The sequence below is a fragment of the Chiloscyllium plagiosum genome, unplaced genomic scaffold (genome assembly GCF_037043375.1).
Source record: "Chiloscyllium plagiosum isolate Xiang-an unplaced genomic scaffold, Cpla_swu_hap1 HiC_scaffold_8, whole genome shotgun sequence".
NCBI classification, from domain to species: domain Eukaryota; kingdom Metazoa; phylum Chordata; class Chondrichthyes; order Orectolobiformes; family Hemiscylliidae; genus Chiloscyllium; species Chiloscyllium plagiosum.
Genome location: NW_028270146.1, coordinates 108,976,078 through 109,048,166, shown reverse-complemented (window position 1 = coordinate 109,048,166; position 72,089 = coordinate 108,976,078).

Genomic DNA, 72,089 nt, shown 5'->3' with positions numbered 1-72,089 from the left:
GCACACTCACTCCATCACCGTCAACCTGACCCCATCACACTCACTTCATCTCCGTCACCCTGAACCCCTCACACTCACTCCATCACCGTCACACTGACCCACTCACACTCGCACAACCGCCGTCACCCTGACATTCTCAGACTCACTCCATCACTTTCACCCTGACCCCTTGCACTCACGCTATCGCTTTCATGCTGACCCCCTCACACTCACTCCATTATCTTGACCCTGACACCCTCACACTTACTCCATCACAGCGACACTGATCCCCTCACACTCACTACATCACCGTCACACTGACCCTCTCACACTCACATCATCACTGTCACCCTGAGCCCCTAACACTCACTCCATCACTGTCACTCTGATCTCTCCCACTCACTCCATCACCATCGCCCTGAGCCCCTCACACTCACTCCATCACTATCACCCTGAGCCCCTCACACTCACCCCATCACTGTCACTCTGATCTCTCACACTCACTCCATCCGTTTCAAACTGACTCCATCACACTCGCTCTATCACCGTCACCCTGACCCCCTCACACTCACTCCATCACTGTCACCCTGACCCCCTCACACTCACTCCATCACCGTCACACTGAACCACTCACACTCACTCCATCACCGTCACCTTGAACCTCTCACACTCACTCCATCACCGTCACACTGACCCACTCACACTCACTCCATCGCTGTCACCCTCACCCTCTCACACTCACTCCATCACCATCACCTAAACCCCCTCACACTCACTCCATCACCGTCATCCTGACCGTCTGATACTCACTGCATCACTGTTACCCTGATCTCTTCACCCTCACTCCATCACCATCACGCTTGCCCCCTCACACTCACTCCATCACCGTCACACTGACCCTCTCACACTCACTCCATCGCCGTCACCCAGACAACCTCACACTCACTCAATCAACGTCACGCTGACCCCCTCACACTCACACAATCACCGTTACCCTGACCCCCTCACTCTCCATCCATCACTGTAACCCTGACACCCCCCACACACTCGATCAACGCCACTCTGACCCCTCTCACCCACTCCATCTCCGTCACTCTGAACCCCTCACACGCACTCAATCACTGTCACACTAACCCCCTCACCCTCACTCCATCACCATCACCTTGACCCCCTCACACTCACTCCATCACCGTCACACTGACCCTTCACACTCCCTCCGTCACTATCATGCTGACACTCTCACACTCACTCTATCGCCGTCACCCTGGCCCACTCACTCTCACTCCATCACGGTTATCCTGACACCTTCACACTCACTCCATCACCGTCACACTGATCCTTCACATTCCCTCCGTCACTATCACCCTGAACCCCTCACACTCACTACATTACCGTCGCCTTGACCCCCTCACACTCACTCAATCACCATCACCCTGACCCTCTCACACTCACTCCATCCGCTTCAAACTGACTCCATCACAATCGCTCCATCACCGTCATCCTGACCCCCTCACACTCACTCCATCACCGTCATCCTGACCCCCTCACACTCACTCCATCACTGTCACCCTGACCCCCTCACACTCACTCCATCACCGTCACACTGAACCACTCACACTCACTCCATCACCGTCACCTTGAACCTCTCACACTCACTCCATCACCGTCACACTGACACTCTCACACTCACTCCATCACTGTCACCCTGAAACCCTCACACTCACTCCATCACTGTCACCCTGACTCCTCACATTCACTCTATCAATGTCATCCAGACCCCTCACACTCACTCCATCACCGTCACACTGATCCTTTCACACTCACTTCATCACTGTCACCCTGACCCCCTCATACCCACTCCATCAATGTCACCCTGACCCCTCACATTCACTTCATCCCTGTTACCCTGACCCCCTCACACTCACTCCATTACCGTCACACTGACAGTATCACATTCGCTCCATCAATGTCACCCTGATCCCCTCATAATCACTCCTTCACCCAAACCCTGACCCCCTCACACTCACTCCATTACTGTCACCCTGGCTCCTCACACTCACTCCATCACTGTCACCCGGCCACCCTCACACTTTTCCATCACTGTCACCCTGACATTCTCACACTCACTCCATCACTTTCACCCTGACCCCCTCAAAGTCTCTACATCACTGTCACCATGACCCCCTCACACTCACTGCATCACTGTCACCCGGACTCCCTCACACTCACTCCATCTCCCTCACCCTCAACACCTCACACTCACTCCATCACCATCACACTGACCCACTCAGACTCGCACCATCGCCGTCACCCTGACATTCTCACACTCACTCCATCACTTTCACCCTGACCCCTTGCACTCACGCTATCGCTTTCACCCTGACCCCCTCACACTCACTCCATTACCTTGACCCTGACCCCCTCACACTCACTCCATCACGGCCACACTGATCCCCTCACATTCACTCCATCACCGTGACCCTGGGCCGGACACAATCACTCCATCTCCGTCGCACTGTCCCTCTCACATCCACTCCATCACTGCCACCCTGAGCCCCTCACACTCACTCCGTCATTGTCACTCTGATCTCTCACACTCTCTCCATCACCATTGCCCGGAGCCCTTCACACTCACTCCGTCACTATCACTCTGATCTCTCACACTCATTCCATCGCCATCGTCCTGAGCCCCTCACACTCACTCCATCACTATCAACATGACCCACTCACACTCGCTCCATCACCGTCACCTACACCCCCTCACACTCGTTCGATCACGGTCACATGGACAACCTCACACTCACTCCATCACTGTCACACTGATCTCCTCACACTCAATCCATCACCATCACCCAGACCCTCTCACACTCACTCTCTCACCGTCACCCGGACAACATGACACTCACTCCATCGCTGCCAACCTGACCCTCTCACACTCACTCCATTACCGTCACACTCGATCCCCTCACACTCACTCACTCACCGTCACAATGACCCCTCACACTCACTCCTTTACCGTCACGCTGGCCCCCTCACAATCGCTCCATGAATGTTCCCAAGACGCCCTCACACTCACCATCACTGTCACCATGAAAATCTCACACTCACTCAATCACCATCACCCTGATGCTCTCACACTCACTCCATTACCGTTACCCTGACCCCCTCACTCTCACTCCATGAATGTCATCCTGACACCCTCACACTAAATCCATCACTGTCACCCTGACCCTCACACTCACTCCATCACTGTCACCCTGAACCCCTCTCACCCACTCCAACTCCGTCACTCTGAAGCCCTCACACTCACTCTCTCACCGTCACAATGACCCCTCACACTCACTCCATCACCATCACCTTGACCCACTCACACTCGCTCCATCACTATCACCCTACCCACTCACACTTACACCATCACCGTCACCCTGACCCCCTCACTCTCACTCCATCACTGTCAACCTGACCCCCTCACACTCGCTCCATCAACGTACCCTGGACAACTCACACTCACTCCATCACTGTCACCCTGATCTCCTCACATACACTCCATCACAGTCACCCTGACCCCCTCACACTCACTCCATCACTGTCATCCTGACTCACTCACTCTCACTCCATCACCATCACTCTGACTTCTCTCACCCACTCCATCATGGTCACTATGACCTCCTCACGCTCACTCATTCAGCGTCAATTTCCACACACTCACTCAATCATGGTCACTCTGACCTCCACACACTCACACCATCGCCGTCACCCTGACAATCTCACTCTCACGCCATCACTTTCACTGGGACACCCAAACTCTCGCGCTATCGCTTTCACTCTTACTCCCTCACACTCACTCAATCACCGTCACCCTGACCCCCTCACACTCACTCCATCACCATGACCCTGACCCACACACAATCACTCCATCTCCGTCGCACTGACCCTCTCACACTCACTCCACCACTTTTACCCTGAGCCCCTCATACTCACTCCATCTCCGTCACACTGAGCCCCTCACACTCACTCCATCTCCGTCACACTGACCCCCTCACACTCACTCCATCACCGTTACCCTGAGCTCCTAACTCTCACTCCAACTCCGTCACACTGAGCCCCTCACACTCACTCCATCTCCGTCACACTGACCCCCTCACACTCACTCCATCACCGTTACCCTGAGCTCCTAACTCTAACTCCATCACTGTCACCCTGGCTCCTCACACTGACACCATCACTGTCACTCGGACTCCCTCACACTCACTCCGTCACCGTCAACATGACCACATCACACTCACTTCATCACCATTCACCCTGAACCCTCACAGTCACTCCATCTCCATCACCCTGAACCCATCAGACTCAATCCATCATCGTCACACTGACCCACTCACACTCACACCATCGCCGTCACTCTGACATTCTCACACTCATGTCATCACTTTCACTCTGACACCCTCACACTCACCCCATCACTGTCACCCTGACCCCCTCACACTCACCCCATCACTGTCACCCTGATCACCACTTACACTCACTCCATCACTGTCACACTGACCCCCTCACACTCACTCCATCACTGTCACCTTCACCCCTTCACACTCACTCCATCACAGTCACCCTGACCCCCTCACACTCACTCCGTCACAGTCACACTGATCTCCTCGCACTCACTACATCACCGTCTTGCTGACACCCTCACACTCACTGCATCACCGTCACCCTGACCCCCTCACACTCACTCCATCACTGTCACCTTGACCCCCTCACACTCACTCTATCACAGTCACCCTGACCCGCTCACACTCACTCCATCACAGTCACACTGATCTCCTCACACTCACTACATCAGCGTCTTGCTGACACCCTTACACTCACTCCCTCACCGTCACCCTGACCCCCTCACACTCCCTTCCTCACCGTCACCCTGACCCACTCACACTGACTCCATCACGGTCACCCTGACCCCATGACACTCACTCTATCACTGTCACCTTGACCCCATTGCACTCACTCCATCACCGTCACCCTGACCCCCTCACACTGACTCCAACACAGTCACACTGATTTCCATACACTCACTCCATCACCGTCACACCTACCCTCTACCACTCACACCATTACCGTCTTGCAAACACACTCACACTCACACCCTCACCGTCACACTGACCCCCTCACGCTCACTCCACTACGGTCACCCTGACCCCCTCACAATCACTCCATCACTGTCACCCTGACCCTCTCACAATCATTCCATCACCGTCAACCTGACCATATCACACTCACTTCATCACCGTTCACCCTGAACCCTCACAGTCACTCCATCTCCATCACCCTGAACCCATCAGACTCACTCCATCATCGTCACACTGACCCACTCACACTCACACCATCGCCGTCACCCTGACATTCTCACGCTCATGTCATCACTTTCACTTTGACACCCTCACACTCACTCGATCACCGTGACCCTGAGCCCCTCACACTCACCCCATCACTGTCACCCTGACCACCACTTACACTCACTCCATCACTGTCACACTGACCCCCTCACAGTCACTCAATCAATCACCCTGACCCCCACCCACTCACTCCGTCACAGTCACACTGATCTCCTCGCACTCACTACATCACCGTCTTGCTGACACCCTCACACTCACTCCATCACCGTCACCATGACCCCCTCACACTCACTCCATCACTGTCATCTTGACCCCCTCACACTCACTCTATCACAGTCACCCTGACCCGCTCACACTCACTCCATCACAGTCACACTGATCTCCTCACACTCACTACATCACCGTCTTGCTGACACCCTCACACTCACTCCCTCACCGTCACCCTGACCCCCTCACACTCCCTTCCTCACCGTCACCCTGACCCCCTCACACTGACTCCATCACCGTCACCCTGACCCTCTCACACTCACTCCATCACCGTTACCCTGCGCTCCTAAATCTAACTCCATCACTGTCACCCTGGCTCCTCACACTCACTCCATCACTGTCACCCTGACCACCACTTACACTCACTCCATCACTGTCACACTGACCCCCTCACAGTCACTCAATCACAGTCACCCTGACCCCCACCCACTCACTCCATCACAGTCACACTGATCTCCTCGCACTCACTACATCACCGTCTTGCTGACACCTTCACACTCACTCCATCACCGTCACCCTGACCCCCTCACACTCACTCCATCACAGTCACACTGATCTCCTCACACTCACTACATCACCGTCTTGCTGACACCCTCACACTCACTCCCACACCGTCACCCTGACCCCCTCACACTCACTCCATCACCATCACTCTGACTCCTCTCACCCACTCCATCACGGTCACTCTGACCCCTTCACACTCACTCCTTCACCGTCTACTCCCACACACTCACTCCATCACGGTCACTCTGACCTCCACACACTCACACCATCGCCGTCACCCTGACAATCTCACTCTCACGCCATCACTTTCACCCGGACACCCTAACACTCGCGCTATCGCTTTCACTCTGACGCCCTCTCACTCACTCCATCACCGTCACCCTGACCCCCTCACACTCACTCCATCACCATGACCCTGACCCACACACAATCACTCCATCTCTGTCACAGTGACCCTCTCACACTCACTCCATCACTTTCACCCTAACCCCCTCACACTCACTCTATCACGGTCACCCTGACCTCTCACACTCACTCCATCCCCGACGCCCTGACCCCCTCACACTCACTCCATCACCGTCACCCTGACCCACCCACAATCACTCCATCTCCATCACACTGACCCCGTCACACTCACTCCATCACTTTCACCCTGACACCCTCACACTCACTCCATCAGCGTCACCCTGACCCCCTCACACTCACTCCATCACTGTCACCTTGACCCCTCACACTCACTCTATCACAGTCACCCTGACCCGCTCACACTCACTCCATCACAGTCACACTGATCTCCTCACACTCACTACATCACCGTCTTGCTGACACCCTCACACTCACTCCCTCACCGTCACCCTGACCCCCTCACCCTCTCTTCCTCACCGTCACCCTGACCCCCTCACACTGACTCCATCACCGTCACCCTGACCCGCTGACACTCACTCCATCACTGTCACCTTGACCCCTCACACTCACTCCATCACCGACACCCTGACCCCCTCACATTGACTCCAACACAGTTACACTGATCTCCCCACACTCACTCCTTCACCGTCACACCTACCCTCTTCCACTCACTCCATTACCGACTTGCTAACACCCTCACACTCACACCCTCACCGTCACGCTGACCCCCTCACACTCAGTACACTACGGTCACCCTGACCCCCTCACAATCACTCCATCACCATCACCCTGACCCTCTCACTCTCACTCCATCACTGTCACCCTGACACCCTCACACTCACTCCATCACCCTCACCCGACCCCTGACACTCACTCCATCGCTGTCACTTTGACAGCATCACACTCTCTCCATCACTGTCACACTCATCCCTTCACACTCACTCCATCGCTGTCGCACTGACCCCCAGACCCTCACTCTATCACCCGGACCTTGACCCCCTCACTCTCGCTCGATCACCGTCACCTGGACAACCTCACACTCACTCCATCACCGTCACCCTGACCCCTCACACTCACTCCATCACAGTCAACCTGACCCACCCACAATCACTCCATCTCCGTCACACTGACCCCCTCACACTCACTCCATCACTTTCACCCTGACACCCTCACACTCACTCCATCAGCGTCACCCTGACCCCCCTCACGCTCACTCCATCACTGTCACCTTGACCCCCTCACACTCACTCTATCACAGTCACCCTGACCCGCTCACACTCACTCCATCACAGTCACACTGATCTCCTCACACTCACTACATCACCGTCTTGCTGACACCCTCACACTCACTCCCTCGCCGTCACCCTGACCCCCTCACACTCACTCCATCACCGTCACCCTGACCCCCTCACACTCCCTTCCTCACCGTCACCCTGACCCCCTCACACTGACTCCATCACCGTCACCCTGACCCCCTGACACTCACTCCAACACAGTCAAACTGATCTCCCCACACTCACTCCATCACCGTCACACCTACCCTCTTCCTCTCACTCCATTACCGTCTTGCTAACACCCTCACACTCACACCCTCACCGTCACGCTGACCCCCTCACACTCGCTTCATCACAGTCACCCGGACCTCTCACTCTCACTCCATCACTGTCACCCTGACCCCCTCACACTCGCTTCATCACCGTCACCCTGACCCTCTCACACTCGCTTCATCACAGTCACCCGGACCTCTCACTCTCACTCCATCACTGTCACCCTGACCCCCTCACACTCACTCCATCACACTCACCCAACCCCTGACACTCACTCCATCGCTGTCACTTTGACAACATCACAATCTCTCCATCACTGTCACACTCATCCCCTCACACTCACTCCATCGCTGTCACCCTGACAGCATCACACTCTCTCCATCTCTGTCACATTGACCCCCTCACACTCAATCCATCACCCTCACCCGACCCCTGACACTCACTCCATCGCTGTCACTTTGACAGCATCACACTCTCTCCATCATTGTCACACTCATCCCCTCACACTCATTCCATCGCTGTCACCCTGACAGCATCACACTCTCTCCATCACAGTCACACTGACCCCCACACACTCAATCCATCGCCCTCACCCGACCCCTGACACTCACTTCATTACCGTCACCCTGACACCATCACACTCACTCCATCACAGTCACACTGACCCCTCAAAATCACTACATCAGCCTCAACCTGACCTCCTCACACCCATTGCATCACCGTCACCCTGACCCCCTCATACTCACTCCATCACTGTCACACTGACCCCCACAGACTCAATCTATCACCGTCACGCTGACCCCCTCACACTCGCTCCATCACTGTCACCGTGACCCCATCAAACTCACTGCATCACTGTCACTCTGACACCATCACACTCACTCCATCACACTCACCCTGACACCCTCACACCCACTCCATCTCCATCACTCTGAACCCCTCACACTCACTCAATCACTGTCACACTGACCCCCAGACCCTCACTCTTTCACCCGTACCCTGACCCGCTCACACTCACTCCATCACCTTCACACTGACCCCCTCACACTCACTCCATCACTGTCACACTGACCCCCTCACACTCACTCCATCACCATCACCTACACTCCCTCACTCTCGCTTGATCACCGTCACCTGGACAACCTCACACTCACTCCATCACCGTCACCCTGAACCCCTCACACTCACTCCCTCACCATCACACTGATACCCTCACACTCACTCCATCACCGTCACCCTGAACCCCTCACACTCACTCCATCACCATCACACTGACCCCCTCACACTCACTCCATCACCGTCACCCTGACTCTCTCACACTCACTCCATCACTGTCACCCTGAACAACTCACATTCACTCCACCACTATCACCCTGACCCCCTCACATTCACTCCATCATTGACACCCTGAACCACTCGCACTCACTCCGTCACTGTCACCCGAACCCCCTCACACTCACAACATCACTTTCAACATGACCCGTCAGACTCACTCCATTACCGTCACCCAGACTCCCTCACATTCACTCCATCACAGTCTCCCTGACCCACTCACACTCACTCCACCGCCGTCATCCTGACCCCCTCCCACTCATTCCATCACATCCAACCTGACCCCCTCACATTCACTCTATCACCGTCACCCTGACCCCCTCACACTCACTCCATCTCCTCACCCTGATCCCGTCACTCTCACTCCAACACCGCCAACCTGAACCCTTCACACTCACTCCATCAGTGTCACCCTGAACCCCTCACACTCACTCGATCACCGTCACACTGATCCCCTCACACTCACTCCATCACTGTCACCCTGACCCCCTCACACTCACTCGATCACCGTCACACTGATCCCCTGATACTCACTCCATCACCATCATACTGACCCCCTCAGTCTCACTACATCACTGTCATCCTGACCCCCTCACACTCACTCGATCACCATCACATTGATCCCCTAACACTCACTCCATCACAGTCTCACTGACCTGCTCACACTCACTCCAACGCCGTCACCATGATGCGCTCTTACTCACTCTTTCACCGTCACCTCGACCCGCTCACTCTCACTCCATCACCCTCACCCTGACCCCCTCATACTCACTCCATTACGGTCACCCTGACCGGCTCACACTCTCTCACCATCACACTGACCACCTCACACTCAATCCATCACCCTTACACTGATCCCCTCACACTCACTCCATCACCGACATCCTGAACCCCTCACACTCACTCCATCACTATCACCCTTACCCCCTCACACTCACTCCGTCACCGTCACCCTGTCCCCTTCACACTCACTATATCACTCTCTGCCCCACACCTCATTCACTATCTCGGTAACATCGACACACTCCACCACACACACACTACCCCACACCATCCCCACCATCACGTTCACATAACCCACACTACACCACCATCACACACACTGCCCCACAACTCCCGCACTGTCAAGCTCACCCCCACACACTCCACCACCCTCACACACACTGCCCCACACCACCCTCACCGTCACGGTCACACAAACACTCAACAGCGTCCTCACCGTCACGCTCACAGCCACATGCTCCACCACCCTCACACACACTGCCTCACAACACCCTCACCGTGATACTCACCACCACACACTCCACCACACTCACACAAACTGCCGCACACCACCCCCACCATCACGCTCACATCCCAACACGCACCGACAGGACACACACTGCCCCACATCATCCGCACCGTCATGCTCACCTCCACACACTCCACCACCATCACACACACTGCTACACATCACTCCCACCGTCACGCTCTCCCGCACACACTCCACCACCATCACACACACTGCGCCCCACCACCCCCACCTGACACACAATGACCCACACAACCATCACCTTCACACTCATCACCACACGCTCCAACACCATCACACACACACTGCCTCACACCACCCCCACCATCACGCTCTCCCCCACACACTCAATCACCCTCTTATGAACACTGCTCCACACCAACCCCACTGTTTTGGTCTCCCCACACACTCTACCACCATCACACTCACTGTCCCACACTATCCTCACCATCATGCTCACCCTCACACACTCCACCACCTTCTGACACACACTGCCCCACACCACCTGCACCATCACGCTCACCCCCACACACTCCACCACCATCTCACACACTGCCCCACACCACCCTCACTGACACGCTCACAACCACACACTCCAACATCATCACACACACACTGCCCTGCACCGCAATCAACGTCATGCTCACCCGCAAACACTCTACCACCAACCCACACACTGTCCCACACCGCCCTCACTGTTATGCTCACCCCCACACACTCCACCACCATCACACACACTGTCCCACACCACCCTCACCATCACGCTCACCCCCACAACACTCCACCACCTTCACACACACTGCCCCACACCACCTCCATCGTCATGCTCACCCCAACACCCTCCACCACCATCACGCAGACTGCCCCAAACCACACCTACCATTCTGCTTACACCCCCAAACACTCCATCACCCTCACAAATACTGCCCTACACCACGCTCACCATCATGCTCACCAGCAGACACTCCACCACCATCACATACACAGCCCAACAACACCCCCACTGTAACTCTCACCACAATACACCCACCATCTCACACACTGCGCCACACCACCCCCACGTCATGCTCAGCATCACACACTCCATCACCCTCTCACACAGTGCCCCACACCACCTCCACGTCACGCTCATCTCACACATTCCACAACCATCATACACACGGCCCCACACCAACCCTACCATCACGCTCACCACCACACACTCCTCCACCATCACACACACTACCCCACACCACCCCCACCATCACGCCCAACACCACACACCAACCATCACCATCCCGCTCGCACCCACAGACACCACCACCATCACACACACTACCCCACACCACCCCCACCATCACGCTCAACACCACACACTCCACCACCCTCTCACACAATGTCCTACACCACCTCCACGTCACGCTCACCCAACACCACACACTCCTCCACCATCACACACACTACCCCACACCACCCTCACCATCGTGCTCGCACCCACAGACTCCACCACCATCACACACACTACCCCACACCACCCCCACCATCAGGTGCAGCACCACACACTCCACTACCATCACACATATTGCCCCACACCACCCCCACCATCACGCTCAGCACCACACTCCATCACCCTCTCACACAGTGCCCCACACCACCTCCATGTCACGCTCACCTCACACATTCCACAACCATCACACACACTGCCCCACACCAACTCTACAATTACGCTCACCACCACACACTCCTCCATCATCACACACACTACCCCACACCACCCTCACCATCGCGCTCACACCCACAGACTCCACCACCATCACACACTTTGCCCCACAACACCCTCACCGTCATGCTCACACCCACAGACTCCACCACCATCACACACACTGCTACACATCACTCCCACCGTCATGCTCACCCCCACAAACTCCACCACTATCACACACACTGCCCCACATCACCCTCACCGTCATGCTCACCCCCACACATTCCAGCACAATAACACACACTGCCCCACACCACCCCCACCGTCACGCTCCCCCCACACACTCCACCACCCTCACGCACACACTGCCCCACACCACCCTCACCGTCACGCTCTCCCCCACACCCTCCACCACCATAGCACACAATGCCCCACACCACCCCCACCATCACGCTCACCACCCCACAATCCACCAACATAACACACACTATCCCACACCACCCTCACCGTCACGCTCACCCCTACACACTCCACCACCATTACACGCACACTGCCCCACACCACCCTCACAGTCATGCTCACCCCAACACACTCTACCATTCTCCCACACACTCCCCTTTCATCACGTTTACTCTACCACAGTCGCCCACCATCACACTCACTCCACCACACATAACCCCACTGTCATTCTCTCTCATCCTGCACAAAGCTTCTCCATCAGATTCACTCAAGCATACTCTACCCCACTGTATCGCTCACTCCCCCACACACAGCCCCCCCGATTCTCAGACCCCGTTCACTGACCCACCATCACGCTCACTCTCCCACAAGCTCCCATTGTCCTGTTCACTCCCCTGCACACACCCTCATCGTCACTATCACTTCCCCACACTCTCCCCCACCGTCGCTCTCTCTCCCCCGTACACTTCCCTACCATCAGGCTCACTCCCTCACGCACTCCCCCACCATCACACTCACTCCCCCACACATTCCTCCACCATTACACTCACTCCCTTGCACACTTCCCCATCGTCACTCTCACTTCGCCACACTCTCCCCCACAGTCACGCTCTCTCCCCCACACATTCGCCCACCATCAAGCTCACTCCCTCGCACACTCTTCCAGCATCACACTCACACACCCACACATTTCCCCATCATCACGCTCAATCCCTCGCACACTCCCCCTGCATCACGCTCACACACACACGCAGTCTCCCACCATCACACCCCTCACACACCTTAAACTGAGCTCCTGCCTGTGAACACCGATCCAGTTGATCCCCTCTAAATGGCCTTTAACCCCATCCCCATTCTATTCCCTGAGTAACAGACAGTATATCCCACACAATTTGTTCTGTTTGTGATAACCTGTTGTACCAGTCTCAGCCAAAGCCTACGGTGCCACTCCACCTATTACCCCCTAGTAACGGCTCATGTTCTCACACCCACTATGTCCCCGAGCAATGGCGTTTGGCCCAAGCTCCATACTGTTGCCCTGGCAATTGCCTGATATACCGTCCCAATCTCTGTTCCCTAACATCGGCCTGAGCATCGACAACCCTCTTCTGTTCCCCCAGCACCGAAGGATTCGAGGAAGACAGTAACATTGGGAGGTTATGATCGCAAGATGGAGAGAGAGTGAATGAGATTGGGGAAGGCAAGGACAATGGAATTGAGAGTGTAAATGGGAAAAGGAGAGAGAAATAGCGGCGCAGTGTGAGAGTGGGATGGATATATGGAGGAAGAGTGACAAAGGGAGGAAGTTGAATTCAGCTGATAGCCAAGTTGCAGTGGGAGACCCAGAGGGAAGGTAAGGACAGAGGGAGTTAATCCCAGCTCCTGAGCTCAGGATGCGGTGCCCTCCCCTTCCCTGAGGACCAGGACTTTGGGCTGAGTCTGTCTTTCTCCAGCTCAGCTTCTCTAACACAAAGACACACAACAACATCGGTCACTCTGCTGCTCGGCATGCTTTAGTCAACATTTTTATTGTTTACAAATGGAAGTGATGGATACAGTCAGTGGGATGGTGCCTTTTCTCACTGGCCCCTGAGTTGTGAGAAACATTGAAATGTTTCCCTGTAAACCCCTCTGTGGGATAAGGATGGACAAACCAGCGCTACCGTCAGTCTGTTACCATAGCGACAGGCTGCTCCATCGCTGAAACACTGAACTGAAATGAGAAAATCCCGGATGGATTGATTAATGAGGGAATTTGATGGATGGATGGATTTGGGTGAAGGGATATTTCAGCACATTCTTTAGCTGCTGCCTGAACTTAGTCTGGGTCACGGCATAAATCGCGGTGTTTGTGCAGCAACTGAGGAGCTGCAGCATGAAGCCCAATTCCCGCACAAATTCATCGAGAGACACAGACCAATACCCCATGTGCCACATCCGTAACCATATAGAATACAGCATGAACGTTGACCATAACAGGATGAAATTGGCCGAGATCACAAACAGTAAAATGATGGATTTTTTTCGGTTTCTCATTTCTGTGTCAGACTGAGCGTCCTCATTGGTGTGAGTGCGGAGTCTCCTGCGGGCTCTGCTGGTCACTAAAATGTGTCTGACGGTGAGAGCATTGAGCAGCAGAATCAGAAGAAATGGGACACATGGGGTTAGAAGGTAGTGGAGGAACTCGATTGTGACCCAGACACTGGAGTATATAACAGCGAATGTTACAGAACAAAACCAGGGGCGGTTCCACAGCCAATACCGAGCCGTGAGCATAAAATACCAGAAAATGTTCTTTAAACAGCTCAGCACAGTCACTGCTCCCAGAACCACAGCCGCCGTTTTCTCATTGCAATATTTACTTTTCAGCTTCTGGCAACAAATGGCCACAAACCGATCAAAGGTGAAAGTGACGGTGAACCAGACAGAGCAGTCAGCGGCTGCATAAAGCAGGACGGCGTGGATATTACACACGGGGACGGAGTCCCTCAGGAAATAAAACTGTTCCCGATAAACAATGGGAATGTGTCTCAGGATCAGATCGAGGATAATGACCAGGAGATCCGCCGCTGCCATGGCCCCCAGGTAACGTCTGACACATGGAGACAATCCACAATCTTTATAAAGCAGGACGTAGATGGTCACTACGTTAACTGTGAGGAAGGAAAACAAACCCATTATCCATCAGCCTGGAGGCAAAGGGACCCGTTTGATCGGGGACCCAGTGAGATTTTCAAATGTGTCCCTGTATTCAGGGATTTATTAAAATAATTGGAGCTGGAATAACAAATGGGAAGGTCGGAATTACTGACAAAAATGTGACATAAACCACAAGAAACCCTCCCTCCCCAAACACATAGAGACACATCCATAAGGACAGATGGTTTCTAGAACATTCCCACACACTCGATCACTCGAGAGCAGACACAGGTCACTCCTTCCCAGTTCCTAATACGGAGGGTGGAAACGTTGCTGTCCTGAAGGATTCTCTCCCAGTTTCCTGAAGACAGACGGAGTTTGGGAATTTCTGTATTTTAGTCTAAATTGTCGTCGATCCTGTGTCGTGGAGAAATGTAAACGCAGGGAAAACATATTCACCCTTTTAACCGCCTGAGGGGCCTTCGAAACAGTGTCTCCTTTTCCCTGAAACGGGATCTCTTCCCTCGGGATCTTATCGTTTGTTCAATTCACTGACGTCCGGCCGTTCACAAACAATGTCAGGGACAGAACGTTCCGGGGAATGGCAGTTATAGAATGTCAGGGACAGAACGTTCCGGGGAATGTCAGTTATAGAATGTCGGGGACAGAACGTTCTGGGGAACGTCAGTTAGAGAATGTTAGGGACAGGACGTTCCGGGGAATGTCAGTTAGAGAATGTCGGGGACAGAACGTTCCGGGGAATGTCAGTTAGTGAATGTCAGGGACAGAACGTTCCGGGAAATGGCAGTTATAGAATGTCAGGGACAGAACGTTCCGGGGGATGTCAGTTATAGAATGTCGGGGACATAACGTTCCGGGGAATGTCAGTTAGAGAATGTCAGGGACAGAACGTTCCGGGGAATGTCAGTTAGAGAATGTCGGGGAAAGAACGTTCTGGGGAACGTCAGTTATAGAATGTCAGGGACAGAACGTTCCGGGGAATGTCAGTTAGAGAATGTCGGGGACAGAACGTTCCGGGGAATGTCAGTTAGAGAATGTCACGGACAGAACATTCCGGGAAATGGCAGTTATAGAATGTCAGGGACAGAACGTTCCGGGGGATGTCAGTTCGAGAATGTCGGGGACATAACGTTCCGGGGAATGTCAGTTACAGAATGTTGGGGACAGAACATTCCGGGGAATATCAGTTACAGAAAATGTCAGGGACAGAACGTTCCGGAGAATGTCAGTTATAGAATGTCGGGGACAGAACGTTCAGGGGAATGTTAGTTATAGAAAATGTCAGCGACAGAACGTTCCGGTGAATGTCAGTTTTAGAATGTCGGGGACAGAACGTTCTGTGGAATACCTCGACCTGTCCATCATCTTCCCCCCCACCAACATGATGTACTGTGCCTGGGCACATTGTAACATTTATGGGGTGAGAGACGGAGGGTCCAGTCACAGGGATGGGAACTAAAGGCATTGCCAGATCTGCTGAAATGGTGAGATATACCAGATTCTCAATCCACCTCACAGAACCAGCCCAGACACCATCAACCCAGAGGAGATATCTGTTCACCGTGGAGCACTGTGCAGACCAGGCCAGTGTACTGCTCAGGACAACCCAGCAATCTGTACAGCGTGGAACACTGCACAGATCATGTCAGGGAACTTATCTTCAAACGCAGACTAGACATCTGTCCAGTTTGGGAAGCTGGGATAGAGAGAGAAAAGATGCAGGTGTAGGAATCAAAAGTAGACAGAGAGGAAGCTGGGAGAACACAGCAAGCCAGGCAATATCAGGAGGTGGAGAAGTCGATGTTACGGGTGTAACCTTTCTGCAAGAATCCTGAAGATGGTTTACACCAGAAACATCAAATTCTACACCTCATGGTGCTGCCTGGGTGGTTGTGTTCATCCAGGAAGTATTCAGCATGGGAAGCAGTGCAGACAACGCCCGTGCATTGATATATTAACTCAGACGAGGTATCTATCTAGCCCTGGGAGCTGTGCAGACCACAACAGGGCATTGATCTACAAACACGGACGAGATATCTGTCCAGCACGGAGAGCTGTGCAGACCACGGCAGTGCATTGATCTATAAACCAGGACTAGATATCTGTCCAGCACGGGGAGCTGTGCAGACCACAGCAGTGCATTGATCTATAAACCAGGACAAGATATCTGTCCAGCACGGGGAACTGTGCAGACCACAACAGGGCACTAATGCGTAAACCTGAAAGAAATATCCATCCAGCACGGGGAGCTGCACAACCTCAACCAGATAGTCTGACCAGCACAGCGACCTGTGCAGTGATCACCCGTGAATTCATCTGTAAACTGGGAGCAGTTACCCTCTCAGCATGTAGGACTGTGTACACCACCCCAGAGCATTGATTGGTAAACCAGGAGCAGTTACCCTCCCAGCATGAAGGACTGTGTACCCCACCCCAGTACATTGCTCAGTAACACTGTGTTGGATCACTGCCCAGTGTGGGGAAACTTGCAGCCCATGCTGGAAGTGACAGGATGTGCAGCTCCCATCCATTTCCGGCTCCATATCTCCTTTGCGCCATCACAATGGTGTGCTGTGGGTGTGAACATCACTGCCAGGGAGGGATGGCGGGGGAATCAGTTTAAATATCACCACATGGGTTTAGGTTATGGACAGAGAGGGGGAGACTAAGAGACAGTGTCATGGAAGGATGTGTTCCCAGGTTTCAGAATGCTGAAATTAGACACTTCGATAGCATCCTGGAACATGAGCCAGTCTTCCGAGGAAAGATGGGAAAAAGGGATATTGGTGTGAGGTCACATAAAACAACAGCTGTTGTGTGGTTTTGAAATTACATTTATGTAATTTTAGTAAGTGTCTTATTGAAACAGTATATTGCTGTAGAATTGAAGTAGCGTAATAAGCAGTTAAGAGAAATGGGATCTCAGAGTTGTGAATAATTGATGTAAAATGTTCACTTTCAGTGTTAAAAAAATAAATTGATGGTTTTGTTTAAACAGTGGAATTTGCGAGTTCTCTGTCACTCATATTTTAACAGTTTACAAGGCAAATTGAGCATTTCTTTATGTTTATTGTAAATTACCAGATGAGCTCCAGGCCGTGTCCTAACAATTGCTGTGTGTGTATCTGTGTGTCTCTGTGTGGGGCAGGTCTGGCAGTCTCTGTGGTGCTTAAAGTGATGCAATGCCACCCTCTGCTGGCCTCCAAACGCCACTGCACAGGGCATTAGCAGAGGGTGAAAACCAACAGGGATTCATTCAGAGAGGGGAGGGAGAGGGCAGCTGCTCACAGCACCATCCAAACTGATGTCTTATCCATGTACTGATCTAAATGTCCATTAATCGTTGTAACTGTCACTGCTTTCGCCACTTACTGTGGAAGTTCATTCCACATCCAAGCCAGATTCTGTCTAAAATAATTACCTCTCATGTAAATCTTTTGTAAATCTTTATTCTTCACACCTTAAAATATCCCTCAGTTTTGAATCCCCACCGCTAGGGAAAAGACATGAGCCCTTCAGCTTATCTGTAGCCCTCATTATTTTAGAAACCTCTGTAAAAATCACCCCTTATTCTCATACTCTCCAGTGAAAGAAGTCCCAGCCTATTCAGTCTCCCCTTGTAGCTCAATCCCTCCTTTCCCAGCAGATTCTGTCTAAAATAATTACCTTTCATGTAAATCTTTTGTAAATCTTTATTCTTCACACCTTAAAATATCCCTCAGTTTTGAATCCCCACTGCTAGGGAAAAGACATGAGCCCTTCTGCTTATCTGTAGCCCTCATTATTTTATAAACCTCTGTAATATTACCCCTTATTCTCATACTCTCCAGTGAAAGAAGTCCCAGCCTATTCAGTCTCCCCTTGTAGCTCAATCCCTCCTTTCCCAGCAGATTCTGTCTAAAATAATTACCTCTCATGTAAATCTTTTGTAAATCTTTATTCTTCACACCTTAAAATATCCCTCAGTTTTGAATCCCCACCGCTAGGGAAAAGACATGAGCCCTTCAGCTTATCTGTAGCCCTCATTATTTTATAAACCTCTGTAAAATTACCCCTTATTCTCATACTCTCCAGTGAAAGAAGTCCCAGCCTATTCAGTCTCCCCTTGTAGCTCAATCCCTCCTTTCCCAGCAACATCCAGGTTAATCTCTTTTCAACCCTCCAGCTTAATAATATCAAGGTCAATAATATCAAAGTGAATAGTCAAGGTATTTTCTAAGGGTATTTGGAATACAAAACTAGAGGACATAGGCTTAAGGTGAGCTTAAGGGGCATCTTTTTCACGCAGACGGTGGTGTGTTTATGGAATGAGTGGGCAGGATGACCAGACTGGACACAGTATACCAGAAGAGGTCTCACCAATATCCTGTACAACCACAACATGACATCCCAATTCCGATGCTCAAAGACAAGTATGCTAAACACATTATTAACCACACTATCTATATGAGATGTAAATTTTAAAGAATTATACCTGGCGGTCTTGGTTTCTGTACTACAACACTGCCAAAGACCCTACTTTTAATTCTTTAGATCCTACTCTTGTTTGATTTACCAAATCCAATATCTCACATTAAAATAAAATAATCTCCATCAGCCACCCCTCAGCCCAGTGTGTGATATTACTGCCACCTCCCCCTCCCTCTTCAGTTTTAAAATGTCCATCCCTCTCCAGGATGCCTACACACTCTGGTCTTGATTTTCACAAAGACCCTGAGCTTGGTTTGCCTTGCGTGGTTAGGGGGAGGAGGGACAGATTGCAGACACTGTCAGAGGGGTGGAGATGCTGGACAGTAATCAGCTGCCTTGTATCATTTCATGGTTTTAGGAAAAGAGCAGTCACACATTAGAGGTGGGTAAAAGTGATCGGTGTTTTGGGACCAGAAACTAAGCTCTTCCTTTGCCTCTGGTGTTCAGTAATAAATATCCATTTGAGACCCTTCATTGGGCAGAGTGTGTCTGCAGGATTTCTTTCCTTAATATTGCAGACTACAGATAATAGCAATTAAAGATGTTCATAGTTAATTTCGATAGCACAGCACGTACACTCAATATCCTACAGTTGAGACAAATATCTTCCATTTGATTAACAGTACAAAGTATTTTGTGTAATTCAGTAATGGTAACCTGATTATAATAAATCCACACTGAGCTGAACGCGGGCACTTAAAATATGACCCAAAATCTAGGTATGGTAGTTGTAGTGGGTAGTGTCCCTGTCTCTGAGCCAGAGCTCTGGATTTATTCCAATTCCTGAACTTGTGTGGTAGTGTTCCTAGCTCTGGGCTAGAAGGCCAGGATCGAAGTCCTGCCTTTTGCAGAGGTATATCATATCATGTCAGAACAGGCTGATGAGCAAACACACAGGAGAATAATGTTACAGCTTTATGGGTATTGCTGAGTGATGCTAGTATCCCTACTTCCAGGCACAAAGGTCTAGGTGTAAAGCCCACAGAAGTGTCTCACGATACATCTGAACAAACCGATTAAAATGGATTTAGAATTGTGACTTGATCGAGTCGGAAGAGGTGTCAGTATTGAATTTCAGAAATTAGGACCGGGATGACTGAAAGTACAGCCATTCGTGTTGATTGGAGTCACATTTTTCAGCAGTAAAGCTTTATAAAATCAGAATGATCATGGATCGGGTGAGTAGTCAGGGTGTTTCCCCAGGTTCAGGGTTTCCAAAATTAGAGGGCATTGTTTGAAAGTGAGAGGGGAAAGGTTTTGATGAGGCCTAAAGGGCACCATTTCACGCAGAAGGTGGTGTGCGTATGGAATGAGCTGCCAGAGGAAGCAGTGGAGGCTGGTACAACTACAGCATCTGGGTACTGAGAGACCTGGCGAGCTTTTCCAGAAATGTCTGTATTTCTTGAAAAAAATGTATTCATTTTAACACAGGCATTCTGAATAAATTAAACATTTTTATTTTTTAATGACACCGGGACGTGAAAACATCGACCGAGACCATTTTCTGCTAAGGGTATTGCTCTGTGTATGACAGCAGCAATGATGCACCTACATGGAGCAGGGAATGTGATGGAGACATAGTTTGGACAATGTACAAGGAGACCTCACATGGTCCAGTTTGGGAGAGGATGACATTACTGTGTGATTCAGCTCAGAGAGGGAGAAAATGTAATCTGCCTGAGAAGAGATTGCCTATTACACTCTCTCTCCTTCATTGTTCCTCATCACAGCAATGTGTGCGAGCTAAAAAAAAAACTTTACAGTCATCGTTACCATTCTTATTTTTATGGAATCCCTGCAGTGTTGAAACAGGCCCTTCGGCCCAACAAGTCTATACCAACCTTTCCAACCCGTTCCCCTATATTTATCCTTGAATAATGCACGTAACCTAGAAATCCCTGAACACTACAGACAATTTAGCATGACCACTCCACTGAACCTACACACTTTATAGGTAGGTTTGCTAGCACTTTGGAGAAGGTAGCACCGACAGGGAATACTTGCGGACACAGAGATGGGTTCAATTGTGTATACTTCAATGCAAAGAGTATCAGAAATAAGGAGGGTGAACTTAAGGCGTGGATTGGTACTTGGGACTACGATGTTGTGGCCATCACGGAAACGTGGATAGAAGAGGGACAGGTTGTTGGAGGTTCCTGGTTACAAATGTTTCAGTAAGATTAGGCAGGGTGGTAAGAAAGGAGGAGGGCTGGCGTTGCTAATTAGAAATTGTATAACGGCTGCGGAAAGGCCGTTCGAGGGGGATGTGCCTTTGAAGGTAATATGGGCTGAAGTCTGAAATAGGAAAGGAGCAGTCGCCTTGTTGGGTGTTTACTATAGGCCCCCCAACAGCAGCATAGATGTGGAGAAACAGATTGGGAAACAGATTTTGGAAAGATAGTAGTCATGGGCGATTTCAACTTCCCAAATATTGATTGGAAGCTCTTTAGATCAAGTAGATTGGATGGGGCAGTGTTTGTGCAATGCGTCCAGGAAGCTTTTCTAACTCAGTGTGTAGATTGTCCGACCAGAGGGGAGGCCATATTGGATTTGGTACTCGGTAACGAACCAGGACAAGTGATGGGCTTGTTACTGGGTGAACAATTTGGTGATGTTGACCACAATTCTGTGACTTTCACCTTGGTTAAGGAGAGAGATAGGTGCTTGCAACAGGGTAGGTTTTACAATTGGGGGAAGGTTAATACGATGCTGCAAGGCAGGATCTGAGGATCATAAAGTGAAAGCATAGGATATCAGGGAAGGATATCATTGAAATGTGGAACTTTTTCAAGGAACAGATACGACGTGTCCTTGATATGTATGTACCTGTCAGGCAGGAAAGAGATGGTCGTGTGAGGGAACATTGGTTGACGAGGGCGGTTGAATATCTAGTAAAGAGGAAGAAGGAGGCTTAGATAAGGCTGAGAAAACAAGGTTCAGACAGAGCAGTGGAGGGATACAGGGTAGCCAGGAGGGAGCTGAAGAAAGGGATTCGGAGAGCTAAGAGAAGGCATGAAAAATCTTTGGCGGGTAGGATCAAGGATAACCCAAAGGCCTTTTATGCATATGTGAGAAACATGAGAATGACGTGAACGAGGGTAGGTCCGATCAAGGACAGTAGTGGGAGACTGTGTATTGAGTCTGAAGAGATAGGAGATGTCTTGAATGAGTACTTTTCTTCATTATTTACAAATGAGAGGGACCGTATTCGTGAAGAGGAGAGTATGAAACGGACTGGTAAGCTCGAGGAGATACTTGTTAGGAAGGAAGATGTGTTGGACATTTTGAAAAACTTGAGGATAGACAAGTCCCCCGGGCCTGACAGGATATATCCTTGGATTATGTGGGAAGCAAGAGAGGAAATTGCAGAGCCGTTGGCAATGATATTTTCGTCTTCACTGTCAATGCGGGTGGTACCAGGGTACTGGAGAGTGGCGAATGTTGTGCCCCTGTTCAAAAAAGGGAATAGGGATAACCCCGGGAATTATAGGTCAGTTAGTCTTACTTCGGTGGTAGGCAAATTAATAGAAAGGGTACTGAGTGATAGGATTTATGAGTATCTGGAAAGACACTGCTTGCTTAGGGACGACCAGCACGGATTTGTGAGGGGTAGGTCTTGCCTTACAAGTCTTATTGAATTCTTTGAGGAGGTGACCAAGCATGTGGATGAGGGTAGAGCAGTGGATGTAGTGTACATGGATTTTAGTAGGCATTTGATAAGGTTCCCCATGGTAGGCTAATGCGGAAAGTCAGGGGGCATGGGATAGTGGGAAATTTGGCCAGTTGGATAGAGAACTGGCTAACCGGTTGAAGGCAGAGAGTGGTGGTAGATGGTAAATATTCAGCCTGGAGCCCAGTTAAAAGTGGAGTTCCGCAGGGATCAGTTCTGGGTCCTCTGCTGTTTGTAATTTTTATTAATGACTTGAATGAGGGAGTCGATTCTCCTCTTCAACAATACGGTCCCTGTCGTTCGTAAATACTGAAGGAAAGTACTCATTCAAGACCTCTCCTATCTCTTCCGACTCAATACAAAGTCTCCCACTACTGTCCTTGATCGGACCTACCCTCGTTCTCGTCATTCTCATGTTTCTCACATACGCATAAAATGCCTTTGGGTTATCCTTGATCACATCTGCCAAAGATTTTTCATGGCCTCTCTTAGCTCTCCTAATCCCTTTCTTCAGGTCCCTTCTGGCTATCCTGTATCCCTCCACTGCTCTGTCTGAACCCTGTTTCCTCAACCTTATGTAGGCCTCCTTCTTCCTCTTTACAAGACATTCAACCTCCCTTGTCAACCAAGGTTCCCTCACACGACCATTTCTTTCCTGCCTGACAGGTACATACATATCAAGGATACGTCGTATCTGTTCCTTCAAAAAGTTCCACATTTCCACGACATTCTTCCCTGACAGCCTATGCTCCCAACTTATGCTCCTCAGATCCTGTCTTATAGCATCGTAATTACTCTTCCCCCAATTGTAAAACCTACCCTGTTACACGCACCTATCTCTCTCCATAATCAAGGTGGAAGTCTCAGAATTGTGGTCACCATTACCAAAATGTTCACCCACTAACAAGCCCGGTTCATTACCGAGTACCAAATCCAACATGGCCTCCCCTCTGGTCGGATAATCTACATACTGAGTTAGAAAAGCTTCCTGGACACACTGCACAAACACTATTCCTTCCAATCTACTTGATCTAAAGAGCTTCCAATCAATATTTGGGAAGTTGAAATTGCCCATGACTACTACCCTGTGGCTTCTGCACCTTTCCAAAATCTGTTTTCCAATCTGTTTCTCCACATCTCTGCTGCTGTTGGGGGGCCTATAGTAAACACCGAACAAGGTGACTGCTCCTTTCCTATTTCTGACTTCAGCCCATACTACCTCCAAAGGCACATCCCCCTCGAACTGCCTTTCTGCAGCCGTTATACAATTTCTAATTAGCAACGCCAGTCCCCCTCCTTTTTTACCACCCTCCCTAGTCTTACTGAAACATCTGTAACCCGGAACCTCCAACAACCATTCCTGTCCCTCTTCTATCCACGTTTCCGTGATGGCCACAACATCGTAGTCCCACGTACCGATCCACGCCTTAAGTTCACCTACCTTATTTCTGATAGTCCTTGCGTTGAAGTATACGCACTTGAACCCATCTCTGTGTCCGCAAGTATTCCCTGTCAGTGCTACCTTCTTCACAGCCTCCCTACATTTTTGGACATCCTGACAAACAGCTAACCTACTTGCTGGACTACAAGTCCGGATCCCATCCCCCTGCCAAATTAGTCTTTAAATATTCCAAAACATGCGAGAGGTTTGTTGTTGTGCACAACCATCTCCGACATTTTTTTCATATAAACATTAAAATATTGTTAGGGCAGTACGAAACTTAATTATTCTTTTTCAATAATGGAGATTTTGTATTTTTTTACTGTGGGTATTGAGATTTTTCGACAAGCAGTCAATTGGCCATTCAATTCCATCGTCATCGTTCTGTGTCAATCCATCTCCGAGTCCTATATCCCGAGCATGAAACACAACTTTCAAAGCGTTTCAAAATATTTGGTGCAGTTAAACCTGATGCAGTGATTAATCCTGCTTTAAAATCCTCAAATACCTACTGGCATTGTTCTGTCCACCACAATTCTGTGTTCTTCCGTAGTAAATCCATCAGTGGTGCCAATACACTGCTGAAGTTTGCAACAAACTTCCGATAGAATCCACTCAGTCCCAAAAATCGAAACACCTCTTTCTTCGACGATGGTTGTGGAAATTCCTCAAAGCCCTTCGTCTTTGTGTTCCATGGGGTCAACCTTCCATGGCCAATGTAATGTCCCAAGAACGTCACCTCTGCCTTTGCGAATTTTGTTTTCTTTACGTTTATTACTAAGTTTGCTTCTTGTAATCGTTCAACATGCTCAGCCAACTATAACACGTGAGGTTCAATCACTTGCTAAAGATCACTGCATCATACAAATAAACCGCACAATTTGTTCATCTGGCCGCAACTCTGTTCCTGAGTCTTAAATGTGGCTGGAGCATTATTCATTCAAAAGACAAACTTGATAACGTTTTTGTCATATCCGGTATATTTACCAGATAGTTTAACTGACTCAACATTTTTTTTTAACTTGAAAGGGCCACTAAACCTGCTTTGAAGGGATTTCCTACCACAGGTGGCGATACTAATACGTCATCCCCACGGGAAATCATCAAAGTTTCAAAGTTTTTATCTGCCACCTGCTTCACTCTATGCTGTGCCCTCTTCAGGTGCTGTTTAGCTAACTCACCTACTCCATCTAATCTTTCCCTTACCTCACGTACATAATCCAACTGTGAGATCTCCAACTTCGGTCCTGTCAATTTATATTTAACTAACTTCAAAGGACCTCTCACTTCATGTACAAATATTAACGAAAAGGAAGTAAATTGAGTAGATTTATATGGGACATCTCTCTTGGCAAACAATTTAATGGGACACCTCTATCCCCATTATTTGGGCAATCCTGACAGTACGCTCTGAACACGGTCTTCAGTATTTGATGCTAACTTTCCAAGACTCCCGGGAATTCAGGATGGCCCCATCTGATTTGAAGTGCTGTATATCTAAGCTATCCATGACTTCCTAAAACAGCTGAGCAGTAAAATGAGACCCTTGGTCTGACTGAATCTGTCTCGGTAGGCAACAGTGAGAAAAGAAAGCTACCAACTCCTCCACCTCCCGTTTTGCCTTCACACTCTGTCATGGAATTGCCTCTGGAAATCTGATAGACACATCCATTATGGTTAGCAAATATTGGTTTCCACTTTTATTTTGAAAAGGGGAGCTACACAACTGATCATAACCCACGTGAAAGGTTCTTCGAATGCAGGAATTGCCAACAAATGTGCTTTTTTTTACTGCCTGTGACTTACCTATCATTTGGTATACGTACAACAAAAATTAACCACGTCCTTGTGCATTCCAGGCCACTAGAAATGCTTCTGTACCTTAGCCTGAGTCTGTACACCTCGGTGACCGCCTGCAGTTAGTTCATGTGTTACCCGTAACATGGTATGCTACCGGTAACACAATCTGGTGCACTTAGGCCCATTTCCCTTCTGCAATAACCTGTCGTGGTCTTCATTTTAATTTTAGGATTCTATCTTTAAATTAAGAATGTTAGATAATATATTCTGATTTCTTTTCTGTGTGTGCATGTATACGTGTGTGTGTATATAAATCTGTTTTAAGTCTATTGGCCTTTCAGGACTAAAAACCTCTGCCTGACCCTCTGCCTGTTCAGGTTTTGTTTCCTGCACTGTGACATCAAACAGGGTGTCACTTAACTGCACATCAACTTCGTTGGCTTTTTCTTTCGTTTTTCCTGCTGTAACTAATGACAGTGGGATCTTGTTACTACACAGTCTGCAAACATTCCTTGGTATTTTTCTTTTAACTACCTAGTTCCCTAGTGTTCCTTTGACTTCTCCAACACAAGTGGTGCCTCTCCCACATTGAATCCTGCTAAATCGTTCCCAAGAACAAACTGTAATCCTGAAACTGACACTCTGTCACTCACTCTCACTGTTACTTCCCCAATATTGATTTGGCACTCCAACCTGATGTTGCACAAGGGAATGCTTAATCTCGGTCCCCATTCCACAGATCATCACGTTCTTGAGTAACATGTCAGAAAGAGTGAAAATACTTCCATCTCTTACTATTAGAGGCCGAGAAAAAGTGAGGACTGCAGATGCTGGAGATCAGGGTTGGAATGTGTGGGACTGGAAAAGCACAGCAGGTCAGGCAGCATCCAAGGGGCAGGAGAATCGACATTTCAGGCACAAGTCATTCATCAGGAAAGTGGGAGGTAAGGGAGCGGGAAGGGGGCTGAGAAATGAATAGGGGTGGGGGTGGAGCTTAGTAGGAGTTAGCTTGGAAGGCGATAGGTAGATGCAGGTGGGGTATGTTGGTGATACTCGGACAGGAGAGTGAAGTGGATAGGTGGTAGGACAGTTGGAACCGTCAAACTATACAGCATTAACATTGACTTCACCAATTTTCAAATCTCCCCTCCCCAACCTCATCCCAGATCCAACCGTTGAATTTAGCACCGCCCTCTTGTCCATCTTCCTTCCCACCTATCCAGTCCACCCTACCTTCCGACATATCAGTATCAGTCCCACCTGCAGCTTCCTATCGCCTTCCCAGTGAACTTCCCGCCAGTCCAGCTCCTACCCTCCTATTTATCTTTCAGCCCCCTTGGCTCCCGGCCAAATTCCTGACAATGGGTTTATGCCTGATATGTCGATTGTCCTGCTTTTCGTATGCTGCCTGATCTATTGTGCTTTTCTAGTGTCCCACTTCTCAACTTTTAGGGACTGAGCAGATTCTGTATCTCACAAAATCATTACTTCGTGTTCTTCTCCCACTGTTCTTTCTGAGTAAACTTTATCCACAGAGGCGAATTCTTTCAGAGATCAGGCACTGCCTCCATACCCAGCACCTGCCTAGACTGTGCACTCTCCTGCAGCTCCTCGGTTCCACTTGGGGTCTCCTTTACCAGTTTCACTAATGTCACTGGCTTCGACTCTTCTACACATCTTTTTCCAAAGTGTCTTGTTCAACGCCCAGCACTGTGTGTCCCAGCTTCCAGCAGTGAAAATATCTTTTTCCCTGTGCCCTTCTTAAACCGTCAGCACTGTTATTTTATGTGTTTCCACTCCCTTTTAGTGAGAACACCTGAGGCCTTTCATCACCTTTCAACCCCCTTAGGCTTAGCTTTTCACCTGTGGTAAACTATTGCCAGTGTGCTCTATTGTTTGCTTTATAGTGTACGATTGCTCCTTCTCCCAATTTCTATCCCTCACAGGATTAAAATCCTCCCAGAAGCTAAATTTCATCTCATACACCAATGCGTATTTATCTGCCTTTTCTGCCGCGCTTCTCACTTGTTGAAATTTCTGTTCATTCACATGAATTCTTACCATCTCTGAAAGTGAGTCTTTAAACTCCTCCAGCAGAATAATCTCCCATCGGGCCTCACACGTTTTAGCAATTTTTAATGCCAGCACCCATCTATCAAAATTTCTGTGTTTAATTCTTTCAAATGCAACATAAGTCTGACTTGGTTCTATCTCTTTATTTCCTAACCATTGTCTTTCTCCTTCTAGTACCAATGCATAACCACTCAAAGTAGCTAGTTTGGCATCTGCATAACCTCTTGAACCCTCATCTGACAGCGCTGCAGATACCTCACCGGCTGTGCCCACCAGCTTTGTCTGAACTAGCGTTACCCACAAGTTCACTGGACACACCATCTGCCGAGCCATTTTTTAAATGAAATAAAAACAGATTCTGACAGTTTTCTCACCGAAATATGGCAATGTATTAACATAGCTGTATATGTCCCTACATTCTCCCTTCATCTCCATCCTGTTAATTTAACTTTCTATTCTAATTCCCAACTTCTGAATTTCAAATTCTCTGTCTCTTTTTCCTCTCTTTCCCTTTCTCTTTCGTCTCTCTGTTTCCGTGTCTTTTTACATACTCTAACTCCAGTTGCCACGTATGCAATTTACGTTTATTTCCATCTCTACTGAGTTGCCTGTTTCTCTGACACATCAAGTTCTTGACCAACTCCATTACAATTTCAACTTTCCTTTTGTCCCTGGTTTAACCCAATTCCAACATATTTGCTAATTCTAAAAATATGCCCTTCTGTCTTTTTAATCTTCCTTGGCAAATTTGGGAACCTCTTTATTAATGTTAACAGCCATTTCTCTCGCTTTTAATTTAACCAACCACAAATTAACAAAATTAAATGAATTATCCCACCGGTTTTATTTGAACATCTAGGTCACTAATTGCCACGTGTTAGAATTTACTGGGTGCTTTTGTATCCCATTTCTGTTTAAGTCTGTCCAAATCCCATACGGCAAGGCCCCAAACTGTTGTGACATCAATATCAAACCCCTCTGTTAATTGAAACCACACACCCAGAAAAGCTCACCTCACCTCTTAATCTGTTATAAATGGGTGACAGAGAACTCCCAAATTCCACTAATAAAGGAAAAATATCCATTTCTATGTATGCAAGTTAGCTCACTGTGCTTGAAGGTTTGTTTTCAGATGTTTCATGACTATGACTAGGTAACATCATCAGTGAGAGTCTCTGCTGAAGTGCTGGTGGTATGTCCCGCCTCTCTATTTATAGATTTGGTTTCTTAAGGCGGGTGAAGTCATTTCCGGTTCTATTAATTTAGAAGAGAAGGTAGTAGGATCTAAATTGATGCGTCTATTGATGGACTTCTGGTTATAATGCCATTCCTCGAAGAACATTCTTGCGTGTTTTAGTATGTGTGTGTGTTGTCGCAGTCAAAGTGGTGCCCTTCTTTGTCTGTATTATGGAACATAGTGATAGTGGGTCGTGTCTTTTGGTGGCCAGTTTAGTGTTCATGTATCCTGGTAACACGACAACAAGACCATTTCAATGACGGAAAAATGATTTTATACACACTGTTTAATCAATGTGTGTGTGCAGATATGAAACATTTTTCATATGTGCACAACTGTCTAAATGAACAATGGAGACACAGTTATCGAAAAATGATGCACATGATGTATAAAATTTATAAAACATTATTTGATGCTCATCTAAAGTGATATGTTCCCCTTCTCTAAATGTTCCGTCCTTTTCTGGCATTCTCCACTCTAATCTCTCATTCTTATCAGGACGTGTGTTATAAATTCTTGCTTCTGGTATCCCAACTTATTTCAGTTAATCCCATTTTAACTGGGAATTCAATATATTGGCCTGCTGGTTTCTTTCCAAAGTTAGTATCTGTCATATCATTGGAGATAAAAATTCTGCCATCAGACCCAGCATTTGAACACATTGCTCTGTTGTACATTCGCTATACAAAGGACCACAGCACACAGGCATTGCCAAAACATTGAGGGATGTACATTTAAATCTTTCAATAATCAAGTTTTCTCATTTTTCATATTTCCTCATCTCGATCCTCTCGCTCGTTCTCTCTTTGTATCTAGTTAAGAAATGTACCAATTATTCTTCACATCCCTTCTCTCAATACTCCTTCTTTTGGTTTATATCTATTGCTCTCTTCTTGATGTAATGTGATTATTATTGAACAATGTAACTACAAAGACATTCTGGAAGAGTTGGCCAGAGTTAATTGGTAGGGGAGCAGAACAGGGAAGACCATGGAGCAGCAATGGCAGGAGTTTCTGGGGATAATTCAGAGGATATCAGGAATTGATCCCAAAGGTGATGAGACATACTCATGGGAGAACAAGGCAGCCATGAGTGATAAGGCATCAAACCAAAAGTGGAAACATACAATGTGGTGAAGATGGTTGGGAATCCAGAGAATTCATTGGCTCTGAAACTACATAAGGCTGGCATCACTCACACTACAAATCTCTTAATCATGGTCAGGGAGAGAAACAGAGGGGAATACTTTCATTTTAAACACAGAAGATGGTATTACTCAAGGAAAAAAAGAATTCAGATTAATTAATCAATTGAATGAAAATTAGTTATTTGGTTTTGCAGAATGTGTCAGATTGGAAGCACAACCCGGGGAGCTACCCTCAGCAGAATGAGAATATGAAAATGGAAGTATTTCCACATCAGAACCCAGAGTAGGTCACTGAGTATAGGGCTGATGGGTGAATGGGTCTCGGTGTGAACTAGGGGACAGACAGCAGAATTACATTGCAGATATTGCAGCTCAAAACTGCGTATTTATGTAGTGCTGTAGACCACAGCAGCAGGAGAAACAGAACACCTTTCAACCACAATCTGTAACAATTTGCCCGGGATAATCTCCTCAGTCTGCCATGACCATCAACACGATCTATGACTGAGTGACGAGTATGGGTGAACATGTCAAGGTCAGAACCATGTGAACCTAAACCTGATGCTAACCCATTAATGTTACCGCACTTGACCAACAGATCTGGTCGAAGCTTTGCAGTCCTATCACATTCAGCCATAAATGGTGGTGGATGATTAAACAAATGACTGGTTGAGAGGATTCCATAAATATTCCCATACCACATAACAGAACTGCCCTGACACCAATGCAAAACACAAGGATGTAGTATCTGCAACATTCTCAGCCAGAAGTGTTGAGTTGATGATCCACCTCACCATCGCCATGATGCCCACAGAATCACAGATGCCAGTCTTCAACCAACTCGATTCGCTGCCCGTGACATGAAGAAACAGGTGGACACAGTAGATACGACAAAGGCAATGGGCCCTGACCCCATTCCTGCAATAGGACTGAAGACTGCACAACAAGCCGTGCCCCTGGGGAAGCTGTTTCATTCTAGCTCCAATTCTGGCAACTCCCTGGCAATGTGGAAAATTGCTCAGCTATGTCCGATCCTCTAAGAGGAGAATAATTACAATCTGACCAATTACCTCCCCCTCAGTACAATCACAACAGTCACATTGGTGGGAGTTCTTTTTGACAGAGCTATCAAGCAGCACAGAAATACCCAGCTCAGTATGGTTTCAGATAGGTCGCCATGTGGAGATGGTGCTGTTGTGGAAATGTCACTGCATTACTAATCCAAACCAGGATAATGCTCTGGTAGCTGGTGGAAGTTAAAACAATTGATAAAATATTAAGATGCAAAATCTGGCGTCAGTAACAGTGACCTTGAAGCCAATGTCGATTGTAAACACCAATTTTCTTCCCCAATGTACTTTCAGGAAGTGAGTCTCCGTGCTTTCCTGGTCTGGCCTAAACGTGACTCCAGACGCACAGACATGAGATAAACCCTTCAATGGTCTCGGAATCGGCCAAGCAAGACACTCTATTGTATCAAACTGCTTCGAGCTCTTAAAGGATAAACCTGGACAGAACTCCCAGCCCCAGCCGGTATCGGAAAAGGGAACAGGAAACACAGTCCTGTTAATCCTGCAGAGACCTGCTTCCTAACGTCCGGGAACTTGTGACAACATTTACAGAGCTTTCCCACACACTGCATAGAAACATCGGGAAAGGACATATTGAGCCTTCCTTCTTGTCGTTCATTTTCAAGCATCTCCACAATACACTTATTGCAAACAATGAATATATCCGTTAATATGATTAACCTTGGGAAGCTATAATATAGGAAGTGCAGTAGTTCCTTTGGTCCATCGAGTTTGCTACCCAATTCAATATAATGATGGCTGGCCCATTATTTCCACACCGTACTCCTGCTCTCCCACCATCCCTTTACTGTCTCTAAATCCTTATTTATATTCAATGTCTTGGTTTCCAGGTTTAAGCGCATTCTCCTGGTTCACCAGTCTCTGAGGGCAGACATTTATTATCATCTCAATGCAGAATGACCTGTCTGTATATAATACTGTGGCCCCTTGTTTTAGACACCACAGCCTGCGGAATTATCATCCCTGCTTCCAATCTGTCTCACCCTGTCAGAGTGTTATATATCTCACTGAGATCTCCACTCATTTTCCTAAAGCCCATGGAATACAAGCCCAATCGCCCCAAATTCTTCTCCCACAACAAGACTGTCATTCCAGAGATCAATCTAGTCATCCTTCGCTGCTCTCCCTTAATGACAGGTTTGCCCTTTATTAGGTACGGAGACCAAAGCTGCACACAATATTGCACAATGTTCGAGATGGGGTCTCACCAAGGCCTTGTACAGCTGCAGTAAGTCACCCTTACTCCTGAATTCAAATCACCCTGAAATGAAGGTCAGCACATCTTTGATATTCCTAACTGCTTTCTGTTCCTGCAATATCGCTTTTAGTGACTGGTGTACAAGGAGATCCAGGTCCTTTGCAATGTCACTGCTCCCCACTTGATGGATCTATCAAGTGGGCAGCTGTATCTAAGTCAGTATCTTAGGAGCCACAAATGTTGCTGAACATTGTGCTATCATTGGCGAACATCCCCACGTTTGACCATAAAATGGAGGGAAGGTCATTGATGAAGCAGCCCTGAAGATGTTTGAACCTAGGCCACTGCCCGAGGGACTCCTACAGGTTGTCCTGGAGCTGGGTTGACTCACCTTTATCAACCATGACCATCTTCCTACGTGTCAGGTCTGATTCTAAACAGCAGGGAGTTTTTCCCTAGTACCCATTGATTCCAGTTTTGCTAACACCCCTTGATACCACACTTGGTCGAAGGCAGTCTTGTTTTTAAGGGCTATCACTCTCAACCCACCTCTGGAGTTCAGCTCTTTTGTCCTGTTTGAACCAAGGTAATGAGGTCAGGAGCTGAGTGATCCTGGTGGAGCCCAAACTGGGCTTTGTTGACCAGGTTATTGATGAGCAGTTAGTGCTTGAAAGCACTGACTCCTTCCATCATATTACTGATGATCGAGAGTAGACTGATGGGGTGGTAATTGGCCGAATTGGGTGTGTCTGGATTTTTATTTATAGGAGATACATGGGTAATGTTACACTTAATCGGGGAAATGTCCTTTTTGTAACGATATTGGAGCAGCTTAGCGAGTTCAGTGACAAGTTCTACAGCACAAGTTTTCAGTACTATTGCCAGAATTAGATTAGATTAGATTACTTACAGTGTGGAAACAGGCCCTTCGGCCCAACAAGTCCACACCGACCCGCCGAAGCGCACCCACCCAGACCCATTCCCCTTCATTTAACCCTGCACCTAACACTACAGGCAATTTAGCATGGCCAATTCACCTAACCTGCACATTTTTGGACTGTGGGAGGAAACCGGAGCACCCGGAGGAAACCCACGCAGACACGGGGAGAATGTGCAAACTCCACACAGTCGGTCGCCTGAGGCGGGAATTGAACCCGGGTCTCTGGCGCTGTGAGGCAGCAGTGCTAACCACTGCGCCACCGTGCCGCCCACCAATGTTGTCAACATGTGTCTCCTTTGGAGTATGCAGTGTCTCCAACCGTTTCTGGATATCGCGTGGAGTGAATCAAATTGGCTGATGACTGGCAACTGAATTGCTGAGGACCAGTAGAGGAGGCTGCGATGGATCATCCACTCAGCACTTCTGAGTGGAGATTGTTGCGAATGCATCAGCCTTATTTTCTACACTGAAGTGCTGGGTCCTTCCATCATTAAGGATGGGGATACTTGTAGAATCTCCTCCTCCAATGACATGTTTACTTGTCCATACTTATTCTCAACGAGAAGTGGAAGGACTGCAGAGCTTAGATCTGATCTGTTGCTTGTGGGATCACTTAGCTCTGTCTATCACTTACTGATTATGCCAGTTGGCACGTGAGTAGTCCTGGTTGGTGGCTTCACCAGGCTGACAACTCATTTTCAGGTATGTCTGGTGCCGCTCCTGCACTCTCTATTGATCCAAGGTTGATCCTCTGGCTTGATGGCAATTGTTGTGGGGGGGATATGCCAGGCCATGACGTTTTACGGGAGTACAATTCTGCTGCTATTGCTGACCCATAGCACCTTATGGAAACCCAGACTTGAGCTGCTAGATCTGTTAAAGTCTGTCTTATTTAGCACGGTGATAGTGCCAATCAAAATTATGGAGGTTATTCTCAGTGTGAAGGTATGACTTTGTCTCTGCAATGACTCTGCAGTGGTCACTCTTACCGATACTCTTATGGGCAGATTCTTCTGCAACTGGCAGATTAGTAAGGATGTGGTCAAGTATGTATTTTCCTCTTTTTGGGTCCTTCACCTCCTGCCGCCAGTTATATCCTTTAGGACCCGACCAGCTCGATCAGTAATGCTGCTGCCGAGTCACTCTTGGTGGCGGACATTGAAATCCCCCACTCAGAGTACATTTTGCGCCCTTGCCATCCTCAGTGCTTCCTCCAAGTGTTGGTCAGCATAGGGGAATACTGACTCTTCAGTTGAGAGAGGCTAGTACATGGTAATAAGCAGGAGGTTTCCTTTCCAGTGTGTAAACTAACGCCTTGAGACTTCGTGGGATACAGAATAACTGTTGAGGACTCCCAGAGCAATTCCCTTCCAACTCTATCCCACTGTGCCACCACTTCTGCTGTGTCTGTCCTGCTGGTGAGACAGGAGATATCCGGGGAAGGTGATGGGGTGACTAGGACACAGTTATACTCACAGAATCATACTTTACAGACAATGTCAGGCTGTTGCTTGACGAGTCTGTTTATTTCTAATCAGTGTTTCCTGCCAGCTGTCCCATTCTAGAAACATGGCCATATATTCGCTCCAATCCACTAAGATTTGATTTTGCAAACTGGGCTTGGAGCTTTAACCAAATTTTTTTTCCGGAAAATCCAAATGTTTTACATCCATTGCTTCTCTTTCATTTGTCTCCCAGTCTGTTTCTCAAACATAATTCCCATTTCATAAATCTATTTTAGTGTTATCTATGATCATTACTTCAGCCCCATTAAGTTCTCCTAAACCATTTACTTACCATGTTCTATGTTCCATGTACTATATCGTTTTCCATACCAGACTTGATTTTCCTAGTTTTGTTAGAAAGTTCTGTGAAGACAGAACTGAAGTAGCTGTTTCATAGTTCTGCAATTTCCCTGTTCCCCATTCTCCATTCTCTGGTTTCAGATTGTAAGGAGGCTTCACTCGTTTTCTGATATTTCTCACATTGACATAATTTGACAAGCTATCACAGTTCACTCTCATAACCCTTGTGAATATGCTCTTCAGAAACCCATCAATTCCTGCCTTACTGCTCAATGATTGACTTTGCACAGCCATACACTCACAGGAATATATATTCTGTGCTATCAGAAATATAGCAAGATCTACACCAGGCAAATAGCCGGGAATGTTATGACACTTACAAGTGCTCGTTCAATGGTCGTGATAAATCTCCTCTCAGGAAGTCAATTCCTGACCCCAATACACTCTGGGTGAAAAACAATCTTTAAATTCTCACTAAACTTCAAACCCTTCACTTTAAAAGTGTGCTCCCTTGGTCTTGACCCTCTGACTTAAAGGAAAAGCTGCTGTCTATCCACCCTGTCCATGCCCCTCATAATCCTATCCTTCTGAATCACATCCCCCTCGCCTTCTCTGTTCCAAACTAAACAACCCGAGCTTGCCCAGCCTCTCTCCATAGCTGATATGCTCCATCCCAGGGAACATCCTGGTGAATCTCCTCTGCACCCCCTCACGTCTTTCCTGTAATGTTGTTCCCAGAATTGCACACAGTACTCCATCTTGGCCTAACCAAAGCCCTGTATAGCTCTTATAATCTCCGCCCCGATTAATGAATGATACATCCAAGGTCGACATCTTAACTAACCTATTACCCTGTACACTCACTTTTAGGGATGCGTTCAGAAGCACCCTCTGAGCTTCCTCGTGTGCTGCCATTCATTGAATTTTCCCTGTCTGTTTCCTTGTTCCAAACTGTATCGCCTCATAATTATCAGGTTTGTATTCCATCTGCCATTGATCCAATCCATCTATATCTTTCTGTAAGATAAGACCTTCTTCCTCACTGTCAACCATCTGGGCAAATAGAAACTTACTTATCATAACCTCCACCCCATCCACTCAACCCCCCTCCCATTTACATCTGCACCATTTATGAATACCACAAATAACAGGGACACAGCACTGATCCCTGTGGTACAGGGGACACTGGGCTCCAGTCACAAAAACAGCCTTCTCCACCACCCTTTGTCTCCTGCCACTAAGACAGGTTTCATTGCAAATTGTCAAGTTATCCTTGAACCCATAAAATTTTACATTAGTTTTCACTTTCACGTCAAAGGCCTTGCTGCAAAACTAATTAAGCAGCCTCCTTAAACTAATTCAAATTAATTAGATGTGACTTACCTCTGATGAAGTCATGATGATTATCCCTGACCAAGCCTTGCCACTCTGATTGGAGTTCAATTTTCTCCTTCCCTATTTTCTCCAGTAGTTTCCCTAACAATGATCTAATACTTGCTTGTCTATAGTTCCCTGGTCTATCTCTAACATCCTTACTGTAAAGTAGAATCGCATTAGATGTTTGCCAGTCCTCTGGCACCTCTCAAATTCAATTTTTCATTCCCTTGACTCCAACAGCAGCCTGCGATACAACTCATTCAGACCTGGCCATCAGTCCAATTTTCTACCAACCAAAGCCTCAAGTTCCTGCTCGCATTTTACATCAATCTGTTCAACAGCTTCCCCATCCATTTTCTCGAATTCTGTAGCTGCCTCCTCCTTCTACCAAGTAAAACAGAAGTGAAGCTCTCATGTCATCATCTCTAAATGTTCTCCAGCTTCACACACAGCTTTCCCCCTTGGTTTCTGATGAACACTAACTGTTCACTGATTATTCTGTTCTACTTGATGTCCGTAGAGACTATCATGGGATTCTCCCTAATCGCGCCCGCTTGTAGTTTTCCAGGTCCCTCTGTTATTCAGTCCCTCTTTTTTTTCTAAGTTTCTAAGATTCACTACGATCACCTCTCATTATTTGAAATTCGAGATCACAGGCTGAGTTTCCCAGTCAGACAATCGTGCCATTTTAGGGATTAATCTGGATAATGCCTTTTGCAGTTCCTCTGTACTCAGTATATTCTTTTTTAGATAGGAACTCCACAGCAGAACGCAATACTCTCAGTTTTGTCTCAGCAACCTAATTTTACATTTTCCATTTGCATGTGTTCTGCCCAATACCTTTCCCTTTAACTTTTGTTATGATAATTGCATATGAGTTCTTCAAAATATGCTTCTGTATATCGAACTACACGTTATTCATTGGTTCTGCATTGCTGATGTCGACCAGAAACATCTTCAAACCATTCCAAAAATTTATTTTGCCACTTCTGGTTTTCCTTTCATCGAGGCATTATCCTATTCCCCAGTTTTGCAATTACATTCTATAGGTCTAGTCGCATGTTCATTGTAATCGAGTCCAACAGACACCCGACTGCGGATGACAAGTTACTGGTCTGTAGTTCACCACTCTCCGTCTTCATCCTTTCTTAAACTGGCGGATAATATTTATAACCGTCCCTTATCCCCTAACCATAATGGCTACCTGCCTTTCAGGAATGTGTCGGAAAATAACGTGAAAATCCGTAATGCAATCAATATGACTGTTGCAGCTTCCACTGAAATGTTTGTATGAAGTAAATCTGGTCTGTCAGATTTATCAACACTCAATCCAGCTGTCCTTTCAAATGCTACCTCATCACTGATATGAATGATCTTAGACTTTACTTACATAAGTCCCATGGTCACTTGGTATTTCTGGGAGAATTTCTGGATATTCTTCCACGAAGACAGGCACAAAGAAATTGTTTCTTTCCCCTGTAATGTCTCTGTTCTTTACAACAAATTACCCTGCCCGCACACTCACTGTGCCACGTTTGATCTTGTTTTTATTTTTGTTTCATACATTGTTAGAAGTTTTATAGCAGTTTTTACATTGTTTTTTGTTTGCATGCTTTTCCTCTTTTTGTATTTTTTCTCGTTTCTTGGTCCTCCTTTGCTGGGTCCTACATTTCTCTGAATCCACTGGCTTACTACTTCACTTCGCATTTTTCTAAGCTGCTTCCTTTGATCTAATATGTAGATAAGGTGGTGTGTGAAAGGGATAGATCGAAGAGGAGGGTGGATTAGATAGGTGGGAAGGAAAATGGACACGTTGGGACATTGTAGATGACGGTGCTGAGTTAGAAGGTTGGACTGGGATAAGGTGGGGTTTGGGGAAATGGGGAAACTGGTGAAATCCACATTGATCCCCTGTGGTTTAAGTGTCTAATGGCCGGGCAATGAGGCGTTCTTCCTCCACTTACTCAGGTGGTTAGGGTTTGACGATGGAGGACGCCCAGAACCTGCATGTCCTTGTTGGAGTGGGAGGGGGAGTTAAAGTGTTTTGCCACAAGGTGGTGAGGTTGGCCAGTGTGGATGTGCCAGAGATTGTCTCTGAAACGTTCCACCAGTTGACGTCCTGTCGTGCGAATGTAGAGAAGATCGCATTGGGTTTAATGCATGCAGTAGATGAGGCGTTCTGTCTCCCTTCATCACCTATCACTTTCAGCCCGTCCTTCATTTACCTCTCATATTGCAGGCTTCCTCTCCACGCCACACACCCCTCCCATTTATCTCTCACCTCCCTTGGCCCACAAGCCTCATTCCTGATGAAGAGCTAATGCCTGAAACGTCGATTCTCATGCCACTAATATGCTGCTTGTCCAGCTGTGATTTTCCAGCAGCACATTCTTCGACTCTGACCTCCAACATCTGCAGTCCCCACTTTCTCCTCACACCTTCATGGTTTGAATGACTCAGATTCATAATGGTTACTTCAAATAAAACAAAAAACTGTTGTGTACAGAAAAATCATAAAACCAGTAGAGGCAGCACCGTGATTCATTGTCGAGCAGTGCAGCCTAACAACAACAGGGACCCCTATTTGATTCCAGTCTCGGGTGACTGTCTGTGTGGAGTTTGCAGATTCTCCCCGTGTCCGAGTGGGCTTCCTCCGTGTACTCTGGTTCCCTCCCAAAGTCCAAAGATGTGCAGGTCAAGTGAATTGGCCATATAAAACTGCCAATAGTGGTAGGTGCATTAATCAGAGGGAAACCGGTCTCGGTGGATTACTCTTTGGAGAGTTGATGTAGACTTTTTGGCCCAAGAGGCCTGTGTCCATACTGTAGGGAATCTAATCTCAAATAAAAAGTTGCGGTCACTGTTCCTAAAAGGTCATTTACAGCAAAGTTTTTAATTCGCTCTTCTGATCATCCAACACCAATTCCTAAATAACCTGATCTCGACCTCGGTGCTCGAAATAATGTTAATGCAAGCCATCTCGCGCAGGCTCATGAAATCCATTTTTTCCCAGCATTAGCATTCAGTTTTGTTAACACAGCTTAGATATAATTTAAATAATACATTGTTACTGCAGTACCCACAAACGTGTATATCCCATTTCCTGCTTTATAACACGCCCAATATTTGTATTGTAGCTTTCACTTTAATATATCACTCCCATCAATGTTTGCTTCTCATTGCTGTTTCTGAGGTCCACCTTTCAGGATTCAGTGAAATCTCAGTGAAGTTGGTTCTGGGGACTCTAATGGTAGAAATCATCTCACCACATCATTTATGATCTTCTCAAGCTTTATTCTGAGATTTTCTCCGGATCTCCCGTTATGCTGGTCGAGAAGGACAATGATCGTTCAGCAATTCTGTGTATTCCCCTAGAGACACAACTGAGCCTGCTCTAACCTGGGTTGGAACCTTACAGCAGGCTGGTAAAGCGTTCCTGCTGCTGTATAGGATCTTAGTGAGATCACATCTGGAGTAGTGTGTACAGATTTAATCTCCTCACTGAGGAAAGGATATTGTTACATTAGAAGCAGTTCTGAGATGCTTCCCTCAACTGATTTGTGTAATGAAGCTGTTCGTTTATAAGGAAAGGATGGTCAGGTTGATCCAATACACATTACAAGAATGAAAGATGATCTTATTTCAACATGGTTGACCAGAAGGAGTCAGCAACAGAAGTCAATTGCAAACATTATGGATAAATCCATGCCATCCTCCAGCTTGTTGCACAGGAACAGCAGAAGAATATTCAGGCCTTCAACACTGTTACACCAGAACAGGATGAGTCTGTTCAGCCCTTTGAGCCTAATATGCAGTTACAAGAAGATGCCAATCAGCCCCTCGAGCCGATAACACGGTACCCAGAGTAGACCATAACGGACCAGTATCCTATTACACAGCAACAGGATCAGTTCATTCAGCCCCATCAAGTCTGTTACACAGAAACGTGAAGAGACCGCACAGTGACTGCGATTGTGACACTGGGATAACAGGAGGCTAATCAGCCCCACTGAGCCTTTTGCAAGTGAATTTGATAAGAATACAATCCATCTGAGACAGTTCTATGAGAAAGGATGAGGTAATTCAGACACGTGTCAGTTGCAAGGGAACAGGAAAAGACCAATCTCAGGGATGCATGAGGAGACCGTTCAGTTTCTCCAGCCTGTTTTGGAAGAATATGAGTAGACACACCATCCCTCCGAGCTGTTACACAGCAACAGGAAGATTGCATAATCCCCAACCCTCTAACACATCAACAGGAGGAGCTCATTCTGGTCTTGGAGACGACAACAGGGGACCACCAGAAAGACGTCAGCCCTTCGAGTTTGTACACCAACAGGATGATGAGACCATTCAGTCACACATGGCTCTTACATAGCAATTGGAACAGATCTCTTAAAGCCTTGTGCCTGTTAAACAGAAATTCAAAGAAAACGTAAAGGTTTTCGAAAGGGAAGAACTTATAATAATAGTATGCGTTAGGGACTAAAGTGTAACAATAAACTATAGTAATTTAAGGCAAATTGTTAGAATCCATTGTTCAGGACATTTGCAAAGTTAAACCACAATCCATCAGATTGGTTTTACAAAGCATAAATAATGATTGAAGTGTTTGCTTGAGTTACTTAAAGATCTGACAAACAAGATTTCTGGTGATGGAATGTAACTGGTCTTCGTGAAGACATTGGATGTGTTGCTTCTCCAAAGTGTAAGTGGTAAGATCATAACATCGGTTTAGGAGCAACTTATTAGCTTGGATGGAGGATTGGTTAACGAACAAAATGCAGTCAGATGAATTAAATGCGTAATTTTCTTTTGGAAAATGCAATTTATGGGGTGCCATAGATTTCAGTTCTCATGCCTCAACTATTCACGATCGATATTATTACTCGGTTGACGGGATAGAAAATACAACAGCTACATTTTCAGACGACACTAACATTGGTGGGAAATTACTTCGGAAGGATTATGCAAGAAATTTGAAAACTATATGGTGAGTTTGGGTTAATGGGCCAACATTTGGTAATGAAAAATAAAGTGGATAAATATGGCCAGCGTAATAGAAAGGCAAATTATTATCGAAAAGGAGAGAAGCTTCAAAGTGCTTAGGTGTAGAGGGATCTGGGTGCCTGCTTGCATATCACAGAAAACTTGCATACAGGTACTGCAAGTATTGAGAAATGCAAGCATAACTTCAGTTTTTATTTGTAAAAGGATTGAGTAGAAAATGTGGGGAGTGTTGATGTAGCTATGCAAAGCATTAGTGAGGCTGCAACTGGAGTACAGTTTGGGTGTCCTGCAGAATGAGGTATTTCCATTGGTGGAAATTCAGAAGAGCTTCATTAGATTGATTCCATATTTGAAGCGTTTGTCTTATGAAGAGAAATTGAGCAGTTTAGGCCTATACTCTCGAGTTTATAAGAATGAAAGGAGAATCTCATTGAGGTCTGTAAAATGCTCAAAAATAATTGAATGTATAGATGTGGGAGTGGATTTTTTTTAAGTGGCACAATCTGCAAAAAGAGACTAGTGTTAGGATGGAGAGATGGCATTAAAGTGGAACAGCGGCCGCGTTGACATCAGCCTCATCGAGCGGTTGGATTCCTCACACATGCTCATTGTTCTTATTCAACTCTTGGACTGTGTTGCACAGGAATGGGGCATGACTGGGTATCATACAGGAAGCAGGCACTCAGGATAAATCAGTCTCAATCAGTTAGACAGAACGTAACCACTAAGGTCACACAGTGACCAGCGCTGGGTTCTCAACTATTTACAATCTATATTAAAAATCAGGAGGATGGAACAGATATACAGATGCTGTGTTTGGTGATATCGCTGTGGTAAGCAAGAGATTAAATTATCAAGAGAGGGTGGAGAGTCTGCAAATAGATTCAGAGAGGTAAAAGCAATAGATAATAGTTTGGCAGGTGGAATTTAACATGATATAATCTGTCATTTCATTTACAGGAATAATGGAAAGCAATATGTTACTGAAATGGAGAGGGATTACAGGACTTAATGATACTGTGTACTAGGGAGTTCACTCAGATCCGTTCAGCCACGGGAGGTTTTGCTCCATCCCTGATCGTCTGCTCCCAGGCACTCTAAGTGATCCTATTGCTCTCCGTACACATGGAATACATTGATGTTGTTGATTGGTGGTGTGGATGGTGTTTTGAAACGTGCATCAAGGGGGCGTCCTTTATCCAAGATATATTTATTTCTTTCTACGTGGAGACCCGATGAGGATGGGAATTGCTAACTGCTTTTGAATGAAGAGGCCGTGACTGCTGCCAGGACAGGGGATATTCACCAACATGATGTAGTGTGCATGGGTACACTGTAACATTAATGGAGAGAGAGAGCTCCTTCAGTTCCTCTACCTCTCCCCATTGACATGGGTACTCTGCAGATGCCATGCACACCATTGGGAATTCCACCATATTGGATACAACCGGCAGCTCCCTGCTGAGGGAGAAACAATGTATTTACCTCATCCACCATATAGATCCTCCATCAGCGAATGGTGACATTCATGTTGAGATACTGGGAAATGATGGATCAGTGAAAAAGATTTGTCTCATGTATGTTATTGGCAATGTAAATCTGAAATGTTGTAACGCCAACACCAAGCTTAAGGCCTCCTTCCCCATTGTGGAATAAATTTGTTGATGTTTCCACTGGACACTCCAACCACACGTTGCATAATGGAGCACTTCTCATCTTTCCAATCGTCCTTTTGAATGACATAGCTCCTCATGTCTCAGCATAAAAGAATTACATGCTTCTGTACCTCTTAATGCTATAACCTCTTTACCTGCTACTCCTGGCCTATGCCAGTAAACCTTAACAAGACCTCGCACATTCTTCTCCATCTCTCACAGAAACCAAACTTTGATTTCTGAACTCAATCATCATCATCAACCATTTCAGCTTCTAATCTTGCCGTTTTAATTCTGTGCTTTTCCACACGAGTTTTCACGACTGCAGGAAGTGAATTGTTGAACTTCTCCAAAATAAGAATCTCTCTAAGAGTGTCATAGGTTTTCTCTGTTTTATTACCCTTACCCACCTTTCAAAATTATTTTGTTTGATCCTTTCAAACTCAATGTGCGTTTAACCAGGGATCCTTTTTTTTAGATTCCTGTAACGCTGTCTGTCAGCTTCTGGCACAAGCTCATATGCACTTCACCACCCCATATTGGCCAGATACCCCATCCGATAGGGATGCAAATACCAATCAACTTTGTTTGGATCAACTAAATCCACCTGGTCACTGGTGTCTGCATTTGTTTAGCCTTTTTCTCAAATGAAATTCAAAGGCTTCCCCATTCTTCTCATCAAATTTAGAGAATGCCTGAATGCATTTAAACAGAACCCCGTTAGACCATTGGTTACAATAGGGTTGCTCAACCTTACTACCCTCCTCATCCCACCGACCGTCTGCCTTCATCTCCGCCTTCTATGTCAACTTCCCTCTCTAATTGCTAAGTTTTTAAGTTGAAAGACTCTGCTTTTCTTCTGTCCTTTTCTCTCTTTCTTCTTCATTTCCCTTTTTCTTATTTCTACTTTTCATCATAATTCAAACTCTTTCAATTCCTTCTCATGTTAAAAGTGCCTTATTTGAAATTGAATTTCAGCCATTTCCAAAGAGTCTAATGGCAGTTCCACTAAACGTAATTGCCGAGCTATAGCTGTATTATCTCTCATTTTCTCACAGATAATCGCAACCCCAACTCCAGCTTCTCTGTCAATTCCTACAGCTTTGCCTTCATTCACTTTTGTAAAACCCCCAACTTCACTTTTCCACACCCAGAGAACTCTTAGTGACTGAATCTTTATACACACAATACTGTTTAAACCAACTGAATTCAACATCCAGAAAAAAAGACACCATCAACTACCATACGCGACCTTTGAACCGAATAGCCTTCTGGTGCATACTCTCCAGTGTCTGCATAAGCTTATTCTGGACTCTCTGGTTTCCTCCCACAATCCAACGATGTGCATGTCATGTGTATTGGCCATGATAAATTGTTCATAGTTTTCAGGGATGTGTGGGTTAGTTGCCTTCGTCGGGGTAAATGTGTAATAATTGAGTAGAGGAATGGGTCTGGGTAGGTTACTCCTCGGAGGATAGGTATGGACTTGTTGGGGCGAATGGCCTGTTTGCAAATTCTAAACCCAATTTTGTATTATCGATTTAGAACCGGACAAGAGTCCCCAGTTTGCTATAGACGAACCAGACTGCCTCAAACTATTTTAAGAAGGTAGGTTGGATGCTAACCTTTCCTTATTTTAAAGGTAGAAGTGAGTTGTGTGTTCCAGATGTCAAACCACTCACCATTAAGCAAAACACAATATATTTAAACACTCTAATGAAAATCCATAAAAAATGAAGATGAATTTAGAATAATTTAACTATTGGAAATCTTAATCGAATAATGGATACAGTACCTTCTACAAATGAACTGTTCCAATATACCAACATCCCATAAACACACCCCTTGGCAAAAAGGAACATTCAGACATGCGTTCTTGCATACAGTTCTCTAATCCAGGAGGAAACAGCATCAAGTGAGGTTCCAGAGAGAATAGCAGCTAGGGATAATTTACTAAAACATACAACCCTTCTGGGACCCCCAAGCACCTGGTTATAGCTACAAAAAAAAAACTAAAAAGCCTGGTCTTTTACTACTATTTATTTAAAAATCCTAAAAGTCCTGTAAGTTATTTACTTGAGCCGTTTTCAGTAGGACGTTTGGCCTTTAAGACCTCTTACTAAAAAAAAGGAGAAAATAACCATTTATTTAAAAAGTGACAGCATTATCAGGCAATTTATATGAGTGGTCCTTTACTCAGTGGGCTTCGTCGTGTTACGGATCACAAGGTCACCTGAGAGGGACAGCCACAGGTACAGACCAAGTTACAAGGATACTTCTCATAACTTCTGAAACACGCCTGTCCATGGACCATCACATGAGACATACCAGGAAGTGAACAACAGCTTGACACACTCCATTTCATTATTTCTGAGCTACACAATGCCAGCACTCGATACACTAGGGAGCCAAAACCCAAGGCCGGGGAAAGATACAAAGGGACAGAGAGATTGACATTAAAGACAGAAACAGATAGTTAATTAACTGAAAAGATGTTGTGGAAATATGTGGAAAAAACCAGGGCAGTGGGACTAACTGGAGAAGTGAGATCTTCGGGAGTAAAATTACAAGAATGAGAACATTTAATAAAGGCATTGTCAGATTAGCTGAAATGGTTTGTTAAATCAAATTCTGAATCTGCTTCATAGAACACCACAAACAACATAAACCGGGACAAGATGACAGCCCAGCATGGAGAGCTGTGCAGACCATGCTAGTGTGTTGCTCAGTAAACTGCAATACTTGCCCAGTATGAGAGTATTGCAAACTTTACTATCATATGCTAACTATACTCGCATCAGATTACTGCCTACAATGGGAAGGTTTGCTCTCTCTGCCTGTGTGTGTGTGTTTATCAGAGACTGAGAGAGAGAGAGAGAGTGTGTGTGTGCGCGCTATAGGCGTGGTTGAATGCAAAACTCTTTGTTTGAGAAGGAACGCACATGGAGAAAACAATTTTAAATACGAACAACTAGCAGGATTTTTGTTAATCGACAGAGAGAGAACGAGGGAAGTTTCATGGACAGATAAGTTAAAGTGTTTGAGAATGTTAAAATAAAGGCATTGCCAGACAAAACAGCAATATACATCCGCGTGCACATGAATGACAGATGGATGGGAGTTTGGTGTGAGGTCGAATCAGATTTGCTTCGGCAGGTTTGAAGCCAGGAGCGTCAGCAGCAAATTATTGGCTTCATTAAGACTGTAAATCATAGCTCAAGATTCAAACAGCAGATGGACTAAACCAGTGAGATAAATTCTGGAGTGTTGAGAATTTCAAGTTAGAAATGGTCAGGGAATGGTGTCAAGAATCAACTCATTGCCAAAGGGATCTCCCACAGTGACTTGTTTGCTTCAGCTGCAGATATTGGCCAGGGATGGGATGGAAACAGTGGAAGGAAGTGGAGTTTGTAACCAGAACAGTAGACAGTGACCTCCATGCTCTTAAGAGCAAAGGCAATGACACGATGCATTGTGATTCTCCTCTGAAACTGAATAGTTCAACATAGAGATCCGTGAGTAACACTGCCAGAGCAGAGAGCGAGACAGTAATTGAACATCTTCATTGATGCAGTTAGCAGTCGTCTGTAGAGTGAATATCTGGATTGAGAGATTGGATTGGATTGGATTAGAACAATAATAGTGGCAGGAAGTGTAGACTATATGAAATAACAATAATACAGTCATAACTGGTTTATAGAAAACAAAATCTGGATAGTGGCACTCACCAGGAACACCAATGTAGCCAGGAAGGGATAATAAAAGTATTCAATAATGAGAAGAGCGTAATAGATCTGCGATGATAATGACAACCAATCAAATGCAGAAATATAACAAACATAATCGGATAAACTCCTGTCTATTGTTGGAATATTCCAGTCTAATGTTCTCAGATTCTGATCTCTCCTCCCCCTCTCTCTGGATCTGCTGATCCCTGTCAGTGCTGTCACTGATGCTCCCACTCATGTTATGGGTAGACACATTGAACGGAGCCCATTTATCATTAAAAGATAGAAACCCTCCACTGGGATAATTAGAATCCATGGAGATTAGCATTAATCGCAGTCACTGAACAAGTAGGCTCAGTTAGCCAGTTCAATTCATCACTTTTCATTTACTGGTTTTGGATGGAATGGATGAGGGTTGCTGAGGGATGGACCATAAATCTTTCAACATTTTTAATCTTTCTTTCCTTGTATATGAGGGTATTAACAGAACACTGCAGGTGACTATATATGTTCCATTCTTTTTATGAAAGGAGGCAGTTATACAATAACAGATTGGCTGCATAAAAAAAAAGTCGGGTGGGCAAGTTTCTCGATACCTGAAGGCAAAGTACGCTACTTATTGACCAGTGTGTGGCTACTCCTGGTTTTAATGCCCTGTTGTCAAATCCTTTCATAACCTTGAGACAGAGCATTGAGACTGCTGCTCCGTAACAGGCCGAAACAATTGTGTCCCTATGGGCCTCTTACAAAGGGATAGGAGAAGGCCATTGAGCCTATATTAGCCTGTTGCTACTTGAAAAGGTGGAAAGTTGGAATATTGGCACATTTTGTCAACAGAATCATTAAAAACAAAGGAATGTGTTGCTGCAGCTGTATGAGGTTTCACTGAGAGGGCACCTGGAATACATTGTGTTGTTTGTGTTTCTGTAACTGAGAAGGAATAGTTCTCCATTAGGTACAGTTTACCGGCTGCTCGTAATCCACGGGTTGCTGTGTCTCGGATCTGTAACACAGGGACAGGAGGAGGCCATGCAGCCTCTCGACTGTGTTATAGAATAACTGGAGGAGGCCATTAAGCCTCTTGGGTCTATCACAGAGGGACAGCATTTCCAGTGTATTACAGAGGGACAGGAGGAGCTTATTCAGTCTCTCGAGCCCGTTATCAAAACGTGGTTTCAAAGAGTCCAGAGCCAACGTGTTCCTATTAGTGAGATGGGCAAGGCTGGTGAGTGCAGGGAGTGCTGGATGGCTAGATATATTGATGCTCTGGTCAAGGTAAGGCAGGAGGCGTATGTCAGATAAACAGAGCTGAGATCAAGTGAATTCCGACAGGTGTATAAGGGCAGCAAGTGTATCGTCTATGGGGAAATCGGGCCAGAAAAATGTGGACAAGAGATGGCTTTAGAAATTGGGTTAATGAGGCATTGAAGAAATTCTACAAATCCTTTAATGGCAAAAGATTAACTAGGGAGAGAATATGGTCTCCTAAAGATCAGTAAGGCTACCTATGTATGGAACCACAACAGATTTGAGGGATACTAAACAAGTATTTCTGCTCAGTATTTAATGTGGAGGAGGTTATAAGAGCGAGAGAATGAAGACATGCAGTGATACCTTGAAAAGTGTCTATATTACAAGGAGGTGTTGGACATTTTAAAAAACATAAAGGTGAAGTAATCCCTGGGACCTGATCAGTTGTATCCCAGATGTTTGTGGGAAGCTAGGAAATAGATTGCTTATGCATTTTGCTGATATATTTGTAACATTGATTTTCACAGGTGAAGTGTCAAAAGACTGGAAGACTGCAAACATAGTGTCATTATTTAAGAAAGTAAGGAAAAATCAGGTAACTATAGATCAGTGAGCATGACGTCAATAGTGACTAAATTGTTGGAGGGGATTTCGAGGAAAAGGATCATTTGGAAAGACAAGGACAGAAGAGGGCTTTGTACAATGGAGATCACGTCTCACTGACTCTGGATTTTTTTGATGAAGTGATGAAGATGATTGATCAAGGCAGGACAGTGGATGTTGTCTTTATGGAATTCAGTAAGAAAACCAAAATGGTCTACATAGTAGACTGGTTAGCAAAGTTAGACTGCCTAGAATCCAGGGAGATGTCGCCATTTAGATCCAAAATTTTCTTGAATATTGGAGACAGGGCGTGGCAGTGGACATTTGTTCATTAAACTTGGAGACCTGTCACCAGTGGCGTGCCGCGAAGATCAATAGTGGGTCCACTGCCTTTTGTCACGTATACAAATCATTTGCATTTGACTATATGAAGTATAGTCAGTAAGTTTGTAGATAATTCCAAATTTGTTGGTGTCATCGACAGTGAAGAATGATCTTCAGACCACAATGTGACTTTGCTTCGGTGAACCGAGGAGTGGCAGATGGGGTTTATTTTAGATAAATGTGAGGTGTAGCATTTTGGAATGACAAATCAGGGCAAGACATATAGGTAGGGTCCTGTCGAACGTTGCCAATCAAGGAGAACCCCATAGAAGTTATCGAATCCCTACAGTGAGGAAACAGCCTATTCGCCCATCGTGGCCACACCGAACCTCTAAACAGTATCCCACTGGACAAACCACGACCCTATCACTCTGAGCCTGCATTTCCCATGGCTAATCCACCTCCCCTACACATCCCTGGGTACTATACACAATTTAGGATGGCCAATCTACCCCTATTGGTATATCTTTATACTGTCGGAGGAAAACATAACATCCGGAGGAGACTCACGCAGACATGGGGAGAATGTGCAAACCCCACACAGGGAGACATTCAAGGATGGAATTAAACCCAGATCGCTGCGCTCTGAAGCAGCAATGATAGTCACTGAGCTACTGTGTCACCTTGTGGTGCAGGTTCTCTGTTCCTTGAAAGTGCTGTCACAGGTAGACAGCGCAGTGAAGAAGGCACTCGGTGATCTTCCCTTTATTGGCCCATGCTTTGAGTCTAAACATTTTCTTGACATGTTGCATCTGTACAGGACATTGGTTTGGTCACTTTTGTAATACTGCCTTTAATTCTGGTCTCCCTGCTGTCGGAAAGATGTTGTCAAACTTGAAAGGGTACAGAAGAGATTTAAAAGAATGTTGCAGGTGTTGGAGGGTGAGAGTTACAGTGAGTGTTTGGATAGGCTGGGGCTATTTTCAAGTGTTGAGGTTGAGGGGTGACCTTAAAGAGGTATATAAAATCATGAGGGGAATAGATAAGGTAAACAGTCAACGTCTTTTCCCAGGATAGGCGAGTCCAAAATAAGAAGACAAAGGTTTAAGGTGAGAGGGGAAAGATTTAAATAGAGACACGAGGGACAACATTTTACACAGAGCCTGCTGCGTGTATGGATCGAACAGCTGAAAGAAGTGGTTGAGGCAGGTACAGTTACACCATTTAAAAGGCATTTGGATGAATACATGCATGGGAGATGTTTAGAGGGAAATGGGCCAAATGCTGGCAAGGGGAACGAGATTTATTTAGGACATTTGGTCGGCATAGACGACTGGACTGAAGGATCATTTTCTTTACTGTACATCTCTAAGACTCCATTGCCTCTTGAGCGTATAACACAGGAACAGGAGGAGGCTACTCAGCTTCTGAATTCTGTCAGTCAGCTTGTTTGCTCAATTACTGAGAGTAAAATACAAAAATACATTATTCAGATTTTGATGGTGATTCACAGAAACAGGAGAATTGCTTTTAGTCAAGAGAAGCTGTAAGGAATGTGAAGAGGCTATTCAGTCCCTCAATTCCATTCCACAGGAGCAGGAGGTGAGCACAGAGATATTAGAGCCTGTTACACAGGAACAGGACGATGACATCCATTTTCACAGACATGGGAACAGGAGGCAGTCATTCAACTGCTCGAGGCTGGGACACAGGAACAGGAACGTGTCACTCAACTGCTTGAGACTGGGACACGGGAACAGGAGGGAGTCACTCAACTGCTTGAGACTGGGACACGGGAATAGGAACAGGAACAGGAGGCCGTCACTCAACTGATCGAAACTGGGCCACAGGGAAATCTATAGGCTAGTGAGGCCCCAGGATCCTGTTACGCAGGAACAGGAGGAGGTGCCTCACTTCCCAGCAGTATGGGACATTGGGAGAGAAGAGGAGTTTGCTTGGAACAAACATAAATATATGAATAACTTGCATTCGTGGTCCATTCAATCCTGCCCCACCATTCACGAAGACCACGATTGATCTGACTGTGATTTCCTCATTCCATTTTACGGAGACTGTCCTCTCTGCAGCCTCTGCTCCATTGTTGGTCATGTTGCACACCCAGATGATTTAAGAACAGTCACCATCAGTCATCCAGAAGGTCGGGTCTAAGGATGAGTCAGGATTTGAAGGGTCCAATCACACGAATGAAAACACAAAATAAAGGTATTGCCAGATGTTTAGTTCTCTCACATTCGCAATCAAACTCACATAAACAGCCCATCCATAATACATTCAGGATGGAGCACTGTGTAGATATGTCTAGCGTACTGAATGCAACCCAACAATATCCAGAATGGAACTCTGTGCAGCCCACACGAATACTTGATCTATAATCATGGGTTAAATGTCCAGCGTGGGGAGCTGTGCAGACCGCACTGATTCATTCATATATAAACACAGGTTGTTCCAGTTTTCGGTAACACTGTTAGATCACTGCCCAGTGTGGGGAAACTTGCTGGAAGTGAGAGGATGTAGGGCTCCCATCCAGTTACAGCTCCATATCTCCACTGTACCTTGACAAGTTTCGCTTCAGATATGAAAATCATTGCAAGGGAGAGATGTAAATGGAAACAGTTTAAATATCAATTGTTCTGATTAAGGCGAGTATCACACAAGTATTTAAAGATGAAATTACTGAGATAATATCCGATGAGGTTTTGTGAATGGTACAAAGAAGTAAGAGGGGGATGGTGATGTTATAGTGGTTGCACTAAAAGCCTCCAAATCATCAATGGGAATTAGAGGAACAAATTTGCAGGGAAACTGGTGAGAGTAGCAGGAGCATTAGGATTGTCATAATAGGTGATTTAAATTTTCCTAACATAGACTGGGACATCCAGATGGTTAAGAACTTCGATGGAACGTAATTTCTTAAGTTTGTTCAGGAAAGTTTCCCCAGGCAGTATATAAAGGGCCCTACACAGGAAGGGACAAACACGACCTACTGTTGGGAAATAGGGATGGATAGGTGACGGTAGTAAAGTGGGTGAGTATTTTGGGAAAAGTGACTAGCGCTGTATTAATTTTAAAATAGTTATGGGAGGGACAAAATTGGTCTCCAGAGTGAAGTTCTAAATTGCAGCGAGGCAAATTTTGTTGGAATTAGACAGGGCATTGCAGGGGTTAATTGGAGTAGTTTGTTTTCATGTAAAAGTATATTGGGCACGAGGGAGGGCTGTAAACGTGAGATAGTTCGAGTTCAAGGTTTACATATTCCTGTGAGGGGGAAGGGAAAGTGAGACTGGAAGAGAGTACCCTGGATGACAAGCGATATTGAGGGTCTAGCCAGCAAAAATGAGGCGTGGCTTAGGTACAGGTAGCTGGGACCAAGGGAATCTCTGGAGGTACACGGGGATACAGGAGTTTACTGAAGAAGGAAATCAGCAGGGCGAAAGTGGGGTATGAGATAGCCTTGGCTGAGCAGATTAGGGTGAATCCAAATTCAGTATAGTAAAGAAAAAGAACAACTAGAGAGAGAATAGGACGCCTTAAAGACCAAAATGGGCATGCATGTGTAAAACCACAAGAGATGGTTGAGGTCCTCAATTTCCCCTCTGTGTTTACCATGAAGAAAGACATGAAGACCTGTGACCTTTGGGAGGTTAGTTGGCATATCTTGGTGCAGTCCATATCACAGTAGAGGTGCTGATGGATATATTAGAATGCATAATGTCAGAAAAATCTCTTGGTCCTGACCAGATATATTCCAAGAGCACTGCAAGAGGCGTGAGAAAACAGTTCAGGGGCCAAGGTCCCGGATGACTGGGCGGTAACAAATATAGTGCCTTTCTTCAAGAAGGGCTGCAAATAAATGCCTGGGAAATATAGACCAGTAGGCTTCATATCTGTTTTCGGTAAACTACTTGAGAAGGTTCTGAGGTACAAGATATGCATGCATTTGGAAAGTCAGAGTTTGACTTGGAGCAGTCAGCATAGCTTTGTGCGCGGCAGATCATGCCTTAGAAATTTTATTAGAGTTTTTTGAGAAAGTGACCAGGAAAGTTATCGAGGGCAGGGCGGGTCGACATAATCTATATGGATTTCAGTAAGGCCTTTGGTAAGATTCCACATGAAAGGCCGCTCTAGAAGGTTAGATCGCACGGACTCCAGGGTAAGCTGGCAATTTGGCGACGCAATTTGTTTGACATTATAAAGCAAATGGCTATGGTGGAGGTATGCTTGTCGGACTGGAGGCCTGTGACAAGTGGAATGCCTCAGGGGTCGGTATTGTCCCCATTGCTGTGTGTTATCTAGATCAATGATTTAGACGAGAGTGCACAATGCAGGTTAGTAAGTTTTCAGATGACACTAAAATAGGAGGCATTGTTTACAGTGAGGAACGTTATCAGAAATTGAAGCACTACCTTGATCAGCTGGGGAAGTGGGCTGAAAAATAGCAAATGGAGTTTAATATAGATAAGTGCGACATCTTTCATTTTGGAAAGTCAAATTCAGGTGGGAGTTTAATGGTGAATGAGAGGGCCTTAAGGAGTGTAGTGGAACAAAAGGATGTTGGAAATCAGGTGCACGGTTGTCTGAATTTGAGTCGCAGATATACAGGACAGTGAAGAAGGCTGTTGGCACACTGGCCTACATCAGGGCATTGAGTATAGAAGTTGGGACGTTCTGTTGCCATTGTACAGGATGTTGGTAAGGCTGCAGTTGGAGTATTGTGCTCAGTTTTGTTCACCTTGCCCTAGAAAGGACATTATTGAACTAGAAAGAATGTAGAAGAAATTTACAAAGATGTTACCTGGGCTAAAAGGTCTGCGTTATAGGGAGAAGTTGGACAGGTTAGAATATATTTCTTTACAGCGTAGAAAGCTGACGGGGATTATATAGAAGTGTAGCTCTTATCAAGTCATGAGAAGCATGCATAGGGTGAATATTTCAAATTTTTTTGCAAGGTTGGGGAACCAAGGACTAGAGGACATCTGTTAATGTTTGGAGAGGACAAAAATAAAAAGGAACCTGTTGGTCAACGTTTTTACGCAGACTGTGTTTTGCATATAGACTGAGCTGCCAGTGAAAGTAGTTGAGGTGGGTACAATAACAACATTAAAAAGGTATTTGGATAAATACATGGATAAGAAAGGAGCAAGGGCAGGGAAATGGGGTGAGTGTGGATGCACATTTTGGCCGGCATGCACGAGCTGGGCCGAAGGGCCTGTTTCCATGCAGTAGAAACGTATGACTGTAAATACGTGTGTTTCAGGATAGAGACAGAGAGGGACAGACTGAGAAAAAATGTCATGGAAAGATATGTTCACATGTTTCAGAATGCTGATATGAAGACATTCCGATAGTATCATGCAACACGGGTCAGTATTATGAAGAATTATGAGTGAATGGAATATTGCTGTGAATTCAGGCGATGGAGAGTTTTGAATGAGCATTTGTTCTGCAGCTTTGTAACTGGGAGTGAGGACAGCAGTGTCTTTGGCTCATTGAACTGTATAAAACAGCAATTTGTCTCAGTGTCACTTTCATTGAGTGTGACAGAGGGATTGTCTGTACGAAGCTGAGCGAGTTTCCTGGTGCTATCTTATCGAACTCACCTCATTAAATACCACCCACCTCACCCACTTCTCATTGAATTCCAGCCCGATTCTCCCACCTATTATGATTGGAGGTACTCTGTGTAGTATCTGCGGCCTGAAGAAATGTCCAGCAAAACAGGACAAGCATCAATAACCTTCCTTGCTCTGTCAGGGTAATTGGTCACTGTACTCTCTCTGCTCCCTCACACTCACTGTATATCTGTTATAGCACGACCAAGGCTCATGTTCCACCAGTCTTACTGCCGCATGCAACAGCTTCGTTCTCTCTCTCTCGCCTTTGCAATACCCCCCACACAGTTAGAGAATATTCCGGAGAATACCAAATATGGAATGTTTCAGATAGTGTTCCAAATAATGCCCAGTTTCAGGAAAATGGCAGTGCCCCAGTGTGTAACCACATAAGAGGAAGGAGTAGAGATGCACGTTTTACAAATCACACATATTTCAAACCACGTTGAGGCCATTCAGCCCTTCAAATATGCTCTAGCATTTAATAAGTTCCCGGCTGATCTGATGCTTTTCTCAGATACAGGAGTTTTCAGTCATTCAACCCTCTGGGTTCCTGTCACTGTCCAGACGGCACTCAGGCACCTTTACCCCAATTTTCTTCAAGCGCCTGTTTGAGGGCATTTCCCATGGAACGCACTCTCCTAACAGTATATTCCATCAACTTTATACTTTCATACAACAGTCAGCATGCTTTACACAGACCAAACAAAAATATACTCTTATTTTAAGGTTATAGATATCCAATCACACTGTGTAATTCTGGTTATATCAGTTGACTCACCTTAATGATATTAAACCAAAAACAGCTTCTAAACACGTCTTGTTACAAAATACAATTTTGAGCAGAGAACGTTTTTACCCTCAGCCGTTTTCTGAATTGTACCACTTTCCTTGTTATGAATGATTCTCGTGCCCTTTGTCTGTGATTGTTTCTGTGTGTAACAGTTACACAGTCTCACACTCAGTTGGTTGGACGGCTGGTTTGTGATGTAGAGGGAAGCCAATAGCGCAGGTTCAGTTCCTCACACTGACAGAGGTTACCACGAAGGGGACGGTCTCTCAACCTCACCCCATCACCCGAGGTATGGTGACCCTCAGGATAAACCACCATGAGTGGTCTCTCGAATGAGAGCTCTTTGGGACTCTATTCTATCAATGTTAGCATTTTAATACTTTTAAAAATATCTTTATTGAAAAAGAGAATTTTAATATTATAATAAACCAATAACAACACAACTCAAGTAACTGATCAAAATTACACCAATGTGTATGTACATGCAAAACAAGTTAAAAACACTAAACGGACAGAAGAAAAACAAAAATAAACAGTAAATAATGAATAAATAATGCAGCTCAGCGTAACGAAATGATAGCTATCGTTCTTCAAGAGCATTAACTGATATCCCTTTTTATGTTCTTCCTCATTAGATAATATCGTCATGGCTGTATAAAAGCCCTTCAGAGAGTGGCAGATAAGCCTGTATCACGGTAATTCAAAGAGGTCTGCCATGGTCTTATATAAATCTCCGTTTTTGGGGCACCATGCTGGTGAGAAAGGCCAAAGGGATATTCTCCATGAAGAGCTTACGACGACCCAACAGACCCGGGCGGGGGGTGGGGGAGCGGGTTGGGGGTGGGAGGGACATCCAACACAACAGAATGCTTTTCCTAGCACAGAAAGTAAGGATATTTTTTCACTTGTGCAACTGTGTAAAGTATTCTGGGCAGGCCCAGGAAAAGAGAAACCAGGTCCATCCCCAATTCAGTCCCCTCGACCCACTCGATCACACCTGACACAGTGCTCCAATATATATGAAGCCTGCAGCAGGACCACAAGCAATGAGTAAGAGTGTCAGTAGTCATTCTGCATTTAGGACATGCTGAAGATAATCCCACTTTGAATTTTGGGAGATAATCTAGGGTCAGATAGACCCTATGAAGAATTTTCAACTGCATGGAATGGGTACGATTACTGATGAAATTCTTCGAGCATTTTCACAAATATCCTCCCGTGGCTCCGAAGTGTTCTGAACCAAGGGTACTGACAGAGACTGTATTCTAAGCAATAAGCACCCTCTTCTCTCTATCGGATCTGTAAGAGTCTGGTAAAAGTGTGTTTTTTTAATAAAATCTCTGATCTGGAAAAGAAAGAGAAGAGGTTTCTACTCGCCAGTCCATACGTATGAGTTATTTGATTAAATTACATAATTGATTCTCCCTCAAATAGCACGAGGTGACTCAGTGGTGAGCATTGCTGCCTCACAGCACCAGGGTCCCGAATTTGGTTCCGTCCTTGGGTGCCTGGCTGTGTGGAGTTAACATATTCTCGCCGTGTCTGTGTGGGTTTCCTCCCACAGTCCAAAGATGTGCTGGTTAGATGAATTGATTATTGATAAATCACCCATAGTATTCAGTGATGAGTAGGTTGGGTCATTAGTCAGGGGAAATATAGGATGTTAGGGGAATGGGTCTGGGTGCGCTACTCTTCAAAGGGTCAAAGTGGACTTGCTGGGCCCAAGGGCTTGTATCTACACTGTAAGGATTCTACCAATTCTAAATCACTCCAGCAAGGCACACCCCTTGCTGCCCACAGTTTAAACCTGGTATCCATTATCCCAGGATGACAACCCGGTATACCAATTATAGGGGTAAGAAACATGGTTTTGGCTGTATTGCCCTCAATCTGACGCATTGTCATTCATGCTTTAACAGTATTGATAATTATTGGGTTATGACAATACTACATAAATGTTCTCATTTTATCTAAGACCAGTAGACTAATAAGGGTTCACTTTGTCTGAGAGGGTTCAATATCTAATCCTATTGACGCCGAGTCCTCAGCGGCCCAGGCACTAACATAGGATAAAAAAAGACCTGAATTCATAGCTTTTAATCTGGGAGATCTACTCCCCACAATATGGGGTAGTTACAATTTGGTTAGCTTGATAGAGAGTCGCTTATGGTGTCAAATAAAATAGCTAAATCAGCCATAAAATCTCCTAAATGTCTGTCTGGGAAACATCAAAGGAAACATTCACACGGGGTGTAGTAAATGAGGTAGGACATGCATTTTAAGAACAGCTATGAGACCGAGCCAGGATATCGGAGGTGCCTCCCTTCTTTGAACGTCTTGTTTAATTTTTTCAAACAAATGGACATAGTTCACGTTAAATAAATGATCAAAAACGGATGTAATGAATATACTGAAATAGAGAAACCTCCCCCCCATCCCGTCCATTTAAAAAGAAAACAGGATTTACCCTCAAAATCTATAATTCCCCAAGACCTCCCATAGGCATGGCCTCCAACTTTGTAAAATTAATCTTAAAGCCCAAAACGGCGACGAGCGAATTAACGCATTGCGTCACGTGAGCTGCCGAAATTGCGGGATTTGACAAAAATATAAGACCTTCATCTGCAAACAACATAATCTTATGTGACTTCTATCCCACTTCTGGGGCAGGTATGGTGGGGTAATATTCCCAAATGTGCAGGATGCCAACGAATCTAAGATTGTTGCAGGGATGGGGAATAGATCAACCCTCGTGTGCCATTTATGCGGGTTAAAGAAGAAAATAAAATCTCTACTTGTGAAGTAGAACTGCCTCCAGACATGCACTAGCTCTGATTCTGCACACAAATCCACTAATTATTTACATTATAACGAGGGTATTGGGGACCTTTGCACATACTGTCCACCGTGGGGTGCATAAGACAGTTCAAATATCCTTCTACAATAATGTGCCACGATGCAAGTTAACTGAATTTAGGAAATGCATCTACCAGGATTTTAAGAGGGTGCACTGCGTGGCAATTCAAAATACTGAATTATTTCCTATAGTTCAAAGCTTTGAGGATTATGATCCTTCCATGGGTGTTTAATACAATCTAGTAATTTAAATGGAAGATTCTTACTATCCATTATGAGTTTTCCCCTACGCCTAGTATTAAAAAACGCGAACTAAACCCGATCAAAGCCGCCCTGCAGTAACGTCAAATGTTCCTTGTCATCTCGGAGCATCTCCTGCAATAGAGCAACATCCATCCTCTTTTTTTTTAAGACGAGAAATTACATTTTTCCTCTTGACTGGCAGATCACTGCCCTTTATGTCTCAGGTATACCATTTAAGCACATAATAATCCATAACACACTGCAGCAACATTTGAATTGGAGAGAGTTTCACATCGAATTACACATCGCTGAGCATTAATGATGAAAGGCTCAGCGACCCTAAAAACGATACAAACTATTACTACTACAACTAACAAGCTCGCAAAATTTTCAAAAGCTAAACACAAAAAAAACGAACGAAACAAAATCCCAAGTGCCAATGACACTTTATAGGGGAATTTACCCCGCCCATTGGGGACGCTTACATATCCAAAAATTTTATCTTCTCCCCGCTACCAATATGGCATTCAGGGCAATTAATAGCAAAACACAGGCTTCAACTGTCCTTCGGTCGGCATTCTGTCATCACAACTACTTTTGTAACTCCCTCCAGCTAGAGCCACACCCCAGACACAAGCAAAGAAAGAGAAAACGAGTAGTAATACTAATGAAGAAGTTACAAGTGTTAACTCTACCCATACCAAACTATAATTTAACACTGGTTAATACCAGAAAAATCCAACAAAATTTCTTTAAGGGAGAAACATGATTATCTAAACATCCAGCTTACTTTAAAATGTCCACAAAGCTTTCGCTTTCTCTGGAGAATCAGACGAGTTCATTGATCCATTCAAAGCAATACGGAGCACCGCTGGGAACCTTAAGGAATACTGAATCCCGAGTTCCCTTACTCTTCTCTTGATAGCATCAAAAGATTTTCTTTCCTGAATCACCGATGCTGAAAAGTCCTGAAAGAACATAACCCTGGAGCTCTCGTGAATTAAAGCCATCGGAAACCACACTGAGCTTCCATCAGTCTTTGTTTATCCCTGTAACTATGTAACTGCACAAGGACAGGGCAAAGGCGTTGGTCTGAGTCTAACCGCCGTGCCGTACCCCAATGAACTGTCTTTACCCGTCCCTCTTCAGCTTCGAAGTGAAGGAATCACAGCAGCCAGATCAAAGCTGACCACCTGCCTTCTGGCCCAGCAGATCGACGATGTGAACATTCTTCATCCTGTCATCTTGTTCAGTTAAGGTATGGTCCTGTATTTCAAGGGGGAGGATCCTCTCCCGAGACGAATTGATCGCAGTCTCTTTCAATGCAGTTCGGCACTTGACATTGTATTGCTGCTCATGTTTTTGGAGCACGTCTGACAGCGGTTCTAGCCACAGCTGAACTTCTGTTGGTAAACTCAGTGACCAAGGCCTGGTGAGGTAACTGGGTCGATTGAACGAGCAGAGTGGGTTGCAGCTACACCCTCAGGCAGGCTCGATGCTTCTGACGGGTGCACCGTGTGTTGGGACTTGCTCGATCCTTTCCCATGTTTTGTCATTTCCATTTGACAAAACGGGATTAGTAAAGATTATATCGCTCTTTTAGTGTTGAATGTTAAGTAACTGGCTGGTATGGGGTGGGTTAGAGAACCACTTCGCCTGTGCTGTGATGCACACCCCAGTAAAACAGACCTTCCAGATCGCCGCCATCTGGGCTTCCCCCTTAACATTTTATTGATATTACCATTTCATTTTGAATTATATTCCTGGATGTTCTGGAGCAGTGTCATTTGGTACCATTGTCTACATTTCCCCCACAATGCGCATTCCTGCCAATCCTCGATAATCCCTGACACCGTTATTATTTATGAACCTTCTGTCTGTGCCTCAAAAATATTCAATATCTCTGCCACCAATGTTCTGTGGGGAAGAGAGTTACAAAGAACCACAACACTGAGAAAACAAAAATAAAACTTAAGATCTGAGTGTGAGATTATTTTTTTCTTTGTCTCCTTATATTATATTCCAAAGAATATAATTACATCGGAAACAGTTCGGAGATGTTTCACTTCACGCATTCCAGGAATGAGTACCTTATATTATGAAGGATTTAACAGGTTACTCTTGGAAAGAGAAATGATCTTATTGAAACATACAATACCTAGACGAGAGTGGATCAGATAGATACCCATTGGGTATAGTCCAAATTTCTTGTCATTTTCACAGAATTCTACAGTGTGGAAGCAGGACATCCCATCCATCAAGTCCACACTGACCGTCCAAACAGCATCCACCAGACCTGACCCCTATCCTATCCAAGTAACCCTGCATTTCCCATGACTAACCTACCTAACCTACACAGCCCTGGACACGATGGGCAATTTAGCATGGCCAATTCACTCTAAGCTGCGGATCTTTGGACTGTTGGAGGAAATTAGAGCATTGGGAGGAAACCCACACAGAAAACTGCAGAGAGAATGCTCAAACTCCACACATAGTGCCGCCTGAGGTTATATTGAACGCAGCTCCTTGATGATGGGAGGTAGCAGTGCTAATCAGATATCCACCATGCACATCCATCAGTTCTATTAGTTATTTGTGGCTGACTAAAGAAATCTGCCTGACTTGTTCCTGTCACTGAACCTGACGCTGTCTGAGAACTTTATGATCGGCCATATCACCAACCTGGTTACATTTAAAGTTTATTAGGAGAATAGTTATCCACTTTACTAACACCTTCCACCCCGACCTCAAATTTACCTGGACTGTCTCAGACTCCTCTCTCCCCTTCCTAGACCTCTCCATTTCTATTTCGGACGACTGACTCAACAAGGATGTTTACTATAAACCGAATGACTCCCACAGCTACCTAGATTACACCTCCTCCCACCTTGCCCCCTGTAAAAACGCCATCCCATGTTCCTAATTCCTTTGCCTCCGCCGCATCTGCTCCCAGGAGGACCAATTCCAATACTGAACACCCCAGAATACCTCCTTCTTCAAAGACCGCAATTTCCCCTCAGACGTGGTTGACGATGCTCTCCACCGCATCTCCTCCACTTCCCGCTCCTCCGCCCGTGAACCCCGCCCCCCCAATCGCCAAAAGAACAGAACCCCACTAGTCCTCCCCTACCACTCCACCAACCTCCAGATACATCGTATCATCCTTCATCATTTCCGCCACCTCCAAACAGACCCCACCACCAAGGATATATTTCCTTCCCCACCCCGATCAGCGTTCTGGAAAGACCACACCCTCCGCGACTCCCTCGTCAGATCCACACACCCCACCAACCCAACTCCACTCCCGGCACCTTCCCCTACAACCGCAAGAAATGCAAAACATGCGCCCACACCTTCCCCCTCACTTCCCTCCAAGGGCCCAAGACATCCTTCCATATCCGTCAGAAATTCACCTGTACCTCCACACACATCATTTACTGCATCCGCTGCACCCAAAGTGGCCTCCTATACATTGGGGAGACAGGCCGCCTACTTGCAGAACGTTTCAGAGAACACCTCTGGGACATCCGCACCAACCAACCCAACCGCCCCGCCGCTGAACACTTTAACTCCCCCTCGCACTCTGCCAAAGACATGCAGGTCCTTGGCGTCCTCCATCGCAAGACCGTGGCAACACGACGCCTGGAGGAAGAGCGCCTCATCTTCCGCCTAGGAACCTTCCAACCGCAAGGGATGAATGCAGATTTCTCCAGCTTCTTCATTTCCCCTCCCCCCACCTTTTCTCAGACTCAGCACCGCCTTCTTGAGCTGCAATCTTCTTCTTCCTGTCCTCTCCGCCCCACCCTTCTCTGGCCTATCACCTTCACTTTAACCTCCTTCACCTATCGTATTCCCAACGCCCCTCCCCCAAGTCCCTCCTCCCTACCTTTTATCTTAACCTGCTTGGTACACCCTCCTCATTGCTGAAGAAGGGCATATGCCAGAAACGTCGATTCTCCTGCTCCTTTGATGCTGCCTGACCTGCTGCGCTTTTTCAGCAACACATTTTTAAGCTACATTTTAAATTTGTTGGGACCAGTGGAGGAGTGGGATAAAAATGAAACGGTGGCACCCTCCAACCTCAGTCAGAGCAGGAATTCGGAGAAATTCACCAAGTGGGAATTTATTCCAGTGGGAATTCTCTTTCCTGGAAGTTTGGGATGGCTGAATCTTTATATTATATTGAGGCTGGCTTCGATATAATATAAAATGATTTTACGCAAACAGGTGATTCAAGGATAATGGTGCATTGGGAGCAAAGTGCAGCTGGGAACACAATGAGATGAACCACAAACTTATTTTCTGGTGGAGTAGTGTCACTGGGCCGAATGGTCCACTCATGTCCCTCAGCCCTATGTTCTGATGTTACGTTCAACCCTTCGGACCTGCTACACAGAGGCACATCGATGCCACTCCGATGGATAGGTGTAGTTTCAGAAAAGTACTTGGAAAATCCAGGCTGGGTCAGGAACCGACCCCCACCCCCAAGCTCTCTTTCCAGGCTTCCCCTCTCTGTAACCTCTGCTCCAGATGTTGGTCATGTTACAGACCTAGATACGCTGGGTATACAGTCCTCATACCCCACCTACGATTAACTCAAACAAATCATCTGTTGTCCCTGAATGCAACATTGTGCAACACGACTTCCAGGAAAATAACCTGTTAGTTTCCAATAATGTAACATGTGAAATTAATAAGTTGGAACGGACGTAGGTCATTCGCCCCCTCAAGCTTGCTCTGTCATTAAATAAGAACATGGCTGATCTACTCCAGGGCTCAACTCCACTTTCTTGCCGACTCCTGAATCTCTCCATACCTCTCTGGGTTAGGGAATTCCAGATATTCACTACCTTCTGAAAGAAGACATCACTTTGCGTCTCAGATTGAAATCGATGTTCCTTATTCGGTATCTTTATCATCGAGTTCGACACTCTGCCCAGGAATGGGAGCAACTTCTCAACATCTACCTTCTCAAGCCCGCTCTGTATCTTGTATTTCAGCAGTATCCCTCTTCATTCATTTAAACCCCAATGAATAATCACCTCACCATTATAGAGATTCTGAGTAACTCAACCCTTTCATCTCTGGAAGACGGTTAATGATCCAACCTAGTTACTTGCTGCATCAGCATGCTGACGTTATGTTTCATACTCAGGAAGACGCCAATCACTTTGTACTCCTCCTTTCCTGGAATTACTCTCCATTAAATAACAGCCAGCCTTTTGGTTATGTGTCTTCCACAAACTCGGATGTATATTGCACTCAGCTCCCTCCTTCAGGCTGTCAGTATAGATTGCAAAACAGATGCCATCGGACTGATATGTGTGGTGCTCCAGCAGATACACCTTTATCATAAAGATCCATTAATCCTGACTCTCCGATTTCTATGTGTTAACCAATCATCATCGCATGTTAATACATTATCCGTCATCCTACGAGCTTCCGGCTTGAGTAAGATCTTTTATTTTGTAATACTCTGCGGAAAATCACTGAAAAGCCTCTTGTCTACCCAGATCCCCTTTATCAAGTCCGCTTTTTATATGTTCAGGCATCTCCAGAAATCTTTGCATGATCTTGCAGGGCAAAATATAATTTCCCTTTCACAAACCCACACTGACACTGCGTGAAGCTTTTTTTAATGTCCATAATGCCAGGTTTTCCAAATTAAACTAGCCCCATCTGCTTTCATTTGGCCCATAGGCCTCTAAATGTTTCCCATTCGTATGTTTGTCCAAATGAGCTTTAAATGCTATAGCTGTACTGGTATCTGCCACTCTTTCTCTGACAGCTCATTCCATACCCATACCACTCTGTATAAAAACACTGCCCCTACGTCCCTTTTAAATCTTCCCCCGTTCACCTTAAACCTATGACTTCTATGGTTGAACTCTCCCGTCCTGTTGAAAAGCCTTTGGCTATTCACCCGATGCATTCCTCTCATGATTTCATAAACTTCTATAATGTCAGCCGGCAACCTTCTATACTCCATCTGATACTAACTTCAAAAACAAGCATTTAAAGATAAGTGCTGCAAATTTTAAACTATATTAAACATGACAGTAAAACAATACTCAGCCAAAACTCCATACTATTATTTATTGTTCTCCTTATTACAATACTGAGGCAGCATGAAACGCTTATTTAGTGCCAATAAGAAGTCACGCACCTGAATTTATTTGTCTAACGGGGGTGATGATCTCGACAATGAAAACGTATCTATGGCCAGATCTATATAATAATACATAGTCAACATCCCCCTCCTGGCCTCCCAATGACCTTGCGTGCTTGTGTCTTCCTTATCTTGCACTCAATAGAGAGAACCCGTTTCCCCATCGCATCTTAATTTAAACCCGTTTCACAGAATCTTATTTTATCTTTTGCCACACCCTCTTTCCCCTGTCACCCATTCCCCAACTCTGGCTAGGGATTAAAAGTACATTTTGAGTTCGGAAGAAGTGTCACACTAGACTTGAAACACTAATTCTGTTTCTCTGTCTCTGCAGTTGCTGACATACCTGCTGAGTTTCTCCAGAAATGAATAGGGGCACAGAACATATTTTCAATTAAAAAATAACGATCGATACTGGAAATAAAAATACCAAAAATTGCTGGAGAAATTGGGAGCTTTGTAGAAGGTTCACTGGACCTGAAAGTTTATATCTGCATTCACTCCAGAAAATGCTGCAACATCTTCAGCAAATTCTTCAACAATTTCTGTTCTTGAACAATTTCCAACGACGAATGTCAAAGATGCCCAAACATCCTGTCAAACATGGAGCGCCTTACACTGGAAACTGAACGATAACGCATGGTAACAAGTTCCTTGACTCTGAAACTGCATAAGGCTGGCATCACTGACACTGCAGTGCTCTGAATCATGGTCAGGGAGAAAAACAGAAGGAAATACATTCTCATCAAATACAGAAGATGGCATTACTGAAAGGAATAGATTTAGATTCGTACCTTAAATTGATTTAGTTAAAGTAACAAACTGGAGGCGTGACACCAAGGAAAGAATTTCAGCAGAATGAGAATATGAAAATTGAAGCGTTACCGCATCAGAAACCAGAGTAGCTCACTGAATACTGGGCTGTTGAGTGAATGGGTCTTGGTGTGAACTGGGGGACAGTCAGTGGAACTGAATTGCAGATATTGCAGCTTAAACTGGATTATCATCTGGTGCAGCAACAGCAGAAGCAGAATTGTATTCAATGACAATCTGTCACCTGTCCCTCAGGATAATCTCTCAGTCCACCATTACCCTCAAGCCGATCTATGGTTCAGTGACAAGTGTGGGTGAACATGCCAGGGTAGAACCATGTGTACCTTTACCTGATGGGGAGAAAGTGAGGTCTGCAGATGCTGGAGATCAGAGATGGAAATGTGTTGCTGGAAAAGCGCAGCAGGTCAGGCAGCATCCAGGGAACAGGAGAATCGACGTTTCGGGCATTAGCCCTTCTTCAGGAAAAGAAGTTACCTGATGGCAACCCATTAAAGGTACCGCAATTGGCTGGTTACTTTCGAAACAGCAGAACTAACATCTGGTACACAGGCAGAAATTATACCACGGGTAACAAATCAGATCTAAGCACTGTCGTCCTGCTAAATCCAAGCATAAATGTCGATGGACCATTAAACAACTTACTGGAGGAGAGGACTCCACAAACATCCCCATCCTAAATAATGGAAAAGTCCTGTACATCAGTGTAAAAGTCAAGTATGTGGTGTTTGCACTATCCTCAGCCAGACGTGTTGAATGTATGATCCAACTTACCCTATCATTATGCCCACAGAATCACAGATGGCAGTCTTCAACCAATTCGATCCGATGCACGTGACATGAAGAAACCGCCGAACACAGTAGATACAACAAAGGCAATGGGCCCTGACCCCATTCCTGCAATGGGACTGAAGACTTGTGCTGCACAATAAGCCGTGTCACTGGGGAAGCTGTTTCATTCCAGGTCTAACTCTAACATCTCCCTGGCAATGTGGAAAATTGCTCAGCTATGTCCAGTTTCCTAAGAGGGGAATAAATACAATCTGAATAATTACCACCCCATCAGTCCCATCACGACAGTCAAATTGGTGGGAGTTCTGTTTGACAGAGCTGTCAAGTAGCACAGACATACCCTGCTCAGTGTGGTTTCAGATAGCTCTCCATGTGGAGATGGTGCTGTTGTGGAATTGTCATTGGATTACTAATACAGACCAGGCTCATGCCTGGGCAGCTGGTGGAAGATAAAAACAATTATTAACATATCAAGATCTAAAATCTGGTTCAGTAACAGAGATCTTGAGTCCAATGTTGATTGTAAACATCGATTTCCTTACCCAATGTACGTTCAGGAAGTGAATCTCCGTGCTTTCCTGGTCTGTCCTAAAAGAGATTCCAGACACACAGCCATATGATAAACTCTTCAATAGTCTCTGAAACGGCCAAGCAAGACACTCAATTGTATCAACTGCTCCGAGATCTTAAAGGATATACCCGGAGAGAACACCTGGCTCCAACCTTGGTGTCAGAAAAGGGAACGGGAAACATAGTCCTGTTGGCCCTGCAGAGACCTCCTTCCTAACATCTGACGGTATGTGACAACATTTACTGAGCTTTCCCACACACTGTACAGGAACATTGGGAAATGAGTACGTCACACAACACATTGAGCTTTCTCTGTGCTAGTTAATGGTCGAACATCTCCTTAATTCAGTTTTACCCACACAATATTCATATCCCTTAATATGTTTAAACATTGTGAATTATAAAGTGAGAACTGCTGTCGTCCCTTCAGCCCATCAATTTTGCTCCTCCATTCAATATGCAGGCAGTTCTCAGATAATGCGTGTTGATTAAATACAATTTGGCTGCAATGTAATTCATGAACCTTTTCCCATAAAGTGAGTTCCCGTTCACTGTGACGCAGTTCCTTGCCGGGAACCAACTGAACAGCAAAACCCTGCCTCTGGATCCTCTCTCTGCAAAATGTACAATCAATGTGTTCAAGTAAAACAGGAATGCAATCCGCTCTGGAAGCCTTGAAACTGAGCTTGAAGTGGGAAATTGTAGTCTACATTTAGAAATAACTTTATTTCAAACTGTGGGGAGAATCTTGAGGAGAACTGGAATTTTGCCATCGACATCACGTGGTCAGTAAGCCCCACGAGCGTTCTGGTGAAAAGTGTGGTGAAAGTTACACTGCTGTAGTCAATGGCCTGTAGTTTGAAAGTGTTACATTTACAGCACTGTTTTATTACAATATGTGACTTAAAGATTTATTTAGACAGTGCTAGTATGTGTATTAGACTAAATTAAATTTTTGGCTTTACTAATATTTTTGGGGTTCGCCCCTTACCCTATTTTTCCCATAGACCCCATTATTAATATTGCACGATTTTGCACACACGGTGTTGCACAGGAACACAGCTACTGAGTTATTGGAGAACAACCTGGATTGATAGCTGAACTTCTATCTTCACACGATACTCCTTTTAATTTCCAGAAATTCTTATTTATATTCAGTGCCTAGGTTTCCACAGCCTGAGCTGGGAGAGAGTACTCCTGGTTCGCCAGTCTCTGAGTGAAGACATTTATTCTCATCTCAATGCAAAGTGGCCTGTCTGTACTTAATGCTGTGGCCCCTTGTTTGAGGCGTCTAAGCCAGCTTCTAATCAGCCTCGCGCTGTCAGAGTTTTATATATTTCACTGTGATCACCACTCATTTTCCTAAATCCTATGGAATACAGGTCCAGTCGCCCAAAAATCTGCTCCCACAACAAGCCTGTCATCCCAGAGACCAGTCTGGTCATCCTTCGCTGCTCTCCCTCAATGTCAGCTTTGTCCTTTATTGGGTAAGGAGACCAAAACTGCACACAATTCTGTACAATGTTCAAGATGTGGTCTCACCAAGGCCCTGTACAGCTGCAGTAGGATACTCTTACTCCTGCACTCAATTCCCCTGAAATGAACGTGAATACATCATTTATCTGTCTACCTGCTTTCTGCACCTACAATATTGCTTTAGTGACTGGTGTACAAGGTGATCCAGATTCTTTTCAATGTTACAGCTCCCCACTTGCTGGGTCTATATACACTGGTCAGCGTGTCAACGCCATTCCCAGTATTGACTTCTAGCTTCAGACTCACTGTCCTGCGTGTACTCAGAGGGCTGTGCAGAAATAAACGAAAATGCAGCTTATGTTCCTTTATAGAACAACATTTTTCAAACATTCCCTTTTCAAATGAGAGGCTGCCATTCATTTTGCAGATGATACGAAGGTTGGTGGAGTTGTGGATAGTGAGGAGGGCTGTTGTCGGCTGCAAAGGGACTTAGATATGATGCAGAGCTGGGCTGAGGAGTGGCAGATGGAGTTAAACCCTGCCAAGTGTGAAGTTGTCCATTTTGGAAAGACAAATAAGAATGCGGTAGGGTTCTTAGTGAGGTGGAGGAACAGAGGGATCTTGGGGTCTATGTTCATAGATCTTTGAAAGTTGCCACTCAGGTGGATAGCGCTTGAAAGAAGGCCTATGGTGTATTAGCGTTCATTAGCAGAGGGATTGAATTCAAGAGTCGTGAAGTGATGTTGCAACTGTACAGGACTTTGGTTAGGCCACATTTGGAGTACTGTGTGCAGTTCTGGTCGCCTCACTTTAGGAAAGATGTGGAAGCTTTGGAGAGGGTGCAGAGAAGATTTATCAGGATGTTGCCTGGAATGGAGAATAGGTCGTACGGGGATAGGTTGAGAGTGCTAGGCCTTTTCTCGTTGGAACGGCGAAGGATGAGGGGTGACTTGATAGAGGTTTATAAGATGATCAGAGGAATAGATAGAGTAGACAGTCAGAAACTTTTTCCCCGGGTACAACAGAGTGTTACAAGGGGACATAAATTTAAGGTGAAGGGTGGAAGGTATAGGGGAGATGTCAGGGGTGGGTTCTTTACCCAGAGAGTGGTGGGGGCATGGAATGCCCTGCCTGTGGGAGTGGTAGAGTCAGAATCTTTGGTGACCTTTAAGCGGCAATTGGATAGGTACATGGATGGGTGCTTAAGCTAGGACAAATGTTCGGCACAACATCGTGGGCCGAAGGGCCTGTTCTGTGCTGTCTTGTTCTATGTTCTATGTTCTATTGTTCCCATCAAAGTACACAACATCTCATCTCTCCCATTGCTCTCCATCTGCCACGTATTTTCCCAGTAATTTCTTGTCTCAGTCACCTTGCAGCTTTTTTACATCTTCCTCACCAACTCACATGCTGACATCGTTTAGTGCTGTCAGCAGACTTGCGAATATTGCATTTGAGCCCGTCAACCAAATATATGATGTGTATTGGGAAAAGCTGTGGCCCAAGACACGATCCTTGCTATATTCTCCTAGCCTTCCATTTAAAAATAATGTTGTTTTATTCCTGCGCAGTGTTTCCTGCCAGCTCTCCCATTCTAAAACCATGACCATATGTTAGACCCAGTCCCACAGGATTCGAATTCGCACAATAGGCTTGGGGCTTTATCAAAAATCATTCTGAGATTCCACTCGTATTACATTGATACCTTCTCCATAATGTTGCTAAAAGCCACTTTCTCAAATATGATTCCCATTTCATAAATCTCTGTTGACTTTGTCTATGTCCATTAGTTTCATTCCGATACTTTCTCTAAACTGTTTAGTTGCTAATTTCATTCTATTCCCTTTTTCTCACAAGACTAAATATCCCTAGTATTGCTAGGACGTTTTCTTTTTTATTTTGTTTTCCTATGTGAAGGCATAACTGAAACCTTTGTTCCATAGTCTGCCATTTCCCGGTCCTCAATTATCTGACATCAAACTGTAAGAAAGCTGCACATTTATTTCTCCTAATTTTGCCATTAACATATTTTCAGAAAATATCACATGTTCTGCCTTTTAAACTTTGTTAAGACATTCTTCAGAAATCTATCAATTCCTATTTTAAGGTACTCACTGATTGACCTTCTACAGCCATATAATCACAGAAGCAAGGACTCTGTACTATCAGAAATACAGTATGGTCTACATAAGGCCCACTTTCCGACACAATACGCCTAGCCCTGACTCTTAAGGCATTTCAAGTGCACAACCGTGTATTTTCTAATGGTTTTGAGTTTGTCATGACATCTCCCCTCTCAAGAAGTGCACTTCAGACCCCAATACACACTGGCTGAAAAGCAATCCTCAAATCCTCACGAAACCGCAAACCCTTCACTTTAAAAGTGTGCCCC